Below are 72,089 nucleotides of genomic sequence, written 5' to 3' on the forward strand. Positions count from 1 at the left end.
GTGCTGAACATTAGTCCTATTTACCCCATTTTAACCAAGAGGGTATATTGAGCAGCTAAAACCCTGCTCTTGCACGATTACTACCTTAACTGATTGTACCCAGACTGCTTAAGAAGCTGGATGAAGAAATGCTACTGCAGATAACCAGAGAAGGCCAACTTTTCATAATGTGTATTCACCAAGTTAAGTTACTTCAAGGCTTTGTTTTTGCCATGGTCCAATCCAGGAAAAAACTCTGGTGCCTTTCAGCACTAAGTTATAAGAATGGATCTCCATACAGTTTAACTACCTGGTTGACCTAATTATTAAGCACACCGATAAAAAAAAAAATTCCAAAATGTAAGAAATGCCTTGAAGTATTCTGAAATAACAGTTATTTTCCACCACAATAACCAGTGACACCCATGCTAGGAAATTTAGTCCAGTTAAGGTTACTTATAATGGAAACACTGAAAGGCCTAAACATATAGTAGGCCTGGGAAAGTTTGTGTCTAATGCATTCAGTGTGTCACCCCTACTCAAAAGTCCCACAATGGCATACAATGTTCAGCAGGAGGCTACAGAAATAATGAAAGATAGAAGAATCCCCAGTGGGACAACTGCTTAGAGAAAATGTCACAACTACTAACAAATATGACTGATTAGCAGTGGTTTTGTCTTTTGATAACATGCCAATAACACAGACTTCCCCTGTTGGAGGAAAAGCTCCAGAGGATGACCTCAGCAGTAAAAAACAAGCAATGTTCCACAATCCCAAGGATAATGAAAAATGTCTTCATCCTGCCAAAAAACAATCAAGGAAGGACATCAAGAAAAATGTCTAGTAAAATGAAGGCTGTGGCAACCTAGAGATATTGTGAGATATACATTTGTTTTTATTGGTATTTTTAAACTTTTACTTACAACTGTTCTCACCTTTAGATGTTTCTTAATGAGTGAGTATTTTTTGTGTGTTGATGAAGGTCTCCCAGCTCTATTGACAAACTGGTTTGGCAAGTCTGTTTGGTTGTTTAACAATGCCACCTGGTAAGGCTTTACATTTGTTTTAGTTATCAGGTTGGTTGACATGCAGATTGTGAGTTGTTTTGTCTTAATGTTCAGGGATTGAATTTTCCTTTAGAACGATGTCTTTTATGAAAATGGTTTAAGCCAGTTATTACCAATATTGTAAGTCTACAAGAATGCAAGGAAGCAGGAAGTTTATCTGGGTAATGTGAAAGAGATCCTACCTTGGATCACTGTTGCAGTGTTAATAACAAGTGGAATATCCTGCCAAGGACATCAGTATGTCCAGCCAGCATACAAAGCCTGGGCACCCTTCTCTCATGCCATATGTAATGTATAATATCATCCTGAAGGAGGCAACAGGTACATAAGGAGCATATGGGTGAGAATTATCTCAGAACTTTCTTGTCACTAGCTTGAGTACTGAATTATCTCTATAACTTTGGTATGTCAGCTATACGATTCATGCCTCTTCCTCAGCCATTGGGGAGTTAAGTATCTCCTTTGGGGATCCTTCCTCTTCTCTCCTTTTCTTGCTTACATTTTTTCACATGTCATCAAAGCGAGGAAAAGGTGATTGTGAGAGGCAGATTCCTCACAGAGACCATTATTCAAAGTGCCTTTTTTGTTTATTTGCTGAACACAGCTATAGGAACTGTTCTGCAGAAATTATTATATTTGCCATTCATTCGTACCTAAGACTTTACATAGCTATTTGTCTTCATTAAAATCACCTTTGAGAATAAAAAGCTTAAGGAGCTCACCTAAGGTAAAATGGCCTCTGAGTCCTTGTCTGTCATTATCTTTCCAATGTCAAAGAAGAAGTCTAAAAAGCAATGACCAATAACCACAAAGTAAACACTAAAACACCACCTTGTGTTGATGGAAGCCATACCTGTGCTTCCAGAACACAGTGCATTAAAAAAAAATTGCAGGTACTGCTGTCTTCTGGAAACATGTACAGTAAGCCTCATACATTAGAAGCAAAACTTTAATAAACACAAGTTGAGCGCTTCTGTCATATTCAACAGGGCTTCATCAGAACTGAAGCAAAACTTAATCAGTTGGGCAAGAATCCAAGTATGGCATAGATAGACTATAAAAAAGCATTTGATAGTATTCCACATTAATGGATAAAAGAATGCTTTAAAATATACCCTATACTGGTAGATTGCATTACAGTGAACATGAAACAGTGGCAAACCACTTTGCAGTTAAGCCATGATAAAGGACAAATTATTCAGGGATAAAAATTCAAAGGGGGATATTCCAGGCTGACTCTTTGTCACCACTGCTGTTTTGTCTTGCCCTTAACCCATTAAGCTATCTACTTAACAGATTAGCTCATGGCTACAGTTTGGCTCCCAGAAAACAACAAAGTGTACTAAGACTTCTAATCTCTTTTTGTGGATGACATAAAACTGCATAATTCATCAGATGAGGAACTGAAAGCACACCTGCAAGTGGTCAAAACTTTTTTTCAGATGATATAATTGATAAACGTGCAAAAGCACCATTTAAAGCAGGAAACCTGCAGCACCAAGAAAACATCAGCCTGGGACAGGAATGTGATATAAACGAACTTGAGCAAGACAAAGTGTATACACATTTTTGGGAATTGATGAAGGATCAACAATAAAACACGAACAAATGTGAACAGAACTTAGTAAAGAATATTTTAGAAGACTAAAATATATACTGAAAACAGTGTTGACATCTAGGAACCAATTTGCTATTCCTGTCCTAACTTACAGTTTTGGAGTGGCTGACTGGTCCCAAAATGTGTTGGATCAGTTGGACAGGAAAACAAAAAGGCTGCTTCATACTCATCAAATGATTTAAAAAAATCAATGTATACCGAGACTATATATTCCCTATTCTGAAGGAGGTATGGGCCTCCTCGAAATTGATTACATGTATAAATCTGCAAGATCTTCTGACCTCACAAAACCCAACTGTATTGGAAAGTTTTAAAACATGAGGAGAATAAGTTTAAGATGACTTTCCTGCTTAGTTTAGCAGCATATCGGTGTCAAGCGGTATTGGAAATCAAACCAAAAGTAGATAAAAATTAGGCAGCAACTGAATGTGCCAAAAAAAAAAAAAAGAAAGAATATAAGGTGAAGGATCAGATGAGAAGGCAAGAAATGTGGAAAATGCATAAATACAGTTGCAAATATAGAAAACTATTGGAAAAAACTCATGTTGATCAGGATCAAACACAGCAATGGTTAAGGAGATGTGAATTTAGGCCAAAAGACAAAAGGTTAATATTGGCAGCCCAAGATAGTGGACTGTGTACACATTGGTTTACAAAGTCCATTGAACATGTGGGAGAAACAGACAAATGTAGGTTTTGTAAAACAGAATTGGAAGCAGTCACACATCTTGCTGCTGGGTGTGATACACTAATGGCAGAAGGCCTATATACTGAAAGGCATTATAATGTGGCAAGACTGTTACATTGGGGATTGTGCAAACACTATATAACACTATAATACTGAAGTAATTAAAAGCACTGGAAGCATGAGCCAGAAAACATTATAGAAAATGATAAAGTTTATATCACTTGGAATCACCCATTACCAGCAGTTCAAAAAGAGATGCGAGAAAAACAGATATATTAGTCCATGAAAAGAAGACAAAAGTAGAATCAGTCATTGAAATTGGTACACCTAGTGACTATAGTTTCTTAATAGAGAGAGACACAAACTCATAAAGTCATAAAATACCAGGATTTGCAAGCAGAAATAAGAGCAATGTGGAAGAAGGATACCCAGACCCTTCCAGTCATAGCCGACCTTAGGCATAGGCCAACTAGGTGGCCGCCTAGGGCGCCGCTCTAGCAGGGGCACTTTTCCAATATTTATTTGGTGTAGGTAGACCAGGATAGGGGCACCAGGTGGTGCGGTGGAGGGGCGCTGTGGAGCCCTTTTGCCTAGTGCACCAGTTGACCTAAGGCCGCTCCTGCTTCCAGTAGCAGTAGGAGCAACAGGTCTTTTAAAAAATAACTTAGATATGTTATCTATACATGTAACTCCATATGAACTGCAGAAGGAGTCATTCCTGGGCACATTGCGGATGCTGCAAAGAGCACTTCTGGCTAATATCAAAGGTTGAAACAATACTAGTTTCATGAAATTTAATCATACATTGACTTAGGAATGGGGGTCCATTCCTCTCATGGTATTAGAAACCTGAAATACTTGAAGAAATTAAAAAAGGACAACTATTATGGGTAACTTAGGTGATGTCCTCTCAGATCTAGTGGACTCAGGTACTAAATCTTTTGCATTATCCTTTTCTTAACTCTTGTGTCTCAGGTTACTAGTCATTTTATTAAGTGTGGCTATGAGTAGCTGCTATTGTATCTGTTCTTTGTAGATTTTCATGGCTTAGACTACAGACTACCTGTGGATTTCATAACTAAGCTTCTGGACTCAACCTCTAGATAGACATCTTTTTCGTTCTGTAGCTACAGGCTTTCCAAGATGTTGCAGGAGAAATATAAGTTCATGCAAGATTTAAGCAAATTTTCATTTTCCTTTTACCTCAGTTCCACAGAAACCATCCTATCAGGGCTGGTCCCTTTCTAAGGAACAAATACCTCAAAAGTATAAAAACAGCAATAAAAGGAGATTTCTGGTCATGTCTCAACAACATTTCAAGGGTTCTAACGCCTCCTTTCTTGACAAGCCAAACTCCTTATGACTGTCAACTTTCTCTTCCCACCACCTCAGCCATTCCTAGGTTCTTTTGTCTCAAAATGTACATCTATCTTTCCCAACCTAGCAACACATAAGATTAGACAAATGATTCTGTCCATCTTCCAAAATAATTTAAAAATGCCCTGGATAGATTATCTTTACCTGTTAGGGTTTTCCATGATCCCTCCAAGCCAAATTCACTTTAATCTCCCTTTTCTTTGAGATCTCTTCACTCAGGGAACAATAGAAATTGTCCTCTCTCATTTAGGAAAAAAGAGGATTTTACTCAAGAATGTTTCTGGTTCCCATAATGGAGGGCAAATGAAGACCTGTTTTGGATCATTATTTTCGCAACATGTTTCTCAAAATTCCAAAATTCAAAGTGTTGACCCTGCAGTCCTCACTGCCAATGATTCTTCTGCAAGCCTTTTGGTGACACCGGATTTAAAGTACACTTACCATCATACTCCTATTCATCCAAAATGCAGGAAGTCCTTAAGGTTCTGTGTCGCTTCATATCACTTTTAATTTTCTGGTTTATCCTTTAGCCTTTCAGATGTCTTAAGGGTTTTCAGAAAGTGCCTAGCTCCTGTTGTTACCCTTTGCAGATCAGGGGAATTCAAATCTTTCCTTATCTGCACAAACTCCTCATTCAGTATCCTTCCTAAAAGATTATACTAATAGATTTGGATTTTGTAATGACTCTTCTGAGCAATGTGGTGATCACGCTGAGCCTCAGTAAGTCTTTCTTATCTCCATCCTAGGATCAGATTTTCCTAGAATGCAGACTCAATACCCCATGAATTATAGCTTTCCTTCCTGAAGAAAAGGTTTTCTGTCTCTCAGATTACCCCCTTCCCTTAAATGTGACCTCAGCAAGAAAGAAAGACTGTGGGAGACCTAGAATACATGGCATCACTGATAACCATGATACTGCCACTTGAGGAAGATTCAGTGTTAGCTGAAGTCCATTTAGACTCAAAATTGCCACCCATTAGCCTTCCTAATTCCTCTCTTATCCTTCATCAAGTAAGCATTTATTTGGTGATTCAATCAGACTTCACTTAACCCAGGACTGTCCATTTTGATTCCTTCCCTTTGCCAAGAAATGTTCAATAATGCTTCAATTCTGGTGTGGGGAGCTTGTTCCAAGGGCAACAGCGTCCAGAGGGTTGGTCACCCAAAGACAGAAAGGATCACATAAACATAAAGAAAATTAAGGCACTTATCTTAGTTTTTCAACCCCTACTTTATCTTTGGACTCCAGGTCTTCTTCAGCTTTACAAAAACAACACCACAGTTAGGTGATACATAAACAAATGGGGAGGCATCAAGTCTTGCCTCTGTGCAGACTAGCCTTGATTGCTTGGGGCACAGAAATTCAGCACATTTTCCTTCAAGCTGTGTACATCCCATCAGAAAAGAACAGTATAGCAAATATTCTGTGTAGATCCACAGCAGATCTTCATGACTGGATGCTAAACAGAGAGATCTTTGTGGATTTTGTCCGTCACTGGGGCTGTTCTACTCAAGAGTGCCATACCATCAGGCACCAAGAACAGATGTCATGTCCTTTCCATGAAAAAGGAGGTTACTCTATCCTTTCCCTTCACTTTCCAAATTCCTTCTCTAAATCAAGAAGAACAAGCAAAAAAAATCTTGTTGTTGACTTCCTTCTTGCCATGTTAGCATTGGCTCTCCCTTCTCTTCCACTTTTCCAGGGGCGATCACAACCAATTACCACACAGGATGGACTTGTTTACACAGAACAAAGGCTGTCGAATTCACTCCAACCTACAGATCACAAATATGACTCTGAGTGCTAGAATTTTAACCCCTTTGAGGCATCACTTTTCAGAGGATGTGTATATGGCTCTGCAGGAAGCTGGAAAACTGACTATAAGGAAATCCTATGTTTCTCAATGGAAAAGGTTTTCCATATGGTGCCAAAAAATGCATCAGGACCCTTATCAACTTGGTATTCCTCATATTTTTGCTAACTTGTGCGAGCTGCTCCAAGCTGGACTTCCATTCACTTCTATCTAAGCACATTTGTCAATCATCTCTTGTCTGTCTACCTTTGGATCCACCACTTTCTACTAATTTTGATTGTGGCCAGTTTTTAAAATGTGTCCTACATATCAGACCACCAAGGAGAGCCATACCCCCTTCTTGGGATTTGATCTTTGTCCTAGAAAACATAACTTAAAAACTTACCTTTTCTTCTTCTGCGCCTGCTGCATCTTTGTTCATCCTTGGAAAACTGTGTTGCTGGTAGTTTTGACTTCTGCTAGAAGTGTGTCAGAGCTGGAAGCATTGATCACCATTCCATCCTTTCTCATTTTCCATAAGGATAGGATTACTTTTAGAACTAGCTCTTCCTTTACTAATAGGGTTGTCAATGATATCTTTTTGAAGAAGACCATCTACTTAACTACCTTTTTCCTTCTCCTCAGAATATAGTACTGATCTTGCACTCATTAGATGTACATAGACAGTTCAGATTTTACTTAAATAAAGCAAAATCTATCACAAAATCTGATCTGACTTTTTATTTCTTTACAAGACAAGAGTTTGGGTCCTGTTATTTCAATGCAGACTGCTTGTAACTGGATTTCTAAGGCTATTTCCTTTTGTTATTCTTTCCATGGCACACAACTACAAGATCCAAGTAAAGCACATTCCCCTAAAGCTACTTCTTTTTCACAACTTTTCTTTAAAAGAACAGATAGTAGATCTATCCTTGAAGCACCTATGTGGACTTCTATTCCCATTTTCACTAAGCATTTCAAGACTGATATATATTCTCTAGGACTAAAGCAAGGTTTGCAAGGTCCATCTTTCAGGGTCTTATACACCATAACTCAACTCAGTCTTCCTTTTTCCATTCTTCTTAGGCAGCATTGGAAATCTATCTGTAAACAATAATGCAACAGTGATCCAAGAAGGGACACAGTACAGTTGTGTAAGAACTTAACATAGGCTGTTGATGTCCAACTGATCAATGTTGCTGTATTACATCCCACCCTCCTTTACCCTTTTTTTCTTTTTGGGCCAACATGGATTCTTATCTTTTCCTCATCCCCTTTTGATTGTACATATGTATATAGTTGCCTCTAATTTTGCTTCTGTTCCTTAGATTGAGGCAACGAAGTCCTGAGGTAATTTTCATCTGTATTTCTCTTATATACCTTTTGCCTCATTTGGGATGAGGACATGTGTTAGATGTACAGCACAAGAAGAGGGTGCCAAGCCTTTGGCATGCTGGCTGGCTAGACATACTGCTCTCCTTGGCAGGATATCCCATCTGTTAGTAATCTTGCAACAGTGATCATTCGGTCATCTACTGCAATGTAACTTCTCACACAATTGTACATTCTGAGATGGAATTTGTATTTGTACTCTAAAGTAATGTTCTATGGCTGTACTTGCTATTTTAGAGGGGAATTCATTAGGATGGATACTTAAAGATATGCACAAATATAAGGCATGCATATATATTTATATATTTGTATATATATATATATATATATATATATATATGTGTGTGTGTGTGTATATGTGTGTGTGTGTGTGTGTGTGCGTGTGTGTGTGTAAACAGTGATGCCCCTCAGCTCTTAGCAAAACTCTTTGGGAGTTCAGCAAATCTGTCCCACCCTCTCCCCTTATGTGTGTTGCAGGAGATTTTAAAGCTACCTTAAATTCAATAAGACATAGTCTGAACCTTAGTAGAACATTACATATGCATACAGGGAACAGTACTGCAGGCAATGAATGAATGGAGGCTTAAAAAGTGTGCAGGATATTTCATCCCCTAGCTAAACATGTACTTTTGTCAGTCCTAGGATCTAATTTGCCAGTACTTTCAATTTTTGCTTGGCTTTCAGTGGTTTACTGGAAATGACTACAGAGGATAGCTTTCTTCTAGCACCCATGCTAGATCACATGATGGTGCTCTTTCAGTGTGGTCCTTCACCACAAAAATGTGATTTGCAAACATGGCATGTGGATTCACTAAATTTAAAGAGGACAGAGCCAAGTCAAAATATTAACAAAGGTGTCTGGAAATTTTACTAAAAGAAACCTGGAAGCTTTCTTGTGTAGATAAGGCTGAAATTAGTGCTGCAGGGTTTATGTAAATGGACAAAAGGTAGGCACAGCGATGCTGTCTTCTCCCAGTTTCAGCAGCAACTCTAAAAATCAGTGGTCTTTATAAGAAAACAAAATTCAGGAATAAGACAGCACTGAAAGAATATAAAGAAATGCACTGGCGAGTCAGTCAACTCCGGAGTAAAAGGAGTTTAGGACAGGGCTGCCAGCAGGCCTTGGTCTTCAGGAAACATCTTGAATACATTTTTAGTTCTTAAAGTAAAACAAATGAGGAAGCAAATGATAATACCTGCTATCTAATCTACCCTGCAAAAGAACTTAGTAACTGAGAGGGCTGGGATAAGTTAGGGGCTTGTTAACATCTGCTGAAGTTTATATACTATTACTGACTCAGTAACAGAATATGAGGAGTGAGTGCAGAAGACTAAGCTATTCCTAAGGAATGGTAACCTTCCTAAAATGTCTAGCATGCAAGCTGTGAACTTAACCCACCCGATTACTCACTAACCTATTCCTAAGGAATGGTAACCTTCCTAAACTTTCTAGTATGCAAGCTGTGAACTTAACCCACCCGATTACTCACTAACCTATTCCTAAGGAATGGTAACCTTCCTAAACTTTCTAGTATGCAAGCTGTGAACTTAACCCACCCGATTACTCACTAACCTATTCCTAAGGAATAGTAACCTTCCTAAACTTTCTAGTATGCAAGCTGTGAACTTAACCCACCTAATTCCTCAAAGACAGGTAAAGAAGGCACTCAATAAAACCCTTAAAGGGAAAGCCCCAGAACCAAATTGTCTCAAAGTAGAGCTCTTCTTCAAAGTGAAACAGCATCCCTATCATAATGTTTTTCTGATGCTATCAGTCATAGACGAGACATAAAGCTTTTTCTCTGTTCTCCACCATCACTGTCAAATAAAAAAAAAAAAAAAAAAACAGCTAAAGCTCACACAACATAGATCTTAAATTATGAATAAAACAAAAATGAAGGCAAAAACCTTGGAGCTGAAACTTTATTATTTATTGAGCTCTTTCGTCCTTAATTTTCTGGACTTCTTCAGAATAAAAAAAAAACACATTCTATGTACCCTTATACACACATTTAAACTCATAGGTTCATAGGTTCATAGGTAAGTACTAGGCTATCTACCCAAAGGCATTTATATACCTAGCCAGAATGTGTTGGCTTTCGCCGCCCCCTTAGATTAGTTCCCTGTGCCTCTGTCCAGTGGAGCCACTGAAGTGATCCCTGGGGTAAACTTTCTGTTTCCCATCCACTCCTCAAGGTTTTTCTTGAAGAGTGTTAGCGAGGAGCTCTGCCTAATGTAGATTAGAATCTTGTTGCAAAGCATGGGAAGTCTCTGGGACAGGAATCTATCCCTCCAGCACCTCCTATTTATTGTTGGGGTGAGTTTTAGATCCCTAGAGTGTGTGTCTCAAGGGGATATGGTTTTCTTTAGGTGGAGCATGTCCATCAACTCTGGGTTGGACATGGCCTTGTATGTCAGGCAGAGATCACCTCTGAGTAGGCGGTATGCAACCGAGTACAGCTGGAGTTTCTTCAGTCGAGCTGCATAAGGCATCTGTTTGAGGCCAGTGATCATCTTGGTGAGATACTTCTGTGGTCTTTCCAGCTGTTGCAGATATCTTGTAAGGTACATCCCAAATGGGGTGTTGTACTCTATGATGGGTCTGATGAGTGATGAGTAGAGGGGCACAATGACCTCTTTTGATCTGGATGCGAACCCTTTTGTGATTAGGTGGGCCACATAGAAAGATTTTCTAACCACTTTGGCAATGTGAAATTACTATCTACTTGGGTCCCCAGATCCCTTATTACATCTTCTGTATTTAGGTAACTACCACCTATGCGGTAGTTTGTGGGTACTTTTTTTTTTCCAAAGGGGATGACTATGCACTTTTTGGCATTTAGCTTGAGACCATGATTTTGACACCAGGTATCCGTCTCAGTGAGACCCTTTTGGAGGATGTCTGTTTTAGCCGGAGAGTCAGTTATAGCCCCTAGTTTGCAGTCGTCTGCGAACTTGGTCAGCTATAGTCCTCCTGTGCTTGCCTGTACCCCTGAGAAGTATATGCTGAACATGAGGGGTCCTAGGACTGAGCCCTGGGGAATGCCACTTGTAAGCAGTTTAGAGCTGGACATAGCTCCCACAACTCTCGCCATGTGGGTTCTGTCCATGAGCCAATTGGCAACCCATCTTGTGACGTAGGGGTCTATATTCAGGCTGGTGAGCTTGTCTATAATACCAGAATGGGGAATGGTGTTGAAGGCCTTTGTGAGGTCTAGGTAGGCTGTGTGGATCACCTTTCCCTCATCTATAGCCTTGGTAACTGTCTCAAAGACATCCACCAGGTTTAGGAGGCATGATCTGCCCTTAACAAAGCCGAACTGGGTAGGGTCCAGTGTTTGGAGGTTCCCAATGTCTCTGTTAATGAGTTCCATGATGATGCGCTCCATAGCCTTGCAGACCAAGCTAGTCAGGCTTATAGGGCAATAGTTCACAGGGTCTGTTGTGGCTCCACCTTTGTGGAGCGGAATAACCATTGCTGTGTGCCACGCTATGGGTACGTAGCCTGTGGAAAGGCTGAGTTTGAACAGTGTGTTTAGGTGAGGGGTTAGCTCCTTCTCATAATAAATGAATGAATTAATCAGTTATTTAAAAACATAAAACAAAACTGTTCTCAACACAGGACAACAAATTACAAATAACTTTTTTACACTTAAAATCACCCAGGTTATTTGCAATTATAAATAAATATATTTTTCACTTTAATAATAATTTTCTAAAATATTTGTAGGATTTTATAGTACTAAACAAAACAAGCAGCTTTAGGTTTTAATACACTGGACAGTGAAATGGTCTCATTCAGACCTGGATATTTAACGGCATTGGGTCTCAACTGTCAGTTAAACTCCTGGACAAACTTGGAAGAATTAAATACCAACACAAAACCATGCCAAGAGGGTTGTTTCAACTTGCAAATACAAAACAAAAAATCCAGGTTAAAACTTTTAATTGTGAGCACTTTCATTCACATAAAGTAAATGAACTTTATAAGACAATTAAAAATCTTTCAAACAGGTGTATATATACACAATAATTAATGACATCACAAAAAACACCCCTTTCTTATGCTAAGTGGAAATTAGCATATTTAAAAACACAGTTGGAATTTCCATAAATATTAGTTTATCAACTTATATTGCCCTTAATATATACCATGTATAAAAATCGTAAAGAGTATATTGTGTATATATAATATAATAATACTACCTCCTAGAAGCAAAAAACTTAGTATAAGCTATCTCAGCAATGATTTTAACTTTAAAATACATTTTAAGGAACAATAGTTGTTAAGTCCTGGAAATGAGTGTGCCTTGAGCTTCAATTGCCACAAAAGCTCTCTTTCCTCCAACATTAGAGACCAAGGTCCTCCTCTAATATTAGGTTCTACTTGCTCAATAATTAAATATTGGAAATGATGATTTGGTTCATCGAATACATGCCTGGTCAGGGCATTTGTTGTATTCTGTTTGTCTATACTATACTGATGTTCATATATCCTTTGTTTAAAGTGCCTTTCTGTTTTACCAATGTAAAAACAGGTACATAATTGGCACTGAGCTAGGTAAACTACCCCTCTTGTGTTACAGTCATATTTACCTGTTATTACATATCACTCACCCAAGACAGTAAAAGATGTTATTACTTGGATGAATTTACAATAGGGGACTCTACCACATTTTCTCATCCCTTTATTAGGGATATAAGGTTTAATGTTCCTCTCCAAGATGGATTTGATGTTACACCCCCTTTGATATGTTATTTTTGGCTTAGGCCCTAGTTTGTTCCTGATTATCATATCTTCATTAATAAGGGCCCAATTTTTATTCAAGATTTCCCTCAATGCAGTAGCATCCTTGGAAACTGTTGTTATGAAACTAACACTAACCTCATCTTCCACTACGGAACTTATTGATACTATAGTGGAATTTTGATATTCATTGGGTCAAAAATGTTCCTATTCAAGAGGGGTTTAAAGTGTCTTGTCATCCTTTTTCTTCCCACTTCCAAAATTATGTCCTCCAATAAACTCAGGGGGTACCCTCACCTGATAAAGATGTTCTTCAGGGTTTGACATTCTATGTCAAAATCCTGATTCAATTAATTCATTTTAGCAGCTCTTACAAGTGGCCCTTTTACAACAGCTCTTTTTTGGTGTAAAGGGTGATTGCTATGAAAATGTAGGAAATCGTTAGAATATGTAGGTTTCCTATAAATGCGAGCTGTGTATCTATTATTAATAATATCCTTACTTAATAGTGTGCCACCCAGCAACAGCCCCTAAGGCAACACAGTGGACCTAACACTTTAATTATAGGTGACTCTATAGTCAGGCACACTGATGTCCCACTCACCAGGCTGAACAAGGAGAACATTACAGTGAGCTGCCTGTCGGGTGCCAGAATCCACCACATAACTCATGCACTCAAGTCACTCCATAACAAGTACAAATATGACTCTGTCATTGTCCATGTTGGAGTGAATGACTTGAGACGTACCTCCCTGGACTACATAAAAAGAGACATGTAAGAGCTCTCGGATCATGTGAACCAGGCAGGTATGACCCTAGCCCTGAGTAGCATCCTGCCTTCACCCAGAATGATACTATAATATAAGGACAAATGATTGACTTCAACAATTAGCTAAGCTTCTGGTGTCATTCAAAGGGGATCCAGTATCTGTCTGCCTGGGACGACATGATCGACAGACCAAGATGTTTTGCCAGATATGGTCTGCACCTGTCACCCCTGGGATTCAGGTTACTGGCTAAGGCTCTTGCCACCCCAATAGTGCCTTTTTTAGACAAAGTTCAAAGGACAAAACCATCACCATTAACAGGTACAAGCATGCAAAATCTGAAGGTAATGCTACTCAATGCTTGAAGTCTAAACCTCAAAATGCACTCTCTCGAGGAACTCCTAAAAATGGAGAACATCGATATCTGTGCAGTAACTGAGACCTGGTTCAAGGCTCCAGAGAGCACCCCTGCAATACCAGGCTACAACTCTTACCACACTTTTCGGCCACCAAATCAGGATCAAAACACTAAAGGTGGAGGAGTGTCCATATTCACCAAGGATATTCACACCACCAGGTTAGTTGCCCACAATGCGTCTGAAATTCTCCAGGTGCAACTAACAATAGGTAAGACTGCAATCCAAATTGTAGCTTGCCACAGATCCCCCACCATGCCCCAAGATTCTCACTACACCTTTCTAAACATACTGGAAAATATTAATGTACAACCAAACACCCTAATACTGGGTGATTTCAACTACCCTGACATTAACTGGGAAAACTACTCGTGCACCAACACCTTTGCCCAACGGTTCTTGGAATTCATAAATTCCAATGCCCTGGATCAACTAATCCATAGTCCCACCAGGGGCTCCAATATCCTGTACCTGGTCATTACCAACATGGGAAATCGATGCTCCACACCTATGTTCACCCCCTCGTTGGTCAGGTCAGACCATAAGTTAATCACCCTTAACATCCACATCCCACCCCCACCTCCCAGTAAGGAAACCTCCAAAAAAAAACTTCTCCAAGGCTAACTTCATGCTACTCAAGTCAGAAGTTACAAACTTCATGACACCCATGCAGACAGGAACTGAAAGTTCGACTGCTGAGTCCTACAATAAGGCACTGTACAAGCACATCCACTCATGCATGAATCGTGCCATCCCAAATAGAACCAAGATGCTCTCCTCCAAAAAAGGAAGCCAATCTGGTGGTCCTCTGCTATAAACAAACTTTACAACAAAAGGAAAAAACTGTTGCAGAAAGGAGGAAAATCCCAGGATGCAAAAACTCCCTTACCAGCCTCAGTAAGAAGCTGAGATCCCTCATAAAATCCTCCAAAGCTAGTTACAAAAATAAAATTGCCAAAAATTCCAAAGACAACCACAAGGCATTCTATAACTATGTCAAGAATCTAAATGGCAATGCTCAGATCTGCTCTGAGCTACAACAGAATGGCATTAAATACACTGATCCCAAGGATATTGCCAATATCCTGACAGATCGATTCAGTGCCAACTTCATCCCGCTCTCACCCCCTAAATGGCCCATCTCAATACTGGAAGATTGCCAAATTCCAGTAATAACGGCCACACAGGTAAAAAAATGCACTCTCCAAAGCTAAGAATACAGCATCCATGGGACCAGATGACATCCCGGGCTGTGTACTACATGAACTACAAAATGAACTGGCACCTCACCTAAGTGTCATGCTTAATCAAACCCTAACCTCAGGCTTCGTGCCCACTAAGTGGCACACAGCTACATTTATCCCACTCCACAAGGGGGGATCCACATTGGATCCTGGAAACTACTGCCCCATCAGTCTGACGAGCCTGATCTGCAAGGCCATGGAAAGTATAATCATGGAACTTATAAACAAAGACATTGGCAACCTTAAAACACTGTACCCCGCCCAGTTTGAGTTCTTGAAGGGCCGATCTTGTCTCCTGAACCTTACTGACTTCTTTGAATCAGTCCCCAAAGCCATGGACGAGGGTAAGGCAGTCCACACAGCCTATCTGGACCTCGCCAAGGCCTTTGATGCCATCCCACACTCTGGAATCCTAGATAAATTTACTAAGCTGGGCATTAATCCCTACATCACTTGATGGGTTGCCAACTGGCTTACTAACAGAACCCACACTGTAAAAGTAGCTGACTCCAAATCCAGCTCCAGACAAGTGACAAGTGGAGTACCTCAGGGTTCAGTCCTGGGACCTCTCTTGTTTGGCATCTACTTCTCTGAAGTACAGGCCAACACTAAGGGACTCTGGCTAACAAAGTTTGCAGATGACTGCAAACTGGGAGCCATTATTGAATCCCCAAATGATGTGGATATTCTACAAAAGGGCCTTACAGAAACAGATGCTTGGTGCCAGAGCCATGGGCTCAAGCTCAATGCCAAGAAATGTATAGTTATCCCCTTTGGGAAAAAACATGTACCCGTGAATTATCACATATGTGGCAGTACACTAAACACCGAAAGTGTGATAAGAGACTTAGGGACACCGGTGGACAGTGGTCTCACCTTCAATAACCACATTGCCACAACAGTCAGGAAATCCTTCTATGTGGCACACCTCATCACTAAGGGCTTTTCATCCAGAAAAAAAGGAGGTCATTGTCCCAATGTATTCATCCCTCATTAGACCCATTATAGAATACAACGCCCCATTTGGTATGTACCTCTCAAGACATCTGCAACAACTGGAAAGGCAGCAGAAATACCTCACTAAAAGAATCACAGGCCTAAAGCAGATGCCCTATGCTGACCACCTTAAAAAACTCCAGCTGTACTCTGTCGCATATCGTCTACTCTGAGGCGATCTCTGCTTAACATACAAGGCCATGTCAAACCCAGAGCTGTTGGACATGCTACACTTAAAGAAATCCCAATCCCTCAGAGCCACATGCTCCAAGGATCTAAATCTTGTCATCACAATAAACAAAACATGCTGGAGGGATAGGTTCCTGACCCAGAGACTCCCCAGACTCTGAAATAGACTGCCCATACATGTCAAGCAGAGCGCCTCTTTGGCCCTCTTCAAAAGGAACCTTGATGATTGGATGGAGAAAGGAAATTCACCCCAGGGATCACGTCAGTCGCCCTGCTAGACAGAGGTCCAGGGAAGTAAATAGTGTGGGAAGAAATAGCCAGGGAATTGTTATGGCTAGGCTTGTATAGGCCCTAGGGTCAATAGCCTAGTACCAACCTATGAACCTATGAACCTATAGGACATCCAAGTAGGAAGTTTTTTGTTTGTCAAATTGAAAAGTAAATTGTAAAGAGGATGACATACAGGACATATCCTCCAATAAGCAGTTAACTTCTTCCAAGTCCCCTTTGAATAATAGGAACATATTGTCCAGGTATCGTGTATACCAAATCACATTGTTATGGAATCTTGAATTTGGGAACAAGAATTTCTTCTCCCAGTATGCCATGATGCAGTTAGCAAAGCTGCCTCCAAAAGGACACCCCATGACAACTCCACTTTTCTGTAGGTAATATTTTCTATCAAATAGAAAGAAGTTGTTACCTAAGATCAGCTCTAACAAACTCTCAATTAAATTTATTTCATCCCCTTGGACCCCTTTATCAACCAAGAAGTCAGTGACCCAACTTATACCAATAGCTTGTGGGATAACGGTATATAAATCTTTGACATCAATTGTCAAAAAATTATAGTCAGGGTTAAATTCAAGTTCATTTAATGCCAGCAAAAAACTCCAGGAATCTTTTCATATCTGTGATTCCAATCCTAGATGTTTCTTTAATATATTATCAACTAATTTCGCGCAGGCATAAGTAATGCTATTCCTCCCTTCTACTATGGGTCTAAGGGGGGGGGGTTCTATATCCTTATGGATTTTAGGGATTCCAAAGGTGACTGGTGTTAAAGGAGCTGTTAAATAGTTACATGTATCTAGATTAATTCTGCCTTCCAAAAACATATTATTAATGACAGTCCTAACCAGCTGGTATGTCCTGTTCAATTCATTAATTGTCACCATTTCATAAGCTTCACTATTCAACATTTCACTCATTCTATGGATATACTCCCTATCTTCAATAAAGATCAACCCACCTCCTTTGTCGGGTCGCATTACTCGAATATTCAACAATTTCAGTTTAAGCAAGTCCTGCATTTGAAAATACCCTAATTTACACCTTGTTGTTTATGGGTTTATATCATAACATCGAAGCAGTAAAACTTCGAATGTTATAATATCGAACTCAAAACAGCGAACTTTGAAAATAGCGAAGCTGCAGAACATTGACTTCTTTCCTAGGGAAAGAATTCGATGGGCTGTTTCTGCCACTTCGCTATTTTCTCCACTGTGGTGTGAAGATTACGGACCAGGTTAAGGTAAGTGTGCAAACGGACCAGGTTAAGATGAGTGTGGGAATGGGATAGTTAGGGACCTTAGGGTTAGGGAGCAGGTAAGGTGTGTGTGTGTGATAGCTGGGGGCCTTAGGGTTAGGTAGCGGATAAGGTGAGTCTGTGATAGTTAGGGACCTTAGGGTTAGGGAGCTGGTAAGGTGAGTGTGCGATAGTTAGAGACCTTAGGGTTAGGGAGTGGGTAAGGTGAGTGTGTGATAGTTAGGGACCTTAGGGTTAGGGAGCGGGTAAGGTGAGTGTGCGATAGTTATGGACCTTAGGGTTAGGGTTTGGGTTAAGGTAAGTGGTTAGATAGTAGTGTATGTACGATTTAGTGTAGGGTTAGAATTAGGATTTTAAGTGTATATGTGTGGATTACTTTTTTGGCATGCTTGTGTTGTGTGTGTGTTTCTCGGAACAGCGAATTTTTTCCCTGGGAAAAAAATTCACTGTTCTGAGCTTTCGATTATATCACATTTCGAAATTCCAAGTTCAAGCTTATGGTGTTCGATATTTTGGGATTTTGATTATGTGATATAAACCTGTTGTTTATATACTGATCTAAGTAAGGCATTTCTAATATCCATTTCACAGAGTTTTTCAAATACCCCTAAAGTTGTATGTAAAGGGGGGGGGGGGGTTAAATAAACAAGATATCCTGAAATCATTAGACGTTAAAGCATTACTACTCATTAATAACTGCAGATTTAATTTCCGTGTATACATTTTTAAATCAAGTGTCCTTGATATGTCCACCCTTTAATGGGGACAAATGAAAGGCCACGAGCTAGAACTTCTATGAGTTCAGGTTTAACAAGTTTAGCTGCAAAATTATAAATTTTAACGTCACATTGTTTGTTGGTATGAACGACCACGCCACTGTCTACATTTTCATTAACTAGCATGACATCCGCAGTTGCTACCTCCATCTCTGAGATTGCTTTTTCGGTCGCTGGTTCCGTTGTGTACCTTGGGTTCTTGATTGTTGTTGTGTCTGGCCATTGTGAAAACCCTGGTTTTGATTTGTTTGGTTTGGTTGAGGTTGGCGTTCTCTTAGACGGTTGTTCCAACCAAGAGATGTATTGTTGTCTTTTTGTACTATGTCATCTGGTAAACGAGAGTCATAAGAGTTGTCGGTCATTGAATCATTGCCTACGCCATGATTTAATATTTCTAAATTTCCCCATGTTTGGGAAGTGGGTGGAAGGGGTAGACTGTACCATTCTCACAGTCTTTCCGGTCCCTTTCTAATTTCTTGATTTTTCTCTCTCTTTCAGTTTATTAATGGTACTGTCTATACTGGAGAAAATGCGGCAAAAGTCAAATTTATATCTTGGGAAATTGTTATTCGTTTTAATATCCACTTCCAATTTACTCAACTCCTCTTTTAACATGTCCATCTGAATAGAATAGTGTTTGACAAGGGTTTCAAGAAATTCTAAACCCTGTTTATCAAACAGTTTTAGCAGATCACGATGAAACAAGGAGTCCTTCATTAAGCCTGTCGGATATCACCACTGTCTTAAACCTTTGGGAATGTGCCAACTTTGCAGGCATTCCCTAAAATAGGCAACCTCCAATTGAAGTTTCCTGTACTTTAAAGGCTAGTATCAAAAACTTTTAGCTTACTTACAATATTGTTGTCATCATAAACAACTGATGCTCCACTATTATGACTTCAGCTGCTGTTAAAAAAAATGCTGGAGCATTAAACCATTCATGTAGGGTTGGTATATTCTCTGTTTCACTCCCATTGGGGCTTATAGTACCTCAATAAGGAAAAGAAATGTTTTGAATCAACCGTTTTACCATAAGCCAACATATTCTGACTCTTTTCTCCACTTTGGCGGTATGCCCTGGTTAAAGGACAATGTGCAAGACTGGCCAGGATGATTACTGCTGATGTGGAGTTTATAGTGGAGAGTGACAAGTTACATAATATGTTTAGTGTGAGGGGATATCCTAAAGGTTTTTTGACAAACATTTTTAATGAGGTAAAGTAAAAAAGGAGGTTTGGTCATTTTGTCCCATTATTAGGAAGGGGAACTATAATGTTGTCTTGTCAAGTAATAGAGGCAGCTACTTCTGAAACATTTAAAAAGGCTCTTGCTTTTACTTTTAATTCCAATTTCTATGATCTGAGAGCTACAATACAAACAAATTGGAAGATCTTTGGGGTAGACCAGCAGTATCTGGAAGTTGTAGGAGAGAAACCTGTTATAGTGTATAAAAAGGACTTGTGTTTTAAAACATTATTGGAAAACCCTGTTAAGGATGATCAATCAGGCAGAATGGTTAAGTGCAGCCACTGTGCACAGTGCCTCTACACTGCTGAGGGGTCTACCCCTCTTGGTTGTAGGATATGGGGATATTAAGTTGCACAGTAGGGTACTTACATATTATCACAACCAGATTTGTAAAGTTGTATAATTCATAATGTTTTCAGTGGTTTAAAACATTTGCTGTCATGTACAGTTACTTAGTTTGAAATCAACAGCAGTAGAGTGTGACATAGGTTTAGTTCAGGAAAGGCTCTGCCTGTATTTTTGGGGATGAGTACGCTGACTTACAATGTTTAATCGCAAGCAGGTTGTGAGCAAGTCAGTGTTGCTATATTAGCATTCAATCTTGAGTCCTTCTTTCTGCTTTTGGGAAGTTATCTGAATTGTAGGTCAACCTCATTTTTATAAATACTTTTCCTGTGGAGGAGGATTTCCGTGTTGTGATTGTGCAATGGATCTGAAACTTTGCAGCACGGTCCACCTCTGAGAAATTTAGAAAGCTGATATTTGTTTCAGTGTCCATGATAGCAAGTGTTCAGAAAGTAGGATGAGAGTGTTTGAATAAAAATAGCATAAGCTGTACGTAACAGATGAGCAAAGATGTCATTTAAGCTTCCATAATCAGAAGTGTTTCTCAATTGTTGATTTCGGAAGATCATTTCAAAAGTAGTACAACCAGATGAAACAGTTAGAGGATGGCAGTTCCCAAGCTTTTCTGGTCAGTGTAGTACACAAAATGGTTCTAGGCTGTGTGTTTTAAAAAACGTGCTTGATGAAAAATGTTGCCCGCTTGCAGTTGGTTGACAGACTTCTGCTTGCGTTTTTTGTTCCTGTTCATGTTTCACAAGCACTGTGATACAATAGTAATTCGGAGTTTAAACACTCATTTTTAGTTAAAGCTAAAGTCATTTCGCCAAAACCTTATCAATTACATGAGGTTACAAATCTGGTTGTGATAATACGTAAGTACATGGCTCAGTGTAAATGTTGTACTGCATTCTACATAGGTAAGATGAAGTTAAGTCTTAGGAAAATGATTTAGCAACATAATTATGATATAATAAAGAAGGATGGTAGAAATGCTTTATATAAACACTTGGTACAAAACCTTGACCATAGCTTTAAATTTACTGTTATTGACCAGCTTAACCTAGGTCAAAGGGGTGGACCATGGGAAGATTTTTTTAGAATTCCGGGAGTTTAAGTGATAGTTGAGAACCAATGCCACTAAATATCCAGGTTTGAATGAAACCACTTCACTGTCCAGTAAAGGTAAAAGCTGCTTGCTTTGTTTAGTACTATAAGATTCTACAAATCATCATCATCATCTTCTGTCGGCTGTTCCCATTAGGGGTCGCCACAGCGGATCATCTGTTTCCATTTCTTCCTGTCCTCTGCATCTTGCTCTGTCACACCAACCACCTGCATGTCTTCTCTCACCACATCCATAAACCATATCTTAGGCCTTCCTCTTTTCATGTTACCTGGTAGCTTCATCCTTAGCATTTTTTTCCCAATATACTCAGCACCCCTCCTCAGCACATGTCCAAACCAACATAATGTTGCCTCTCTGGCTTTGTCTCCAAACCTTTCAACCTGGGCTGATCCTCTAATATACTTATTCCTAATCCTGTCCACCCTCATCACACCCAGTGCAAATCTTAACATCTTTAACTCTGCCACATCCAGCTCAAACTCCTGCCTTTTTGTCAATGCCACTATCTCCAACCCATATAACATAGCTGGTCTCACTACCCTCTTGTAGACCTTCCCTTTCACTCTTACTGGTACTCGTCTGTCACAAAGCACTCCTGACACTCTTCTCCACCCACTCCATCCTGCCTGTACTCTCTTCTTCACCTCTCTTCCACACTCACCATTATTCTGAACTATTGGTCCCAAGTATTTAAACTCATCCACCTTCACCACCTCTACTCCTTGCATCCTCACCATTCCTCTATCCTCCCTCTCATTCACACACATATATTCTGTCTTAGTCCTGCTGACCTACATTCCTCTTCTCTCTAGAGCATATCTCCATCTCTCCAGGGTCTCCTCCACCTGTTCCCTACTCTCACTACAGATCACAATGTCATCTGCAAACATCATAGTCCACGGGGACTCCTGTCTGATCTCGTCTGTCAACCTGTCCATCACCATTGCAAATAAGAAAGGGCTCAGAGCTGATCCTTGATGTAATCCCACCTCCACCTTAAACGCATCCATCACTCCCACTGCAGACCTCACCGCTGTCACACTACCCTCGTACATATCCTGTACCACTTTTACATACTTCTCTGACACTCCCAACTTCCTCATACAATACCACAACTCCTGTCTAGGCACCCTGTCATATGCTTTCTCTAAGTCTACAAAAACACAATGCAACTCCTGACCTCCTCTGTACTTCTCCATCAACACTCTCAGAGCAAACATCGCATCTGTAGTGCTCTTTCCTGGCATGAAACCATACTGCTGATCACTAATCATCACGTCCTTTCTTAACCTAGCTTCCACTACTCTTTCACATAACTTCATGCTGTGACTGATCAATTTAATCCCTCTGTAGTTACTACAGCTCTGCACATCAATCTTATTCTTAAAAATTGGTACCAAAACACTTTTTCTATAAGATTCTACAAATATTTTAGAAAATTAATATTAAAGTAAAAAATATATTTATTTATGTTTGCCAATAACAAGGGTGATTTTAATTGTGAAAAAGTTATTTGTAATTTGTTGCCCTATCTTGAGTACAATTTTCTTGTTTTATGTTTTTAAATGATTGATTCATTTATTATGGGGAGAAGTTTAAATGTGTATATAAGGGTAGATAGGATGTGTTTTTTTATTCTGAAGAAGTCCAGAAAATTGAGAAAGAAAGTGCTCAGTAAATAATAAAGTTTCAGCTCCGAGGTCTTCGCCTTCATTTTTGTTTTATCCTTGGTTTGTCTTGTGTGTTTTGGATTTACTGTTTATAGATCTTAAATTATATGCAGAAATCGTAGTTGGCAGAGAGTTAAAGAAATACTGTACTTTGCCACCTTATATGCAGTGACTTAAGGCAATTAGTGAGCCATCTGTGGTCTTGTATGTGAATTTCAAAAAGGATTTGAGCCTATAAAGTAAACCTACCTATAGAAAATGATGACCAAATCTGGATTCCCCAGGTTTAGAACATTGTCCATGTTTTGCATACCTCACCTATAGCAGTGGGGTCTATATTATGATGTTGAATGATAAAAGAGTGAATGTTTTTTATTGAATGCTAAAAGTCAAAAGCACTGAATGCCGAACACACAGAACAGCAATTTTTTTTCCAGGGAAAAAAAATCGCTGGGCCGTTTTTAGCACTTTGCTATTTCCTCCATTGTGGTGCAATCTCGGAGTTGGTATATTTAAGTAGGGGGTGTGGGGGTGAAGCCCCCACTTTATTTTGTGTTTGGATTTTTTTTTTAACTGAGCAGCGATTCTTTTTTCCATTGAAAAAAAATTGCTGTCCCGTGTGTTTAACATTTACTGCTTTCGGTTTTTAGTGTTCGATAAAATTTTATCATTCGATGTTGTGATATAGACCCTGTAGCAGCTGTGTTTATAAATTCCTCCTTGTCTACTCCATTTAAGCCTTTTGCAGGAACAAGACATGGATGCCCCTATTCCTTGCTCTTCCTGAGAACCAGCAGTGCTGCTAATTACGTTCTTTCCAAATGCTCTATGGTAGAATACTAATGGCCAGAAATGAGTTTTGGCAACTGTTGCAATTGTGCTTTTCCTCATTGTTGTGCAGTCTTGGAGTTGGTATATATAAACTGGGGCTATTGGGGTTAAAGGGTCCCTGAGTGTGTGCACCCTGAAAAAAAAGCGTTCTTTTCTTTTCACCAAAAGTGTTTTTTGGCCATTCGTTTTCTACTGAATGGCATTCAGAAAAAAAATGTATGTGGTAGATTGGCATGATAGCCTCTTTTCTTATCAGCCAAGCCCTTAAATTGTTTAATAAATGTAAACTAGTCTGCTATGGGATGGCTCTTCTATGATACAGAGACAAAATCACTCTTCTTTTGTGGATGACTGATCCTGTTACAAAACCCGAGAGTGGATGTTCCAGTAGGAATAAATATACTCACAGAATTTGCAAGGACTCCAAGCATTAAAGTAAATCACAGCAAAGCAGAGCAATTTCCATTCATCCCAACAGCTTCTGCTTTGGTTGATCAAGGTATTACCTTTCTGTTGCATTTGGAACAGTAATACCCCAAGATACTCAATGCCCTTTTGTACTCAGCCATATTAATGATGGTAGGTAGATTTTACTGTGAGGGGGATTTGGAATAAGATATACTTATGAATCTATAGCTGGAGGAATTTACTCCTAGGTTCATAGGTTCATAGGTGTTTACTAAATCAGTGGTATAACAGCCTTTACAAGCCTAGCCAATAATACCTTGGATATGAGAAAATTATATCTTAATTCTCCGGATATAGGTAGTGTGTCTTTGGGTGTTGGAGCCTTGAGTCATTTTACAGACTGCCTCTGTCCATAAGGGACATGGGCAGTACCCCAGGAGTGAATGTACAGTTCCCCATCCATTTTTCCAAATTTGTTTTGAAGAAAGTGAGGGGCTGGCTTTGTTTTATGAAGATGGGAAGTTTATTCCATAAAACAAACTGATGAAAAATAAAACTGACTCTCTGCATTTATTTATTTACTCATTTATTTATTTATTTATTTATATTGTCAGTTTATGAATTAGTATCTAATAAATGGATAGGAAAATGTTATGAATAGTTGTTAATAGTGTTTTAAACATTTTAAAAAATTCTTTACTACATTTAGTACGAAGCTGGGATTTAATCATTTAGTTATTTACTCGCATTTTATTTCCAGTGTTTATTGTACGGTTCAGTGCTTATGTTAGTATTACTTTAAGTTCATGGATCAATTAACTTGTGCATCATGTGCTAAATTAATTAATTATATAAGATACGTGTTGTCACTATGCCCATGTTTGTTCTGAGGAAGTTGGGAGATTATTCCTGACGAAAAGTGGATTTTATTTTTTCGTACACTTCAATAAACTATTTTACTTACTCCGATTTGTGCTACTGGCCGATTTGTTGTGGAACCAGGATCCATGTTTGCTGCAGAGAGTCAAGTTTATTCCATAGACAGGGTAGACTTTTGGATATGAATCTGTCTCTCCAGCAAGTTCTGTTAGAGCCACAAATAAGTTTCAGGTCCATGGAATGTGTAACCCTTGTATAATGTTTCTTGTGAATATGTAACATTTTCATCAGGGCTGGATTAGAGAATGCCTTGTAGGTCACCCAGAAGTCACCTCTCCATAAACGATATGAGACAGAGTAAAGGGATAATGCCTTTAATCACCAGAAGTCATGTCTCCATAAACGATATGAGACAGAGTAAAGGGATAATGCCTTTAATCACCAGAAGTCACGTCTCTGTAAACGATATGAGACAGAGTAAAGGGATAGGGCCTTTAATCACCAGAAGTCACCTCTCCGTAAACGATATGAGACAGAGTAAAGGGATCATTTTTAGGCCTGTTTGTAGGATGTCAACATCATTTAAGGATTCAATAATTGCTCCCAGCTTACAGTTGTCAGTGAATTTTGTGAGCCAGGAGCCCCCAGCATTGGCCTTCACTTCAGAAACATATATACCAAACAGGAGGGGTCCCAACACTGAACCCTGTGGGCAGGTATCTGACATTCATTCATGTTCTTGCACATTGATTTTTACATTACAATTTTAGCACTTACCTTGATAGTCCTGTAATTATAACTGTTGTTATCTGGAACTGACTCTATCTGATGCTAGCAGTACACAGCCAATACATGGGGAAGTAGCAGTTATGAGTGTTGCCTGGCATTCATTTTATTGTATGCATGTGAATAGGATGGAAGGTATACCTCTTAGGTGGTCAACATGTGCTCTGTCTGCTGCCTGTTGGCCAGGGTGAGGGCATATTGTGCATGCCAGCATCTAACTACACCCACAGCAGCTGGGGGTTCCTCCTGTGACTCCTAACCTATGTGTGGATGTGGTGACCTTGCCACTGGTGGTGGAATGTTTGCTCCTAGTCCTTGGTGTTTCTGCTGCAATTGTTTCCCAGGATGGTATTTTGTAGAATAGCTTGTTTGAGTGTGTGCCTCATGATAGCATTCCTCTGTGGGTGTGCATGCATTTCTCATAAGCGTCATCAGTCATGGCTCAAGTGCAAACCCTGCATCTCCCAGTAAATGGCCTTGTGAGATATCACTCCTGGAAAACCTCTGGTAGAACTGTGAGGTGTGCCAGATATGGGAGTCATGGTAACTGCTGGGGGTGCCAGTGCACACATTCAGGATGATTCCCCTAACATTACATAAGACCTGGCAGTTAATGGAGTATAACCCTTTCCTGTTGATGCAAACCTCTCCCTGTTCCCTGGGTAGTGCTTTGATTTCAGTGAACATGCAGTTTGTGGTACCCAGGACTTCCGGAAAGTGTGCTATGGGGATGGGGCAGAACTCCTGCATACTTCTAGCTCTGTCTTAGGGGGTAGGGCAGCAGCATAGACTTGGACTTTTTGCACATACACATGCAGAAGAGCAACAGCAGCTTCTAACATTCTTCACCTCTAGTGTAGTTTCCGTGGCTGTATTCCAGTAGGTTTTGGAATATAAGGCAGAGGGCTACACTAAGTGTACATGATTGTTTTATAGCTTGTAGAATAGGTATATCATCTTGAATTGGCTGATTGGCATACAATTTATCTGCTTATGCAGTAATTAGCATGCCACAATGTTTACCATGTTTGCGCGACTCTACACATCATGTACTGCCGCTTATTGCATGTAAAACTGTTCACTGTCATGTGCGTGTCATGCTGCAATGTGAAAGCAGTTTTAACGAGCCATGTTGGGTCGAATCCTGACCATGGAGTCTGAAAAGCAAATGTCTACCATTATTTAGTGACTGCAGTCCTCAATGATTTACCAGAAAACCACAGACTTTATGCAGAATGGACCAAAATAAGAGGCAAAAATATGGGCATACTGTGAAATTCTGGACAATTGAGAAGTATGAAATCATAGAAAGTGAACAATGACAGAGTCCTGGCATCTTTATGTATGTAAGTATGTATTCATGTTTATTACGTGAGTGAACTGGTAAAAAAACTTTTTTCGCCAGTACCTGAGCCACAAGGCAGATAGTTGCATAAAGTAGAATGTGATACAAATAGTCAGATGGTTAGATATCATAACATAAATGTACACGATAATAATCAAATCATAACAATCAGATATAGGTTACGTAAGAGACATGCATAAAGGTATTGTTAGTAATGCCTGAATCCAGCATTGTTTAGTAAATTGCAGATGCTCAGAAAGAGAGAGGTAGAAAGAGAGAGAGAGAGAGAGAGAGAGAGAGAGAGAGTGGTATTCGGTTCTAACTTCAGACCATCATTAATATCTGATTATAAGATATGCCATGTCAATTCACCCTTTAATCTTAGTGTCAAAGCACCCCACTTCACCCCAGGGGTGTAGTCATGTAGATCTTAAAGACTTCAGATTGGACAGCTATAGGACAGATATAAACCCATGGGTGGAAAATATCAGGGGGCAGTTTTAACAAAGCAATGACTCAGTTTGGTCTATGAACCAATGTCTGACTGACTCCTGCCTGTTTCATACTTTTGTAATAGTCAAGAAAATGACATATATTTATAAAAAATATTATTTGTATATTAAAATGTATTGGTGTGTAGTACAGCGCCTCAACAAGGGATTTGTGAAAGAGTGCATCTGTTCTGGACATGGAGAGCCAGGTGGGTCTTTGTTCCATGTGTTTTAGGAGCATCCATCAGTAAAAGTATTATGGGAGTATATAAGCAAGATTTTAGCAGACTGGTGAGGGTGTGATTTTCCACGTCATTCTGTTTTGTCTTTTATGAAAATGTGCTCCTCCACCATATGTTGGACTCTAGATATTGCAACTTTCTCCTATGGTTTGGACTTGCATTGCTTTAAATGGAAAGGACCAGAAGCCTTACAAATGGCCAATGGATTGGGTATCCTAATATGTGAAGAAGTTATCTAAAATTGAAACTTCCCTGCTCCCCAAATAAAGTCTAGGGAAAATTTAGAGTTCACCTTTTGGACTTGTTGTTTTAATGCCATTTCTAATCAACATCTGCATATAAGGAAGTTTAGGGTATTTAGCTGATATCCCTGTATTTTTTCTTTTCTTTTCTTTTCTAGATATCTTACGTATTACTGAGGATTAATAGTATCACATCTACCAGTACTCATGTCACAGTATATAATGTTTCTTTTAAGCTGTTTTGTGTTTCAGATAATCCTGATTTAGTGTTAGGTATGTTTTTGAGTTTACAAATTATAAATCATACCTCTCTGCTGTCCAGATTTTCACAGATTTTTGCAGAATGTTCTAATTTCTGTCTCATATTTTTGGTCTATTCCTTATAAAAGTTGTGGTTTGCTGGCAAATCACTGGAATGATCTGAGGCCCAAAGTCACTAAATAAAGACATACATTTTAGCTTCAGACTACAAACCCTGTTACTGTAGCAACTCTCAAAGTTAGTAAGAGCAATATTTAAAATCTGTCCCTATTTTTGGGCCTTTGTCCCCCCATTTATCGAGCTTTGTCCAGATTTCTTGCAGTAAGAGGTTGAGAGGTATGTAAGTGTTTGATTTTAATTGATCTGCAATAAAGTTTAATATCTACAAAAATAAATAAATAAATAAATACATGTTGTTTTTAACAGCTTCTCCATTTCTTGAAGATATGTTGCACCCACTATATTTACATGATTAAGTCATAGAGACTCCTCAGTGAAGGATTTATAAAACTAAAGAAACAAGGGTGAGGCATGTCACTTTACAAGGATTTTTCTTAGTGGTTTGGCTTTATAGAAAACAATATTTACCTGACTAGATTTACATTAAGTTACAGTGGCAGGATCAGTGACTATGTCACTACTTACCTGAATCCTATCTGCAGATTAAGTAGGTAGTGTTGATTTTAGATATGCAGAATAAACATATAAGCAGGAAAGAAAATCTGGACAACAGTATAGCCCAGGCATTATCCTTTTCTTCTTAAATTCTAAAGTCATTAACACATCAGAGATTACACGTAGCTTGCACTTAATATAAACCTAATTGAATTACTGTGGCAGAATAAAGCATCTAGTTCTTTGCTATGAAATCCCTCTCCGTTAGTGATTATTAACTGAATTCTTGTTGCATAATTACATTATCTCATTGCATGTTAGTTTTATGAGTTACTTTAGCTGCCATTTTCATTCATTGTTACATCCATTTTCCATTTGCTTGTGACTACAAATGGTAGTCTTGTCTGTTGTATAGATTTGATATTGTACATCTGAGCTGTGGTTATATAAAATCAAAAGTAGATGAATGAAGTCTATAAATACAGTAATAGATATGAGAAGAAGAGACCCATTCTACACAACCACAGGACTACAGCCACCAGCATTAGGGCTGTTCAGCAAGTAGAATTTCCTTGGCTCTAAGCACCCTTCTTAATCCTTTACTGTACCAGTGTGACAAGGTTCTCCAGATCTTCCTTACAGCACTTCAGACTAGGTAAGAGGAAGCAACCCTAGGCTGCAAATTTTACTTATGGGAGAAAAATCTTTTTTGCTTATTAGTAAAATCTGCATGTTTTTTTTCCTTACATTTCATCTGACTCTCCTGTTAGTGGGGTTCATCCCTTTTCCCATATTTTTCCTGTCAGAGTATTTTTTGCTTCACTAGGGTACAGGCCTTGCCTTATCACCAGTGATGGAATGCTTAATCCGCAATTGTGCTACTTTGAGGAAAATCCGTCCTGCAGATGAGTACAGTAAGTGTCTTTATTACTTTAGTCACTGCTACAATACCTGTAAGTGCCAGATAACTGCATTTACATCTGACACTGTTACCAGGTCTTCACCTTCTTTGTTGATAGAATAACAGATCTTGCATTAGCATGAATTTTCTGAAGGGTATGAAGTCTATAATTCAAATGTCTGTCATTATTTTTTAACTTCAGTCTTTAGTGATTTGACACTTATTTGCCAGAAAAACGCAATTTTATGAAAAACAGACCAAAAATATGAGGAAAAATCTAAACATTCTGCGAAAATATGTACAGTTGAGAGGTATGTAGGGAGATGCAGGCTTGATTATATGAATTCTCATGCAATCACCCTGCCAGCGACTGACTTCAGGCTAGAAGTACAGACTGTGGAGAAGTACACCTCATTTTACATTAGTCACCAGATTTGTAAGGAGTATGCTAAGTCAGTGCTGAACATCAAAAATACCAACTGAAACTGCTTTTGCCTGAGCAATCATTATCTACAAAAGGCTTCCCAGCTCCAATGACAGTGAGCAATCAATCCCTGATTATGGTCAGATATGTGTAAATAGCAGCTTTGGCAAATGATACAGCTGTCAAGGAGGGAGGGATATGCCCATCCTCAGTAGACAGTGGGCAGAAGCTAGCTGCTGAATGCACCTGGTGGAGTGGTTAGGATGGAGAAGATGTTGATTTGAGGGAGGTATTAGGCTGACAAATCTACTACTGGGTGGTAGTTTTCATTATGTGCATCCATATGGGGAAGACTGTCAGCCCAGTGGTGACATGGTTCACTCATTCCCTTGGTCAAGTGGTGGGCTTAGCATTAATAATGATTAATAATAGCCCTCAAAGCTAGGATGCCAGCAGGGACACAAGCACTCCTCATGGCTACCTAAATGGGTGCCCCTGAGATGGCTCTGTCATCCATGGTTATAAAGGATTTACCACCATAGAGAAAAAAATGGACTCTAATCTGACTGAAGAGGCCAGATGTTCAACAAACATGGGGGCAAAAAAAACCCAAAAAACCCCATCTAGACGAAATAGCCACACAAGACTCTGGTGAAACTTTCTATTCCCTTTCCTCTGTGTCACCTAAACAGCCCTTAATATCAGGCATTTTGTTCTATTCTTAAAAAGGGTAAGGTTTTTCTGTTTCTTCTGTTAGTCTGGTATCTCCTCCTTTAGTTCAAAAATAGCTGATCCTGTTCAAATATTTTTTGTTAAAGTTTTGGAGGGTATTTTTGTAACTATTGCATATACTTCAGAAGTGATAGTGCCTGTGGACAGGAGTGCTTCCCCTTCATTTTAGAAGGTGATACCAGCTGAGCTCAGTTCTGACTCTGTCTCATACCTTTCTTTAGTATACACGTACAGAACTCTGTGCTCTCACTCATTGGGCAAAGCCTCCCCTTGTCATTCACCCCCTCAGGCTTGTTGTATTGGTTGCCAGTCATAAATCTTTGAATGCCATAATAGTGCATATAATCCTTTCTTCTCAGAAACAAAATGTTCATAAGACCTATAGAAGTAAATAGCCTCATTCCTCCTTATAGGCCATAACTGGAAGACTAGACCCCCTTTGAGTTCCTATTCCATCTGTTTTAAATTATCTATCTGTAATATTTGATTCAGGAGTGAGCTATTCTGTTAAAGTTCATTTTGCAATGCTCTCTAATTTACATAGAGGAGTACACACTCTATTTCTCTCTTTCTCTCCCCCTCTCTCACTCTGACTCTCACTCTCACTGGTGTTACTGAATGTATGCAGAGACTTTCTAAATGGCACATTCTTGCTAAGACCTCTCTGCAAGAACCTATGACCTCTTGGGATTTGTATTTTTTATGGAAAAATTAACTTTTCTCTTATTTCACCTTAAGCTTCAGTTGACTTGAAGTACTTATGGAAAACTTTGTATTTAGTGACAGTCACATTTGCCACATGAATTCCAGAGATGCATGAACTGAACCTTCATACCTGGTCATACCTGGTCATAGCAACAAGCAGCTTTCTCGCTAAATCGCCCTTTTATCTTTTATGCTTAAAGTGGACTCAGAGGCTATATTTAATTAATTGAGTCACTTGCATAGAATGTTCTAATTAGGAAGAGTATCTGTTTCATCGAATGCATGTGCAACAATTGCCATCTGAAGTTTTAAACTGAGGGGACCAAGTCTGTCCAAAAAAGACAGTTTCCATGTGTTTTCAAGATGAATCTTGGATCAAAATATTTAAGCTGCCTGTATACATTTTTGTCATAACAAGGCTCTTACTTCAGTGCCTAAGGTCAGTCCCACAAAAACAATTACTTCATCTGTATGCTTGTCCTACAATGCATATCTGTATGATATTTGTGCAGCAGTCATTTGGTCTCCCCTTAACACCCTGTAAGGCACAATAAGCTAGATGGGATGTCCAGGTTTTTCCTTGGGCCTACTATTATGTGGGTGATGTTCTTACTGGGACCACTATCCAGGAGGATTTGCATGGATGCCTGCCCTGTTATTATGTTGGCTGGCTTTCCTCTTATCAGCTATTAAAGTTATGTACTTGGCACTGGATTTCCTCTTATCAGCTATTAAAGTTATGTACTTGGCATAATGACAAACCCATAACAGTAGGGCCAGCTTTCATAAAATACTCTCACTTCCCTCCCACATCTCTGGTGTGGCTCGTCTAGAGCTTTTCCCTTCTCTCTTTATTCTGAATTTTAGGTGATTTTAGTACATTATGCATACTATCTGGAGTGACTTGGAGCATAGTGTATTATTAGACGAGAGAGAGAGAACAAAATAGGCCTCAAATGTTTTGTCAGTGAAGTAGCCTTAATGTTGTTGTTTAGATGGACTTACTCGTAGCAACTTCTATTCTTTATTAGTATATTGTTTTTTAACATGGCAGCTGACCACAGAGGAATATTTCCTACAAAAATCTAAGGAAAGTGCTGTAAAACACAAGCAAGGGAGCATGTATGATCGTTCTATGGAGAAAGGGTGAAGGGCAGCTTTGTGATTTTGCACAGAAGATAAAATGAAGTCCAGAAAGGTGCCTCCTTCTTCCCCATTGTGTAATGTACTTCATTTCTGCACCCCGTTATTAATATTGAACTGGTTGGGCTAAAGTTGCTGCACCTTGTAAGAAAAAGTAAATTCCCCTGCAGGAACCTCCAACTAAACCTAGTGCATTGCATGCTCAGAGCTGTTTAAACTAGTATCTTTTGTAGAAGGTAGCTACTTCCATGAATGAACTTGCCAAGAATATAAATCCATGACTTGCATGTTTATTGCTATTTAATGAAGATGTACAATATTATGAGTATGTGTAATAGGTGTTAATTTGCATAGAAAATGACATTTACATTAATGGTGAAGATTCTTCACTGAACATTCCTCAAGAATTTTGCAAGTAGAGTATATTTGTAACCTTCCCATATTAATATCTCTTTCCATGCAATCTGGAGTAAGTAAGATTGGCTTTCTGCCATCAAAGATAGACAAAATTCTAGTGGATATTACCATGGATGGGGCAAAATCAATCAGTGTAGGATTTATGCACTGGATGTATGTCCTCACTTCTGCCTTATGCCTAATATCATAGGATGATTTGAATCCCATCTCAATGAGACCTTACTTCCTGGTGACTACTGTCTGCTGGAATAATACTGCCAAGCATGTACTTGTGGGGCCTTTGGGCACTTTAGCTAAATTATCATTTTTTCGTTTAATGATAACTATTTCATTGGCACATCTTATTTTGTAGGCTGGATTTCTCATATGTAAGTACGTGATAGATGTTGATTTTACTTTTAGCATACAGTGCCTCATATTATATGCAAAGGATCTGCTTGGTGACTTTGTCTCCATCTTTTGCTTTGTCCATAAGTACTATAAAATTTTGTCCCAAAGCAGATACTTTTAATCCAACATAATCAAATCCCCAGTTGATGTTCTAGATTATTTTGCTCCAGTTTTGTGGACTGTGGTTACATTATCCATATTTAAAGATTATTTGCAAAGATACAAAATGAAATACACTATTGTCATTCTGTTTCCACCTTTAGCACATTATAATGGAATTTTAAAGGCTGATGTAGTCTTATTTTTGCTTAAAATTGTATAAGCAGAAAATAACGAGTTTCTAGAAAGTGAAACTTTACCCATAACATTTGTGTCCTTGCTATTGTATATCTGGGAAGGGCATGTTCCTGGATAATGACTTAATGTATTGCTAAAGCTAAAAGAGTTCACATTTACAGGTCTACAGTGTCCAGGAGTGAGGTCCCATAATTCTGTGAAAAAAAATCATGCATTTTTAGAAGTAAAAAGTAATGAATAAATATCATTAAAATAAAAAAGGAATTTCCTCTTGCTATGCAGCTGCATGTCATTCAGCATGCGTGGTTTAATAACCGATGCTTGTCTCTCACTATTGGTCTCATGCCTGATCAATCTGAGAGGTCATTGTATAATGTTTACCTTTTTATCTTGTGGGAGGAATAGTCATATACAAGATGAAAAGTAGTGCTTATGGAGTTCACATAGATCAGCACCTATTAGTTTATTTGGTGGGTGAGATGGAGGTATTCTATTCTCAATAAGAGACCATGGGGAGTTTACTGCAAACAGAAAAAAAGCAGATCTGTACATTATATGCTCCTAATAGGATATATTTTGGTCAATTGCCAAAACCATAACCTTGCATTATATACAAACATATTTTAGCAAGAAACACACCTCTACAGGTTCAAAAGTAACTACTAGGCTAGCTGGTCTTGTGGGCCATTTTAAGTCTAGCCAATTTTACTTTTGGTGTTTGAATTAACCTATCCTGTCTGGTGTTAGTTCCATGGTTGATAATTATATATTATAGGTAAATACTGGGTTATCAGCTCTTGTTGGTCATGTTAAGCCTAGCCAATTTTCTCAGTGAGAATCAAACCCTGTACTTCTTGTCTGTGAGGTAAACACCTTAGCCATTATGCCAAACCCCATAGTGACAATAACTAGGATCATACCATTGATAATTTGACAAGACCCATGTATGGGATAAAGCATTTAGAAGCTGCCTTTTTCCATTAGAAGTACTGATTAACACTCCATCACTGATTAACAAATGAAACTCTTCTGTAACCAGCATATCATATTTGGTCAATTCACTTCTGCCTTTATTTTGTCAGCTGCATTTCACAAGTGCTAAAAGCTAAGAATTAATCTTCCAGTTTACAGGCACGTATAATGCATGTCCTGCTCAGAGAAGATACACTGAGGATCAGTACTGGGGTACCTGGGTAGCCCCTGTACAGATTAGTGGAAGCTTGAATCCCTGAAAGGTTCCTACCATAAGAAATGAACTAGACTGGGGGACAGAAGGTCAAAGGCAAAGAAATAAGGAACAGAAATAAAACATATAAAAAAGAAAACAAACACATGCCGAACATACTCCTGTCACTTACTGAACTTCCTGTGTCATAAGCATTCAATACAGTTCTTTTTTTATCTTCTGATGTTCATTATATTCATCACTGCTACAGTAGCCTTGGCCTTAGCTATATGGGTGTCAGCTAGTGCAAGAAATCTGGACAAAGCCCACAAATAGGGACAAATTTTAAATATTGCACTTATAAACTTAGAAAGCTGCTGGAATAACAGGATTGGTGTTAGCATGCATTAAGGTTATAAAGTCTAAAACTTAAATGTATGTCATTATTTAGTGACTTTAATCCTCAGTGATTTGCAAGAATACCACAAATTTCATTATAAACAGACCAAAATTATGAGGCAAAAATCTGGACATTCTCTGGAAATTTGGACAGTTGAGAAGTATGCTGGCACGCGCCCCATTCCTAATAGGATGAACGATGAGATTCCTTGTCTCCCCCAGAGGTCACACAGTCATCATGATCCTGTTAACCCTCAGCCAGTGGAGGAGAGCTGCTGGTCAGCTGCTTCATCCTTTCCCTCCCAGCTAGCCTTACAAGTTTCCAAACGCAGGTCATTGATGGCACAGGCAATCTCTCTGCCTTTGTACTATGAGACTCTGAAGTTTGATATGGATTTTACAATAGAAATAGCTGCTTCTGAATGATTGCTGGTGTCATTTATGATGCAGCAGATGAGAACACAATGTGCAAAAGGAGTAGAGATAAAACCACCAAATGCTATAGTCCGGAAATACACTGGTTTGGTGGTACACTTGGCACATACATTAAAGATGGTTTGAGAACTGTTTTAAACATTGTGCTCTCTGGAGATGTACAGTCTGTCTTTTCTTTTTTATGTGAACTATGCTTTGAATGAACAGAACGCCATCCTCATTATCTCCACAAGTAATGGATTTATGAATAAAAAGATTGTTGGAGGCTGACCTATTACTTACTGTTCTTTACTAGCATCATCTGCTGGGGTGTACTACAATATATCACTTAGAAAGAATTTGGACAACCAGATTAACAAAAAAAAAAGATTAATTATCAAAAGTTCATAGTAAAGACAGAGCAGTAAGTGATATGACTATTTTGGGCATCTATTTCTTTTCTTTTGGTCCTTGGTTCAAAATGGAAGGCGTGTCATAAGTGGTGACCTTATTTTTTTGCAGCTATGTTATGATCACCAGTAAATTATCTAGCCTAGACATTTTAGTCTTTTGCTGGTCTTTTTAGTCTTTTACTACCTGAAAGTTCAAGTGTCTTTATCCATAGTATAAGGTTTAAATTAAAACTTCATTCAGGAGAACTGGTGTATGCTTTTCCATTTCTTGATATCTTCATGCATGTTATTAAATCCTGAATCAAAATGCAGTTCCTCTCTATGGGATGGATTGTACTGACATGAAACCTAATACTCTATCATGCCTGAACTCACTGTGTTTAAAAGTCATTCAGATAATGAGTTTTTAAAAGCTGTTTTTCTCCCCTTTCCCTTAGGACCTTGACTATGTTTTTGTAAGTTGGGCAGGAGGGAGGGCACTCCCCCCAGTACTCTCATATCAGAACTGTATTTTAAAATAGAAATGCAACTTTTAAAAACTCATTATTTTGTTGAATTATAAGCTGATAAGTTCAGTTGTTCTAATTCTTTAGGAAGTAATACTGAACACTTTTATGTAGTCTATTAGTACATTTACAGTACAGTACAATCCACTAGACAAATCTTAAATATCTGACTTCATAAGCTTTCTGCTATTACATCTTTTGAATGTAGCTTGCCAAGGTAGCTTAGATTTTTAGTACAAAATTAAAGTAATAGAAAGCATTTTAATATATAATTTACACATGTTCAACCAGTTACAGTACATAGTAGTTTATTTCCTATAGCTATAATCGTCCCTCCCTACAACTGCTTCATCATGATGATGTAATTCCTTTAGGATCATAGGATCATAGAATCAGAGGAAGTTACTAGGCTAATGGCCCTAGGGCCCTTGCAAGCCTAGTCAAGTTCTAGCCTTATTTCCAAGATCAGCATCTGTTGCCCCTGTCCAAAAGGGACACAGGTGGAATCCATGGGGTGAACTTATGGTTACCCATCCAATCGTCCAGACTGCATTTGAAGTGGGCCAATGAGGTGCTCTTTTTGACATGAGGTGGGAGACTGTTCTAAAATTGTGGTAACCCCTGCGAGATCTGTCCCTCCAGCAGGTTCTATTAATGTTATATACCAGGTTAAGGTCTTTAGAGCGAATAACCCATGTACCATTTGACATGCGGATATGTAGCATTTCCAATAAAACAGGGTCAGAGATTGCCTTATATGCAAGGCAAAGATTGCCAATGAGTAGTCACTTTATTCTGTATGAAACAGAATAAAGTAACAGTGATTTCAGATGATCCACATAGGACAGATGCTGAAGACCTTGAATTTTCCTTGTGTGGAAACTTTGTGGTCTCTCCAATTGCTCCAGGTGTTGAGAAAGGTACATACCAAAAGGGGCTTTGTACTCAATTATTGGCCCAATGAGGGAAGAGTACAGGGAGGTTATAACTTCTTTTTTTCTGGAGGCAATGCCCTTACTTATGAGATGAGCAATATAGAATGCCCTTCTTACCACTGTGGAGACATGGTGATCAAAGGGAAGATTTTGTCAACCTGTGTGGCCAGGTCTTTCACCACTGAGTGCATACTTAGGGTGTTGCCATTGATGTGGCAGTTAGCAAGAACATTGCTCTTACTGAAATGGATGATAATACATTTTTTGCATTGAGTTTATGGCCATGACTTTTGCACCAATCATTTGTTTGTGTAAGACCCTCTTATAGGATGTTGACATCATTTGGAGATTCTATGACCGCTCCCAGTTTGCAGTCATCAGCAAACTTTGTCAGCCACAGACCTTTAGTTTTTGCCTGTACGTCAGAGAAATAGATTCCAAACAGTAGAGGTCCCAGGACTGATCCCTGTGGAACACCACTGGTTACAGGTGTGCTGTTGGAGGTGGATTCCCCTATTTTGACTATATATGTTCTATCAGTGAGCCAGTTAATGACCCATCTAACGACATAAAGGTTGCTACCTAGCTGGGCGAGTTTGTCAATGATGCCTGAGTGGAGGATAATGTCAAAAGCCTTGGCTAAGTCTTTGTAGGTTGTATGCACAGATTTCCCCTCGTCCAGGGCCCTAGTGATTGTCTTGAAGAAGTCCACCAGATTTAACAGGCATGATCTCCCTTTGAGAAATCCAAACTGAGTAGAATCAAGTGTTTGGAGATTACCTATATCTTTTTTGATAAGGTCCATGATGATTCTCTCCATGGCCTTGCAGATAAGACTAGTCAGGTGAATATTCTATAATTCCTGGGGTCAGTGGAAGCACCACCTTTGTGCAAGGGAATAACGGTGGCCATTTTCCATTCCACTGGGATGAAGCTGGTACTTAGACTATGTTTGAAAAGAGTACCCAATGGCGTTGCTAATTCTTGTTGGAGCCCATGTAACATGCAGCCTGGGATGTTATCAGGTCCCATAGATGCTGTGGTTTTGGCCTTAGAGAGGGCATTTATGACCTGCTCTTTAGAGATACAAGGTAGGGACAAGTAGTAGGGATGTCATGGGGTATGTGTGGTCGGGACAGGGGAGTGAAGTTTTCACAGAATCTGTTGGCCAACAGGTTAGCTATGCCCACAGGCTCAGTATATGTGGTATCATTAACTACCAGTTCAGCACAAATCTGGGCCTTTCTTTTTAGGTTATGGATGTAACTAAAGAACACCTTATGGGTGACCTTAGTTGACAAAGCTAATTTGGATTTATAGCTTGCTTTGGAAGACTTCACAAGAAATCTTATTTGCTTGTTTAAGCTGCTGTGAAGTGAATGTTTCCAGTTTAGGGCTCACTCCCCCTTACTCTTAGACAGCAATTTCTTCCTGTTATTGTAAAGCCTGTAAATGGCAGTTGTTTACCTGGCAAGTTTGTTCTTTCTTGAGGAGCATGTTTTGGTTCTATGAGGTATGGCCAGCTCAATGCATTTAAACAGGTGTTTGTATAAAGCACTAGTGTAGAACTCGGCATAGTTGCCAGTTCCATCTGGGAGGGGAGGTGGAGTGATGTTATTTATACCATCCCATAAGAGGTTATAATCTGCTCTGGAGAAGTTTTTTAGTTTAGTTGCTGCTGGGGGTCCAGGTGTGATAGTTACTTTGAATGAGTCTGATTTGTGGTCAGATCTCACCAGGGAAGACCTCACAGTGGGGGTGCTAGAGAGGTCTCCCATATTGGTAAGCACCAGATCCAGGATGTTGGCACTCCTTGTGGGGGTATCAACCAGCTGGTCCAGGGCATTGGAGTTAATGAAGTTGAGGAACCTTTGGGCAAGTGAGTTTGAGCACGAGTAATTTACCAAGTCAATGGGTGGGTAGTTAAAGTTGCCCAAAACCATGGTGTTCGGATGTATCTTGAGAGACTCAAGTAGATCCAAATAGGCAGAATGGGTGTCCTGATTCATGGAGTGGGTCCTGTAGCTGGCAATGACTTGAATAGGTGTCCTACCAACAGTTAATTGCACCTGAAGTATCTCCAGGGAATCATACTGCTTAACCAATCTGGAGGTGTATTTATCTTTAATGAATATTGATACACTGCCTCCTTTAGTTTTCAGACCTTCAGTTTGTGGTCTGAATGTGTGGAAGGAGGTGTAACCCAGTATGGCTGGGGTGCTCAACACAGCTTTGGACCAGGTCTCCATGACTGTACAAATGTCTGCGTCTTCCAAGGTTAGGACTGCTTCCAGTGAGTGCAGTTTCATGTTAAGACTCCTAGTGTTTAGCAACATAACCTTGAGGTTATTTTTAGATGGAGTTTTACATTGAGAATTTTGTCCTTGAGACACTGCCTAAAAAGGCAGTATGGGGGTGGCAAGAGCCTTAGCCAGTAGCCAAAATCCCAGGGGTGACAGATGAAGACCATTTCTGGCAAAGCATCAAGGTCTGTCCATCATGTCATTCCCAGACTAACAGATACTGGATCCCCTTAGAATGACACCAGAAACTACGGCAATTATTGAAGTCAATCATTTTCTGTTTGTATTGAGGCATCATCCTAGGTGAAGGTAAAATGCTGCTTAAGGCTAGGGACATACCTGCCTGAGGCACATAGTCCGAGTGCTCAGTCATGTCTCTCCACCAACATGGACAATGATGGAGTCATAACAATACCTGTTGTTGAGAGACTTGAGTGCATGTGTGATATGGCAGATCCTGGCACCTGACAGACAGCTGACCATGACCTTTTCCTTATCCAGCCTGGTGAGATGGACATCTGTGTGTCTCACAATGGAATCATCTATGACTAATATGTTTGGTTTTGTATTTTGCCTTAAGAGCTTGCCGGGTGAGACACTGGTGCATGAGCTATTATGTGTATTCTGTTCTGCAGAGGAAGTGTTATGTGTAGCATACTTGTGTTAGTGTCTGGGAGGTCTCTAGTGTTTAGGTATGTTTCTGGTGAGGACCTCCACATATGTAGGTATGTGCGGTGTGGGTTTGGGTGGAGTAGGAGGTGAGGTGTGCATGCTGACAAGCCAGTCATTGTCATATGTACTGACTGGTGTGTGAGAGAGCATGGATTTAAGATTCTTAAGATAGCTGCTTCTCTTACATCTTGAGTTTGTGTGAACTAGGAGCAGTTGCTACATTGCCTCGGGATGCCCATGTTGGCCAAGCTGGTGGGAGAAACTGTGGGAAATTGTCCATCCATAGTGTTAGGCAAATTTATATGGTCAGGAAAAGAGATTGCACTTAGGAATGGCTAGTAGATGAGAGGTGTGTTGGTACCTCTAAGGCTAGGCTTAGTGTTCCACCTGACAGTAGAGCAGGTCCATGAAAAACCTCTGGAGGTCCACAAGCAAAGTGCTAAGGGAAAATTTAATAAGCAAAATGTTTGCATCTATAACCACCAATGCTAACCGTCGCTATGTGGCAGTGCACAATGGTGCACTACATGCAAGCATGCACAAATGCAGGGCTTAAATAAAACAAGAAATAACCCTTTTAAACTAGCCAATAAGGATGCTTTCTCTGAGCTCTAGTCCAATCTCCATTGATTAGATGGGACCAGACAAATCTCTCCTCCTACAAGGGTGCAGAAGGGCCTTCACCAACAAAGATGGCTTAAACTCAATGCTCAGAAGTTACAACACAAATCCAGAAACAGCAAATTGGGTACTGGGTATGTTACAGCTGAACTAGTAAAGTATACAGTAAAATATGGCAAAAACAGTTCAGACAATTCAAACAGACAATAGAATGTAAATACAAATTGGAAGTGCAATATAAGAGCAAAAACAGACACTTATAGTTAGTTGGAAGCAATGGATGCCTCAGATCTTTTAGTATCTCAGTGAAGAGCTGGTTTTAGTGCTCAAGTGATACCAAACAGCTTAGATTCAACAAGTCTAAATCTAGCCTATGCTATAAAATGCAGAAGTATTAGAAATTCAAAGTGCATAAAATCTCAGTCACGACAGCAAAAAAACTGTTTAAATAAAGCAGAAATTCACCAGGAATTCCCAGCTTAGAAGGGTGTAGGCCACACTTTTCTGACACAAGAGTCTAGCCCACAAACCTTCCTAATGTAAAACAACTTTAGGAAGGTCATCTTGCAGGCAGCAAGCAGCAAAAAACACAGACTATTTCTGTTAAAATTAAATATAAGAATTCATATATTTTATGAGTGGAAAGCATACACTACAGTTATTACCCATTGTCTGGCAATTTAATTAGCATTCAAAACTCTGCACATAATTCTTAAGACCACCCAAGCTAAAGACAAATCTCGCAGGCGGTTAAATAGCACACTCATAAACAAGATCTACAAATGAGATATGACTTATTGTAACTACAGATAGCTCTTTGCCACTGCTACCATCTGTACAGACAAATGAGGAATCTGCAAATGTGAGATTATTAAGTACAAAAGGGTTTTACTACATTTTCAAGAACCAGAGTTCAAATAGTCAAAATATATGACTAAAGTATACAAACGCCTCATGCCTGAACCTCATATCCTGGAAACATATCTACATAAAACCACTGAAAAAATACAATTTATCAGAAACAATGAAAGTTAAAAACAGTTTAGTACAATGAGTCAAGCATCCTGAACCTTTAATGTGTGAGCTTCATTTTCATGTACCCCTCAGTTATCTAATGCCAAGGTCTACATATTTTGTAATATTGGCCATGTAAGCTCTGAGCAGAGGTATACTTGTTCTAAATTTGAATTATGAGATCACAGAGTTAGGATAAAATATTAAATAAGCAATATGGGTTAGCAAAACCACCTATGATGGGAGTGCAGAAGCTTTGCCACTTGCATTGAACTGATTTTGTAAATAGTATGTGTCATAATTTTGAGTAATTTGTATTTTTAATGATTTCAGTTAAATGAGATCCCGGGAAATGTGTTTCAAGCATTAAATACTTTTGACTGTTTGAATTTCAGAAAAATGTGATTCTGGGTAATAAACTATAATCAGTGAAAGAGTAGGAACATGTTCAGTATTCTTGTGGGCAACGCTTAGCAAGCATTGCTATAGCGTTTTCAATGTGGTCTTGTTATTTATTGTAAGATGTTAAAAGAATGTGTTTTTTGACCTCATGAAGATATAGCATCCTCAAGATCTTGGTTAATTTCTCTTTGGTACTCTAAGTAACATTTATCATTAGAAAAAATGAAATATTTTTGAAAAGTATCAAAACATGTAACACTCCTTCAGCTAGCTGCATGTTGTTACAAGTATTTGATTTCCTAATCTTATTTCAGCAATATTGCTACAATTGTGCCTTATCCACTTCTGAATAACTAAAACTGTATGTTCGCACTAAACAGAACCAAAGCAGACATTCAACTCCTCAGGGTTAGATGTAAAACACCACACTTTTTTAAGATGAAATAAAATAAAATAAACTTTTATGCCACACAATTCACCAGCGTTTTCATTCTACCATTAAGACTTCATCAGAAATTTTCAAACGTGTGTCTCAATCACTTTTTTACACTCCTTTGTCTACGTCATATTCTCCCAATTGTCACCAATGGTGTGTATAAACTAATAATCATTTAAAATCTTACAAACTACTCTTTAAACATAGTATATACAAGTAAAAGTAATTAATTAATTAATTCTTCCTTGATGCAAACGTGCATACAAAAGACAGCTAACAAAAAAAATTAAGAACTAACTATAAATCTAATGCATTAACAATAAAATGTAGTATAATCACAATAAAAATAAAATACATGCAAAGCAAAGGAAGCAGTGTTAACCCTATAGATTCATTAATGGGAGCCTCATAAAAAACATATATCAAAAATATAATTTTTTGTTAAAGCTAATCATATTCATAGTAAGCCCTAAAACATTGTAGAAAATAGAAGGCAGTGTTAATAACATTTAATAATAAAACTAAACTTCCACTTTTATGGTATTAAAAGGAACGATGATACCAAACCCCTTTATAGGCACAAAATACTGTGCAAAAAATAGGGATTTTGTATGTTTTGTTATAGATGATTATTATAGACCGTAGAGGGTGCCCTTGGGAGACCATGATTAAGTACAGGGAATTATACTGGCAGTTAATTTTAGATGCCAGTAAAACTCCAGGATTAAATACCACTATATCTATTGCCCCAGTATTAAAACTTAGTGCAGCTAATAACATTTATAGGACAGGATAGGTGATATTTTATAATAGAGGAGTTTATCATACATATTCACTAGTGATAGTTTTTATTAGTTAGAAAAGGATGGTATATTGAATTTTAAGACATTTTAATGGACAATAGAAGATTCAATTTATTTAATGAAAGATGGACATATATCATATGCTGTTATGGAGGTTTAGTTTTATTAATATTAGCATCAATATTCAAAATAAAAGTTCACTGTTTAAATATATCACATATTGCAAAGTGGAATGAGATACATAAGATATTTGTAAATGTACTATAATGATTTCCACTAAAGCCTTTATTTTTCTAAATAGTTAAATGTTATGGATGATTAATGTTAATAGTATTCCCCCATTGCTAAACCCAATTTGAACTGTACAACTAAAATTCTGAAGTCATTGGAGACATTTTACTTATTGGTATCTAGTATTAAAAAGCAAATATTTTAAGTTTTTTATTTTCCTTTTACTCCAGATTTTATTGAATATGCTAATCTAATTAAAATGTCCAACTTAAAAAAGGAGCAATTTCATTTTAACCAAATTGTTTAAAAGAACTTATTGTTCTTTCTACAGATATAATTCATAAATTTGAAATAAATTTAATGATTGTTTGTGAGTCCGACCATAAGGCAATATGTGTTACTGAAAACATACTTGATGACAACATGAAAAAATAAATCTTTCTTTCTTGGAATAGATGAATTTCATTTTAACAAATAAGATATATTTTAAATCCTGTCAATTCAAATTACATAAAATGTTAATGTCTAATGAAGTCACCATCAAAATCAATCGCCGTTTCACATTTTACATGCAGTTGCAGTATTGCATCAACTGTTGCCACCTTTCTTGATTCAGAGCACCTCGCCTACCCTTTTCACTAGTCAAGCTCAATTGTTGTAGGTCTTCTGTCACACAGTCCATCTCTTGACTGGGAATTCTCAACTCCTCTTGCCTTCTTTGTGTCCCTCCTAAACTTGATTTACCAAATCATCTTCTGCTTTCTTGCTCATGGGACTAAAACACCATAATATTTTTGCCTCGACCGATAGATAGATAAATAGATACATACAGATCTCTTTCTTTTTCTTTCTCTCTCTCTATATATATATAAATATATATATATATATATATATATATATATATATATATTTATATGCATATCTATATCGAGAGAGAAAGGTGTGTGTGTGTGTGTGTGTGTGTGTGTGTGTGTGTGTGTGTGTGTGTGTGTGTGTGTGTGTATGTATATATATATATATATATATATATATATATATATATATATATATATATATGGTTCCCCTTGACTTGATCGACACGCCAAAACACCGACGCTCAGAAGACCGACGAGACAGATGATCAACAAGGTGAAATCCTGACAGCCGAAACACCGACATGGGCAACATGTGAGCGTGACTTGGTAAGTGTGCGATAGTGAGGGATTTAGCGTTAGGGAGCGGACAGGTAAGTGTGAGATAGTGAGGGATTTAGAGTTAGGGTGCGGGAAAGGTGAGTGTGCAATAGTGTCGGACTTAGAGTGTGGGTAAGGTAAGTGTGCGATAGTGACGGAGTTTAGGTTTAAGGGCGGGTTAAGTGAGTTAGGGTTAGGGTGCGGGTAGGGTAAGTGTGCGATAGTGAGAGACTTTAGGTTTAGTAGCGGGTTAAGTGAGTTAGGGTTAGGGTGCGGGTAGGGTAAGTGTGCGATAGTGACGGACTTTAGGTTTAGTGGTGGGTTAAGTAAGTTAGGGTTAGGGTGCTGGTAGGGTAAGTGTGCGGTAGTGTCAGACCTTAGGGTTAGGGTTTGGGTTACGGTTAGTGCATGTATAGTTGTGTGTAATGTGTAGTTTACGTTTTGGGTGTCGGTGTTATGGTGTTCGGTTTTGTGAGTTGTCGGTTTTGTGCGTTTTCGGTCTTTTGGTGTCTGTGTTTTGGGTGTCGGCTTTGTGGCGTGTCGGTGTTGTGATAGGGATCCATAGATATATATATATATATATATATATATATATATATATATATATATATATATACTGCAACATAGTATATTTGGTCACGTGTTCCTCTGGTCAACAAACAGAATTACAGCGTTGTTTGTTCAAACATCTGATTTAGTGAAATTACATTTTATTGGATGTGTGCTTTGTCATAACAGATAAGTGGGTTGTATAGTAGGTGTGTGTGTTTGTGTGTGTGTGTGTGTGTGTTTGTGTGTGTGTGTGTGTGTGTGTATGAATGTGTGTGTGTCAGGATTAGAGTAAGGGTTATGGAAGGAGATAGAGTTAGTGTTTATTTTATTGTGCATGTTTTAAGGTTAGAATAAGGGTTAGGTAAGGGTAAAGTTTTAGTGGTGTGTGTATGTATGTGTTGATGCATCTCTGTGTCTGAGACTGTCTTGTTTTATAGCAGTGTTAGAGATTTTTTTTTAAATTAAGGTGTAGGGTTCAGCTTAGAGGCAGGGATAAGGTTAGGGGGGTTCAGGCGCCTAGGCAGCGAGACATTTCCCTGTGGTACATTTGACTGGGGACACATGGCTGAAGTGACATTCAGCTGCAGAGAAATATGACTGTTTGCAAATTCCCTGTGGGCAAAGAGAAGCATACACTGCCATGCCCACAGCTTTAGTAACCAAATGCATAGGGGGGAAACAATGTCCATGGTCCCCAAGGGAACATAAAACAGCAGACAATATGGCAGGCATCAGCAACAGGCTGGCCAGAGGGCATGTCAGTGGCAGTAAAAATGCAGTGCACAATGGGCAGTGCCTTTATAAATGGAGAGTGTGGACCACTACCGCCTTCACAGTGTCTAGGGAACATTACCTAAAACACATACTGGAGCATAAATGTGGCTACAGTAGCCTGCAGGATTTCCTCCATGCTGTAGTACACTTCTACATGTTGTAGTTATATAAGTATGTACTGTACACGGAGCACAACACTCATTGCGTCTTCTGCCGCCATGCATTTGGTTATTAAAGCTGTGAGCATGGCATTGTGTGCTTCTCTTTGCCCACAGGGAATTTGCAAACAGCCATATTTCTCTGTAGCTGAATGTCACTTCAGCCATGTGTCCCCAGTCTAATGTGCCACAGGGAAATGACTCGCTGCCTAGGCGCCTGAACCCGGTTAGGGTTATCATGCATCACCCCATCACCACTTTAGTAACTCTAACCATGCCTCTCCCCCTAACCATAGCCTTACACCTTAACTTAAAAAACATTCTGCAACAATACTGCTAATCAAACAAATCAGAAGCCAGTGATATTGAAGGATTTTAGTTTAAAGATCACAAAAGGAAAGTGCTTTCATTTTACCATCTTTAGTAGGCCCGATGTTGTGCATTATGTTAGTGTGGTAGTTTGCAACATTGTGGCACCCATTTTTCATTAGATTTAATGATATCATGTTCAACCACAGTATAATCCTTCATATTATTTATTTATTTTATTTTATTTTACATTTGTTTACTGGGAAAGTCTGACTGGACACAGGTCCTTTTTCAGCAGAGGAAAGCACCAGTATTACAAGACAAAAGTTACAGAAACTGACAAATATCAGAGAAAATTATTAAAATCTTCACAAAAAACAGTTACATAATGATAGACAATACAGATCTCCAGATGTAAATATTTACATAATATAGTCACCAAAAACAGTTAACTAATGATTGACCATACGGTTCTGTCGATATAGATATTTACATAATATATACAGTTGAATGAGAGAGGGTCAAGTGTCTTGACAGTCGAGGTCAAATACTGAAGTAAGATCAGTTCAAAAGACCTAACAAGGACAGCTGCAAGAGCACAGGCAGGTGTCTTGTCAAGGGAGATTTTAGAAGGGGTGTGTGTGTGTGTGTGTGTGTGTGTGTGTGTGTGTGTGTGTGTGTGTGTGTGTGTGTGTGTGTGTATATATACACACACACACACACACACACACACACACACATATGTATATATATATATATATATATATATATATATATATATATATATATATATATATACATACACATATATCATCACAAAAGGTTTCTCATCCAGGGAAAAAAGAGGTCATTGTTCCCCTCTACTCGTCACTCATTAGACCCATTATAGAGTACAACGCCCCTTTTGGTATGTACCTCACAAGACATCTACAACAACTGGAAAGGCCGCAGAAATACCTCACAAAAAGGATTACCAGTCTCAAACAGATGCCCTATGCAGAGCTTCTTAAAAAACTCCAGCTTTACTCTGTTGCATATTGCCTACTCAGAGGCGATCTCTTCCTAACATACAAAGCTATGTCAAACCCAGAGCTGTTGGACATGCTCCACTTAAAGAAATCCCAATCCCTCCAACACGCTCTAGGGACCTAAACCTTGTCACCACAATAAACAGAACATGCTGGAGGGATAGATTCCTGTCCCAGAGACTTCCCATACTCTGGAATAAACTACCTATCTATATCAAACAAAGCTCCTCATTAGCATTCTTCAAGAAAAGTCTTGTTGATTGGATGGGAGATAGGAAATTCACCATAGGGATCACTTCTGTGGCTCTGCTCGACATGGGCAAAGGAAAATTATTTTCTTGGGTGGTGAAAGCCAGGGTACCATTTGGCTAGGCTTATATATGCCCTAGGGCCAATAGCCTAGTACCTACCTATGAACCTATATATATATATATATATATATATATATATATATATATATATATATGTGTGTGTGTGTATATATATATATATATATATATATATATATATATATATATATATATATATATAGTTATATGTTTGTATCTATTTACTTGTCTTGCCATTTCACATGACATTTCTCACAGCATCACCATAACTGTCTTCACAATCAAAAATGTAGAGCAGGAAAAGAGATTGTAGTTCTAAAAATTCCTTTATCTTCTCAAACTGCCCAAAATAGCACAGAATGTGACATTGAACTCGGAAGCTGCAACCCCTGTGAGCTTACTACTAGTGATATAAATATCTGTGAAATATCCACACCACCTGTAGATCTATAAGTGGTGGATGAGTATATCCCTTTCCCCCTTAAACTTGCCTTTCTTTAAATAGACTGTCAAAGTATAAAGATAAAGATAAAGACAAAAATCTCCTTTCAACAGGAATAGTATGATTCCCAAATAATACCACAGATTATGGCAAAAATCTTAAATATTAAGAATAATTTTCCAGAGCTCCTTTTGTTTGTTTACTTGCTTGTTTGTTTGTTATCCAGGGTAGAGCACTGGTCCACATGAACTTGCTCAGACTCAGCCTACTTAAAACCATACAGTTGCAAATGCAAGCCGAGGGAAGCAAAGCTTTCAAATCTTGAACAACAGGAAGCCATTACAAAAAGGCATGTAGCATATCTGGAACCACTTCAAGACAAAAGCAGCAAAGTGGATTTGAAATGGAAATACCTCCATCACCTAAGTGGAATGACATTTCTGTACACATGGTCATTGTCAAAGATTATTCTTAAAGTACTGCATATGCCACCATCAACAGAAGGTAGTGTTTTGAGTGAGTTTAGTGGTACAGTGAGATTATTTTTTCACTAGACATTGAAAATCATCTTGAGTCCTATATCAACAAATATCATATAGCATAGCTTGTTATACCCTGATATATAAGTTTGTAGACAAAACTTTGTTAGTTTACCAGATCCAGCAGAGTTGTAAGTCGGGAATCATAATACATATGAGCTCTATCAGAGCATGAGAAATTAGCACTACCTTCTCAGAGTGAAAAATGTTTTGGTGGGTGTTAAACCAGCAAGGAGATTCTTTAGTGATTTATCTTAATAGCAGTAGAATTTCATAAGATAAGTAAACTTCTATATTGTAAAATTCTAATCAAAGTGCTGAACATAAATATTATAAGTTTGGAAGGCTGATTAAAATCTTTTAATAGAAACTGCCTTCAAAAGCTGGTATTTTAATCTGCTTTAATAACTAATCTGCCATGCACACAAATCCATACAGAGCATATGATGTGCAAAATATCAAGAGGAATGCAGACACTGTCTAACATAACCAAAACAGCTTTGAAAGGTAAGCTATAAGTAAAAAAGTTACTCCCTGTTCAATTTAGAAATGATACTACTAAGTGATATGTGCCTGCCTAAATATAGTTTCTGTAAAGCCATATCCAGTTTCTCAAGACAGTCTTTAACTTATCATTCTACCATTTCAGGTTTACTGTAATGTTTATTCTTTTTTCTTCCATACTATTCTACCAAGGGACTCAATAATTCAATAATGGAAGTTTTTTCAGCATACTGAAGTGAATACAAACTAAAATTTTTAACTCAAATATAAATTATGTGAAATAAAGGGCTTACAGCATTTTAAACTTCCTTCCCATTTCTCTTAAGATGCACTGTATCATAAAGTTTAATCTTGGATTAAATAAAAAATAATAAATAAAATACTCAAATTACATAGTTTAACTTCTCATAAGGCTGCACAAATGTATGTTTCCCAGAAGGATAAGCAGTTAAATCAATTTTTAAAGACATACAACTTTTTCAATTTGGATATTCTGTATACTGTTTTATTTAATTACTCTTGCTTGCATTCTTTCTTACTGGTCATCCCAGCCATCTAAAAATGACTTTTACAGAATAAAATTGCACTGCTCAAAACTGAATTCTTCTAAAAGACATCTTTAATTACATGTCTTTTCCCAGGCCCCTTGCACAGCTAATGTTCTATTCTTGTTCAGACTGATACAATTATACCTTTCTGAAAATGATACACTAGTGTTTATGGTTTTCACGCACAGAGTAATAAAATAATATACTCAGCAGATGCTATCATCCTCTTAAACACTTATATCTGTAATCTTAGCTTATTTTGATGTACTTCCTGTATTCTATAGATATCAATAAATGACAGAAATGACATATTATAAAAGTGACTGAGTACTACTAATGCATGCCTGGATTCATTAACTCTTACAGTTTAAGAGAATAATAATGCTTAGAAGATTATTAGTGTATTAAACACCTTCATTAAATATTCTGTCATTCCAAAATTTTGCCTACCCATGAGTATGTTGTTCCTACTTTTTAAAAGTAGCAAGGTTCTTTTGTTGCATACCTTACATACATCTTAATAAAGACATGTATTGTTTTATAGATCGTCCTTTGACAGCACAATTCTGATCATTATCTATTTTAACATTCTAAGAAGAGAAATGGTATAGCAATAAAATAGCTAAAATTTTACACTCATGTTCATAATTCCAAAGGGTCTCTAATTACCAGTTTATAATTTGCCAATGTGTCGTGTGTGTGTGTGTGTGTGTGTGTGTGTGTGTGTGTGTGTGTGTGTGTGTGTGTGTGTGTGTGTGTGTGTGTGTGGGTATGTATGTTTATATGACACTTCATTGAACTGGACAGAAATTGATATAAAATTTATCAATGCTAGCAGTCCAAAAGGAAACTTACTGCAATGGAAAAAAAAGCATGGACAAACAAGTGATGAAGAAAAGAAAACAAATAGTTTGCTTTACTGATCATTAAACCCAAGCCCTAGGAGTACTCTAAGACCAAGTCTGACAGAATAGCTGTACTGTTAGGGAAAGGGTTTTTTGTAAGTTAAAGTGTAGGTTAGAGCTAAGGGTAGGGGCAATGTCACTGTCATGGTTAGCTTGCTTTGTCCCACTGCTTCCCCTTACTGCAGCATATTAACTCTAACCTTGACAATGCCTATAACCAACAGTACCACTAAACAAGACACTCCAACACACAAAACACACTACACGCATGCATGCCAAAACATCCAAAACACTACACACACACACACACACACACACACACACACACACACACACACATACACATCACTAAATATATCTACTTACTTTCCCTTTACTCTGACTGTAACACTCAGACATTAGTACATTCTCCCACCCCACCCCTCTTCATGAAAAGACAAATCTTTGAATTTCCAATGCTTGATGTAAAATATACTCAACAAACAATGAATTCACTCTATTTCCGCATCCTAACACACTTTCAAACATATTGGAGTTTAACAGCATGTCGAACAACCATATCTATCTATCTATCTATCTATCTATCTATCTATCTATCTATCTATCTATCTATCTGTCTATCTATCTATCTATCTATCTGTGTGTGTATAGAGCACCCAGTCAAATGGACACAATGCTGACACCCTGGAGATTGATGTCAAAATGTCAGATGAAAAATATCAACACATTCAGCGCATGCTTCAGGGATTACTCCAGTGCTGACTAAATCAATGACAAAATGTTTTCCTGCTAACTATATATGCTAACCTGATACTGACCAGTCACAGGGAAAAGGAATATTCCACTACCTGGGGACTGTCGATCTCACACACCTGTCAACTATCTGTCCGCATCGACGAAATGGTGTAGAACAGACTGCTGTCAGCATTGTGTCTGTTTGATTGGGTGTAATACACACGCATGCACGCATGCACGCACACACACACATACACACACACACACACACACACACACACACACACACACACACACACACACACACACACAGACACTCACCCACATATATAGATGATAGATAAAAATACATGTCTCGCTCTCTCTCGCTAGATAAGCATACATACATATGTATACATAAATAGACAGATATAGAGATAGATATGAAATTCCTGGGTTCTACTGAATAGCTAGCATACACAGGCCACAACATCATATTTCCTACCATTTGTACCACTGGCCAGCATTACAGCTATTATACAAAGTCTGAATAATGTTTCTTGTATTTTTATTTTCAGCCATAGGAGTGCTAATTGTGCAAATGCTTCCCAAACTTTAATTGCATTTTCAGTGTAAGACCAGGAAACAGATCAGCCTGTGGGACCCTTTTCTCAATAAGAAAACATACAGCTAAAATACCACAACCAGAACTCCTCGTGTTATGACCATGACCCCAACTGGACTGCAATCACTTTCAGTCTTAACAACCACTTCCCACAAACACTAACAGTTGCATACCTTCCCCATCTTGCTACCCCTTCAAAATTTAAAACACTAATCCTCAACATACATGAAATAATAGTCCATATAAAAACCCACTCATCTTGGGTGACTTTAGCATTAACCTCTTTAATCGAATGCTGGAATCATTGAATTTCTTACCATCCTTATCCTGTCTCAACTTATTCAAGACTTCACCAAGACCAAACCTCCACTCTGGAAAGCACACTCTTCTATACCCTATTATCACTAATGAACCCTCTATCATCCACGAAATAAGAATCCTACCAACCTCCATAAGTGGCCACTGCCCTGTCTCCTTTAACATCAGATTCCTATCATAACAACTACTCTGATTTTGTACCTTCTGTCCAAAGACTCAACAGCAGACCCAGAAAGTGAAACAAAACCTTTCTTTAATCCATTGTAAATAATTCTTAAATCCCAATGACCAGAAACATTAGCTACTAGACTGTCCAAACTTCTTGTTTCACTTCAAGACGTGTTTCCCTGTGGTCTCCAGATACATAAAAAGAAACAACAAAATTGTTAACAGAGGGACTCAAATCACTTTATAAATTTAGGGATGCTGCCTGGAAGACTTGGAAAAAAGTCTGGTCAAAGAAAAACAAGACGCCTACACTCTACTGTGCAACTTGGCTAAGAAAGCCACCAGAAGGCACAAAACTAATTCGCTTACAAGCTCCCAGACTGCCATAAATAGCAAGAAAAGGAAATTTTAGAACCTAGTAAACAAGATTGTCTCACGCTACACAAGATTGTCTCATGCCGCACAAGATTGTCTCATGCCACACAAGATTGTCTCATGCCGTACAAGATTGTCTCATGCCACACAAGATTGTCTCATGCTACACAAGGTTGTCTCATGCCACACAAGATTGTCTCATGCCACACAAGTAAAAGGCTGTACATAAATTGAAACAGGTTACTTGACCTGCCTTTGGACATATTACTTCTACTCAAATAACAACTGCTCTATTGTACACTGTTACCATATTTCTGTAGATATTGCTTTCATATTTCTGTGGATTTCTGTTTGTATCTCTTTAGCAAACTTAACTGATGACAGTGGGTTTGTAGAATGCAGTTATTGCATTATTGGGCATTTACCTTACACAGCGACTGCTTTATGGTATGACCTCAATGTCAAATACTTTAGTAGCAGCCTTGTGGATGTGAAGGTTAGCTCATTGTTTTTTTAATTCTAAGTTCAGTCGCTGTGAAAGTGCCAGTTGCTATAACTGCTTTACCTGGCTTGTACAATTCAAGGAATTCAAGAGTTATTCTAGCTGCAGTGAATGTTAAAGTATAGAACTTCTGCTAAGCTATATTCTCATATCTCAGTTTCTTAGATTAGTTCAACTACAAAATGGCACAAGTATACTACAAGAACTACAGCAGACATTTTTGTTGTAATAGTTGTTTTAACACTAAGACATCATGGTTAATAGCTTACTATTTTTATGTGAAAGTGTTATAGTGGAAGTAAGTCATTGAACTTCTGTCTCACATTTTTACTGCTCTAATCTGTAAAGCTAGTAATATATGTACATTTTTATTTATGTTTTTTATATTTTATCTCAACTAACTCCTCTCTAGCTGTTATCAGTAGTTGCTTATTATTATATATTATATATATATTATTATATTATTATATATATTATTTATAGACTTATATATATATATATATATATATATATATATATATATATATATATATGTATATATATATATATATATATATATATATATATATATATTTATATATTTATATATACTTATATATTATTGCTCTATTATTTTTGTTTTTCCCTAGCTTTTACACTCAACACACTTTCTCCTCTCCTCTTTCCCTAGGTTTTAAGGAGTCTATATTACAACTGCGAAAGTCCTAAACAGCGAATATGGAATCATCGACACATATTACCTGAACTGAAAATACACCGAACACCCTAAACCGTGAAATTTAAAATCTCAAACCGTCATAGTTGTCCAACCCCACCGAACGCTACATACTAGCAACCCAAACATAATAAATAAACCACGTACATATTCCAAAACCCTACTTCTAACCCTACATTAAACCTTACATACATTACTGTCTATGCACTTACCTTAACCCGCACCCTAACCCTAAGGTCCGTAACTATTGCACACTTACCTTACGGAGCTATACCCAAACAAAATAAATAACTCACACACATACACTTAACAAAACCCTACTTCTAACCCTACACTAAACCTTACATACATTACTATCTATGCACTTAAGTTAACCCGCACCCTAACCCTAAGGTCTGTAACTATCGCACACTATTACTATCTATACACTTTAATAGGGAACTGGTTTTAAGAGCAAAATGTCTTCCCTTCCAGACTGCTTCTACCTTCTTTACAGATACTGCTCCAACTCTGGAATAACGCCTGTGCTCTACTGCATAGCCAGTTTAAACTAAAGTATGTTCCAAGCTCACACCACAAATTAGTCTTACGCTGTCTACTGTAAAGGCTACCTGCATATCACTGAGCCCCCCCCCAACACTCATCTCTTTGTTAAAAACCTTGCCTCTTTGTCTCTCTCTGCCATCAATAAGTTAGTCACTACCCTAGTGCCAAATCTCTTAGTTAGCTATACTCTTTTGCTTTCTGTTTGTGGTTTCCTTTTGACTGTTTTTATCTTACTGTGAATACCTATGTATACCTTGCTATAACATCTCTTCCCTCTCTGCCTACACCTTCCCACCTCTTCTACTTACCTGCTGACTCTCACTGTGTGCTCCTTACTGTTTCCCTCCTAGCTTGCTGATTGCTTTTAGTGGTGACTGCCATTTCCTGGCCCAACCCGCTCTGTTTGACCTCGCTACACTCAGGCTCACTCTGTTCACCTACCCTACCCCCATTCCCACATACCCCCACCTTCATTTCATTTATACTGGCTACACCTCATTTCAACCCCTCCCACTTTCCCCCACTTATCCAGTCACAGCTGTCCCCTGTAAACTTCCTACCACTCTTCTCCAAATAGCTTCCTATCCCTCCCCTACATCCACTAATATATCAATTACTGTTTATACCTACCCACACCACAACCCCAGGCTCTCATACCCCCCCTCATTATTTCCCCCACACTCACAGCATCTTAGCATATCTCCAAACTTTGACTACCTTGCATTAACCTGCTAATGTTCCCTTCTTGCTCACTCCATTCTACCTTGTAAATTAATCTCTCCTTAACACTCTGTATTCATCATTTTCATCTTGTTTCTCACTCCTCTCCTCCCTAGTAAATAACCTCTTCCCCACACATTTTTACTTTGCTCTCTGTCATCCTTCTACTATCATTATCTCAGTTCAAACCATGCCCCCCCTCTACCTCACATCAGTCCTGCTTATGTAACTCTCTTTATCTACCTCCTATCATACACGCTTTAATTTTTCACATTCATCTCCAACCTACAATTTTCCTATACTCCACAAGGAACTCTTCCTGTCCTTCCTAATTTACCCCTCTCTCTTTAACTCTTCTTCACACATCTCATCAAAATAAACATTTCTCTTTCTCTATCACATCATTCAAATCTAAATACAAACCCACTGGCTTTTACCTTTATGCAAATAAACCTTCCCCTTTTTCTAACAATTTACTCTCATCCGGCAAGATCCACCCTAATCCAGGCCCATCTAGCCCAATCACAACAAACACCTGTCTCACTAAACATCTCTCTATCTTTGCTATTAACATACAAAATCTCCCTAATAAAGTTACAGAGCTACACTCCTAGATAACCCACCAATCACCACACATCCTGGCCCTATCTGAAACTTGTCTAAAACCACATATTTCTAACACTGAAATACTACCTCCCCACTACAACATCTATTGCCAAGATTTTACCACCGAAAAAGGTAGAGGTGTCATAATTATGTATTCTAAACACCTTAACCTATCCCCCTGCCAATATCTTTGCCTAACTTTCAACCAGCTGAATTGCTAATTCTAAACTGTCACCTCAACCCCCATAAGAAATTTGCCATTGCCTCTATTTAAACATTGCCATCCTTGAATCTATACTAGCATGGATTTCTATTAATATCCCTTATGAGACCTTACTACTAGGTGATGCAATTATTGACTGGCAAAAACTATCCTCTTTCTCTCCCCCTCCCTCCCTTCAACTCAACCTACATAGCTTCCATCAACGTATCACAACTCCTACCCATGTCAACAACAACAACAATACCTAAGGTACCACCTTAGACTGGATTCTTACCTCCGACCCACCCTATATCATGACCCCAGAGCCCTGGCCAACTCCCTAAGTGACTACCTCCCTATCCAAGTCCAACGTTACTCTTCCCAAATACCTAAATTCCACCAGTTTAGAGAGTGTCACAGGTTCTCTTCTTTCAATCCTGAAACCTTCAGTAATGGGCTCACTTCCATAAAGTGGGGTTTCCTTAAGTACCTCCCTCTTAATGAAGCCATTCTATACTTTAATATAATTTTTCTTGATATACTTGACTCTTTAGTGCCTCTTAAAAAAGTGAGAATCAAAGCCAACTATTCATCCTTGCTCGCCAGAAACACTCTGTCTCTCATGAAAGAAAGAAACAAAAATTGGAAAAAAATGGCTAAAAAATAAATCGGCAACATTCCTGCAAAAATATAAAGAATTACGAAATCTTACAAAAACAGCAATTAACAAAGATAAGAAAACTTACTTTTATAATCCCCAAGTCACCTAAAAGTCTAAATCAAAAAAATCCTAGCATACCATCAATAAAATCTTAAATCCAGGTCAACCTACCACCCCCAACCACTACCCTAATAATTCCCCCTTAGAAACTGCCACCTTACTTAATACCCACTTTATCAAATCTATTCAAAAACTTACCCAGCCTTCCATAACCACCCTTACACCACTCACTACACATGCAACACAACCCCTTTCTCTCTTAACCCGGTCTCCACAGCCTACATCGTCACTTCTACTAAAACTGAAACCTTGTTCTCCCTCTACTGATAACCTCCCTCCCCTCTTTCTTAAACTCTCTGCTCATTCCATAGCTTATTCTGTCTCTATCCTAATAAATAGATCTATCCAAGAGTCTACTGTCCCTGACATCTGGAAATCTTTCTACACCATTCCACTTCATAAAGGAGGTAACTCCACTGAGCCCTCTAACTACAGATGCATTGCCATCCTATCTCCTCAAGCCAAAATTCACAAAAATGTATTCACAATCAGCTTTTAACTCACCTTATTAATGAAAATCTTCTTACCTCCACTTAACATGGCTTTAGGCCACACCACAGCACCTCCATTGCCCTCCTATCCTTCATTCACACTTACGCTGAAGCCAGGGACAAAAACCTCCTTGTGTCTTGCTTCTTTCATGACCTCTCGAAAACTTTCACTACTGTCTCCCATTCCAAGCTACTTACTAAGCTTACTAACCTTAATCTCTCCCCTCTACTGTTCACTGGTTCTCAAACTATCTATCAAATAGGCTCCAGTCTGTCAGATGGCAATCTGCTTGCTTCCCTTTCCTACCTATCCAAACTGGTGTCCCTCAAGGCTCAATCCTTGGCCCTCTCCTATTCAACATATTCACCAATCATCTTTACTCCTCCTACAACTCCTCCTTCCTCATACAGTACGCCAATGACCCTACTCTTATCTCTTGTGCTGACAACATCTCTAAACTTCTTTCTATCACACAAAACTCCTTCTCATCTGTGGAAAAATGGTTCACAGAGTATAAACTTATACTCACCCCCCCAAAAAAAAAACTAAGCTCCTACTATTTCTCCCCAAAACTCTCCACCACCTTAAATCCACCTTTACTATTTCTTTGCTAGATAACACTCTCATCAAAGTTGAGTCTCACACTAAGTTACTGGGTACAATAATTGATGACCAGCTCAAATTCGACATCTATATCCAACACTGTATCAAAATAAAACTGAAGGCAAGCACTGCTTTCTGAACTCAAAAGCCTATCCTTGCCTAAATCCTCCATAATCTGCATTTTCCTATCTTTTTCCTTTCACTACCTGTCTCCATCTAATAATTCAATATAAAAAAACAGCCACTTCCAAGCCAATAACTAGTCCCCGAAAAACACGAAATACCACCTAACCACACTGAAGTGGAAAGGTAGAAGATAGAATCCACACAAGCCGAATGATTGCCACACTTTATTGTAAAATCCACCTAGATCTTGTTGTAAAATCCACACAGGTCAAGCGCTTTCGTCAGAATGACTTCTTCAGAACAATTTCAAATTAACCAGACATTCCTTATATACCCCAAATTAGTTAATCAATCCAATTAGCACTAAACATTTAAAAAGACAGTAACCCAGTAATGTAAAACAATTAAAACAAACCAGTGTTGTTTATATATAGAAACATATAAAATTGACTTTATTTTGTTAGCTCTAAATCGGAGCTCTGGTTTAATACTGATGGCCTCATTGATGCCAGGAAACTCACAGGCATTAACCTTAAGTTGCCATCTAGTTTCAGCCCTAAGTAACTTGTTGGTTCAATCCCCCCTCTAAAATCTTTATTCACTATTTCTAAAATACCAAATTTAAAACTATGGGTGGGGTTGATTTTGATATGTTTGTATAAAGCATTTTTTCCATCCATTCTAGAAATACTGTAACAGTGTTCGTAAATTCTACGGCTTAATCTTCTCTCTGTTTTTCCAATGTAAAAACATTGGCATACATTACACAGAGCTAACTAGACAATACCTCTTGTATTACATGAACCTGTAACAAAGGTTACCTCAAAACCAAAAGGGCCTAGCTTTACCTTGGGAGTCTCCAAAATATATTTGCAGTATTCACATGCCCCACATCTGTGGGTACCCTCCCTTCTCCTTCTACCTGATGGAATGTGTTCCAAAATATTTTTCAAGTTTTTATGGACTCTGTAGGTAAAAAGAGGTTCTGGACCAATTAGGGCTAAAACATCCTTGTTCCCCTTAAACATAGCCCAATTGTTCTTAATTATCTTTTTAATTTCTTCTGATGTTTCACCGTAGGTTAAAACCATAGCCTGGGTAAAATCTTTTTCAGCATTATAAACTGTGGACTCCACTCTCTCACTAGAACCCAGCAAGGGTTGGTATCTATGGTTCCATTCACCCATAACTTGGTTTGTGATACCTTCCAGAAAAATGAGAGGGTATCTTCTATTGAGAAACATGTCCAACACTAGCTTAGTTTCCTCTTCTACATATTCCCTCTTAGAACACATCCTCACTACTCTTACCATTTGCCCCTTAACAATGTTACGTTTAATATACGGGGGATGGTTACTTGAATATACCAAGTAATCATTGGAAAAAGCATGCTTCCTATAAATCCTGGAGTGGAACATGTTATCTTGAGGCTCCTTAATCCACGGACATCCAAAAAATTTGACATCCAAAAAATTAATTTCACTAGAATTCCCATTACCAGTGAATTTAAAATAATCACATACTTGATTCATTTTTTTGTTTTGTTTTTATTTATTTATTTATTTATTTATATATATATATATATATATATATTTTTTTTATTTTGTTGTGGTTGCTGCTTTCCCACCTTACTTCTTTTTTCATCTAATAATTCAATGACTAATCTGCTCACTAGACAATACTGCATTATGCCACTTAGGGAAAGATATGCCATTAGTGTAAATACTTAAATTTACTAGTTGTATTTACTTACTTTTGTTTTATTTTTATTAAAGTTATTCCAAAGGTGTCCTTCTCGGCTCAATACTTTCTTCTGTTCTCTTCTCTTTTCTTTCTTTTTTTATTAATATCCCTCTTAGGACACCTGCCCTCTCCTTATTCTACTGTTTACAGATGACATTGCCCCACATCTGATGGCATAAAAAAATGCACAAAATTGACTTGACCTCTCTAAACTGGCTAACCAGACAGCCTAATACTTGAAACAATATTGTTTGGAGCAATGCAAAAAAGTACAAATTGTATAACACCTGGTTCATCTCCTAGAGTCAAAACCAGCTGCTGGAAACAGTCCCATACTACAGATACTTTGTAATCTGACTAGACCCAAATAGAAGATCATTAAAGGACTGCATGACACTACAGTTTTCCACAAAGTGACAGCCAGTGACCCACCTGTAAGAAGAATGTTTTTTTTTTTATTAGAAAATGTACAAAAATGAAGTGCTTTTTGTTGGACTGAAAGAGACATAAACCAAATAATAAAAATGATAAAACTTAACACCTAATTAAAAAAAACTACAATTTCAAATAAAATTAAAACTAAATAATTTTCTTAATTTACACGTCATTTAGTACAATAGGCTCTGCATATCTTTGTTCACTAGCTCATGTGATTTTTGAAATGAGATTTTTAATGAGATCTAAAATTGATTGTTTACCTGTAAATTATTAATTTAATTTGAAATAGTATTTTTTTAATTAGATCAGTTGTACAGCTCTGCAAATCACCTGAAACAACATTTGGTTGTTCATTAACCTGTCCTCTAAAGGGAAAATCATTGCCTTACTCATGCAAAAGCCAAGTGGCTGCCCATACCAAAAAGAGCTTCCCTCCTTCTGAGAATATTGTTATACAAAAGGGTGAGGACTACAAGATGTCCCTTCTTTGCTCAGAAAATTCCAGAAAAAGGTCTGCTTCCTTAGAATCTAAGATCCCTTTCTTGAACTACTCCTGATTTGCAAACTGCACTATCCGACCTGGAAAACAAGTATGTTTTTCAATGCTGGCCCTCAAAGTTTTGTAAATAACACCCAAAGATATTAAATCATTACAACCAATCATTAAGTTCTGTAACCAGCTGAAACACTTCCTGCTCAATCAGTACCAACGGAATTGCCTGAGAACCAGTGCCATCACTTAATCTATTCCACAACAAAAGTCAACTCCTTTCTCTCTTACTGTTACCAGTTTTTTAGGATTACTAGTCTTCATTACTCCCCACATTAAGATATTGAACCTACTATACTATATATAACCTACTATATTGAAACTAAGAAATGTAAAATAAAATAAATAAATAAAATAAATAATACTGCAACAACCACACATCACAGCACATTACAGATACAACACAAGTTTTCCTTTCACAACTTCTTACACACACACATGCACACACATGCACACACACACACACACACACACACACACACACACACACACACACACACACACACACACACACACACACACACACCTATACTCCCAGGTCCACCCAAGCTCAAGCTTTCCTCCTATCATACCTGAACTACTACACAAAATGAATTCAACTCTAACAAATCAATTGCGTCTTCATAAATCTATGACTCATATACCTCTCCTTTCTGCCTCTTTTTTCCACTGCTTTGACACAATTCACTTCCATAAAACTTTTCTCACACAACTTTCAAGTTTCTCCCTCTCCCAAACACCACATCTATACTTTCCCCTCTCACCATTACATCCAAAAATCCTTCCCTTATTACCCTCTTGTTCCTGATGTGCATATCTCAGTGTAAAATGGTGTACCTTTACCAGTATTCTAGAAGACTCATTATGTTGTACAAAAATAGTATACATTTTCTGACTGATATTGTAAGAAATGGGAAAGTTCATTTTGTTAGGTTGAAAAAGATGTTGAAAATTTTTGTTTAAACTACATAAATATAAATGCCTTTCCTAGTCTATGTACTCCCACTGTAAGAAGTTTAGCAACCTACTGCCAATGTTGCTCTGAGTAATCTTACAAATGCTTTTGGGTTTTTGATATAATACTCTTTTCTTAATGTAAATTACTGTATAACCAACTTCATATATTACCCTGTATCCTTTCTTTTATCTGGTTGCAAACCCTGGTCTAAGCCTGAAGATAGTCTGCCTAGACCTGTGCTCTATCCTGGTCAACAAATGGATAATAAATACATAAAATAAAACATGTAGAAATGTGTATGTCTTTGTACTGGTAGGACCAGGAAAAGAAAGTTGTTTTGTAGTGTGACTACAGTGTATGCCAAAGGCTGCAGATTTAGCAAAGTTTGATGTTGCTTTCTAGATGTGCTACAATTTAAAAATTTTAGTTAATCACTTTTACTTTCATTATTTTTTTCTTTTTCTAGGTACTATCAGATTCTGTTTATCCCTCCTTTTCAGGGACAGTACAATACACTACTGTACCAGGGAGAGAGAGCTCTGGAGGGAGCATCATGCAGGCATCCATGAGATCTGCTTGTACCTTTTCCAGCATGCCAGCAACAAAGGCATTTGTATGACCTAACTCTAACCCCTGATTGGGCAGAACAAGGTACCTGATCAACAATGCCTTCCCCCTGCAACTCCATGCTCCTGTACACCTGCTAATGAAAGCTACTACCAGTACATGGCTTGGTGGACAAAAAGCCACCCCAAGGATGTGCACCACAACACTACCCATCCTCCAAGGGATTGTGAGTGCAGGTGTCTTGCTGTAACTCCTCCTCTTCCCCGTATGGAATTCCCATCCTCCTTTGCTAGTTCTGTCGAGTGCCTGAGCCACTAATCAAACCCATATCACCTGGTCAGTAGTCATGGATTTTTTGCTCTATACCACTGGAACTAGCTTTTTGTACTTTCAATAATTAGCACTAATACAATTTTGTGACACAGGCTGGGACTTATGTAACTGGAGCACATTATTCCAGTTTTGATTCAGTTTGTATAATTCCCAGCAGGTAGAATATATGATTTAAAAGTTAAGGTCAATATTATAACAAGTAAGTGGTCAGTTCATTAGGTTAGTCCTTTCTTTGTTTTATGTAGTCTTCTTCTTTCATCCATAAATTAATATTAGCGGCTCATGTGATCTGGGTTGACGTTTAGAAAGCTAAGCTGGTGAAGACCAAAACTTCAAAACAGATTCTCTGAAAGGATATATTTGTGAGCTTACAAAGGAAAGAATTTAATATTTTTTTTCTCTTGGGATGTGCCACTGCACTTCCTATGTGAGGGTTGACCTCCTGTACAGCTGTATCAGCACGAAGGTTACTTTAGCTCATGGAATCATGCGGAGAGAGATACAGAAACTTTGTAAAATATTCAGCTGACGCAATCAGCCACAGCAAAGCGGGATTCACTCCACTGTTTTCTGACAACTTTAATGACTCCAACTGAGGTTTGTCCCTTTTTTATTGATATGCGATGTTTACAAATTTGCAGAAAGGTGGGATGAATTTAAAAGTTACATTTTAATAATTTGAGCTAGACATAAACTTCATCAACCATCTAAACATAAAAGCAAGTAAGTCTTAATACCAGCTGAAGACAAATACACGAGATGAAAAGAAAAAGAACAGCAATTAAAAAGGAAATAGGAAACAAATGGCTGTTCACTTAACTAAGTGTTCCTCTAGTATATTTAACATTATTATTCTTATAGGCTTTCAGTTAACATGGCTGGCTGACTGGCACAGAAGGCAAAAGCTCTGAATACAATACAGACAATCTGGGTTAACAACATGGATGGGAGAGAGAAGCTTGCTAGGGAGGGCCATGGTGAATAAATAGCATTAACATTCCTATCACTGGGAGAGGGAGGTAGCCTAGTTTTCAGATTAGTCGGACACTTGGCAGAGAGTAGTCATAGATGAGGAACCATCAAACAACCTACCCACTGTAGCTGGGATGGATACAGACACGGTCACTTGAGTTAAAGGCATAGTACTGTGGAAGTTCTATTAATCCACACTGCCATCAGTGTAATGACATCAGAGGAAGTAAAAAAACCTTGATGCCTGATTAGATAACATCCCTCCACTCATTTTCTGGGTTTTATAGGTGATGTGCACAGTTGGATGGCATGGAGAGATAAAGACCCCTACCAGACATTCAATAAACATAATTTTTTTACCAGTCCTAATTTGGAAATAGTGGAATCATATTTTGTATCAACCTGATTAAAATAATCTGCTTACAGATATTGTAGTGGAACACGTTTTTGTAAGCCATTTTTCCCTAATAGCTTGTATCTCATAATACATTAATTACTATCGCTAGACAAATGTTCCACGGTTTGTTACAAAATGAGTCTTCCATCACTTATTAACTTGTTGACACTGCCTCTAACAATAAGCTGATTCTACTGTTACATGATACAAATGGAACATTTGTTCAATGATAACTGTTATTAGGATATAATACTTGTAGACAAAAGTATATATCATTTATAGATTTGATCACAATTTATTCTGATATAGACAAGTGTAAAGCAAATTCATATGAGGAAATGCAAACTTCCAAAATTCAACTTAGGTTCAAATTCAGTTTTATTTACTTCTGTAAACACAACGTTCACACTTCTTTTTTGAGGTAAGTATTACATTTATGGTTGAGAGGCACATATGGGGTTATCTTTGCCTAGTATGTCATTTATAGAAGTGGAAGACGTAAAGAATGTGTATATTTCTGATTCTTTCCTCAGAATTTAGTAGGTTAAATGATTAAGCTGTTACAGAAGCATTGCTATAAAACATAACTTAATCATGAAATATATTTTTCTTACTGATAGTCTAAGAAATGGAAAAGTTAATTTAAGTTGGCTTCAAAGGATATTGAAACATTTTGCTTAGACTACATGAGTATCACACTCAAGATGGTTTTTGCCAAATTAGGGTAGATCTGCTTAAAAGTTGGAGTTTATGCATCAAAGGATATATATCACCAAGGAATGGTCATGGCAGAATACGTTGTTCTCTTGAATGCTTTATATTGTTTGCATAAATAAAAAGGTGTTCAGTAAGTAATAATAATAAAACATTCTAAGGAAATTCTGTTGGTACAAGACAAGCTAATTTGTGTTGACTTTGATATAAAAAACAAACCTTCATGAATTCTGATTAAATGTAAAACAGGTTTCTCCCTCCAGTTATCATAGTTTATGGAATTTTCCCAGTGGCTGCTATGCCTAACTGCACACTATTGATTAATTTCTTCCTCTTATGAGTGAGAAACAGAAGCCCACTGTCTCATTCATTCCCCATACAGAGAGCCCTATTAGCTTATTCATTCTCAGAGAGATGAGATCCAAGCAGTAGGGAGTGGGCTAGTCTGCTGACACTGCAGACATTGTTAATGTCCATCCCTGCAAGCAGCTTGCAAAAAATATACAGATATTAAATTGTTTACAGTACATATTTACAGTAAGATTTAAGAAGAAAATAGAAGTGTGATGCTCAGGAAGATAGGTCTGTAGAAAGCAATTGGGTTAGTATTAAATTTGATAAGTCCTTTCTTATTTACCCAATACAAAGGAAAGATTCATAGGTTCATAGATGATTACTAGGCTAATGGCACAAGAGCCTTTATAAGCCTAGCCCATAATACCCAGCATATGACAGTATTATATCTTAATTCCCCAGATATGGGATGGGGTAGTATCAGGGTAGTGGGTCTTTGGGTGTTGGAGCCCCGAGCCATTTTTACAGACGGCCTCTGTCCATAATGGACATGAGCAGTACCCTAGGAGTGAATTTATGTTCCCCATCAATTTATCCAAATTCTTTTTGAAGAGACTGAGGGATGCACTTTGTTTTATGAAGATGGGAAGTTTTTTCCATAGATCAGGCAGCCACTGAGATATGAATCTGTCTCTCCTGCAGGTTTTGTTAGAGCCAGAAATAAGGTTCATGTCCATGGAATGCATTACCCTTGTATAATTATTCTTGTGAATATGTAACACTTTCATCAGGGGTTGATCAGAGACTGCCTCGTAGGGCAGGCATAAGTCACCTCTCAGTAAACAATATGAGATGGAGTAAGGGGATAGGGTGTTTAGTCAGTCTGCATAAGACATGTGTCTTATGCTTTGTATTTTTTAGTGTGAAATCTCTGGGGCTGCTCCAACTGGTGTAAGTGTCTGGTTAGGTACATGCAGAAGGTAATGCTACTCAGTGCTAGAAGTCTAAACCTCAAAATGCATTCACTCGAGGCATTCCTTGCTATAGTTTCATGCTTGTTATAAGTGCTGCTATTCATGAGTAACTCAGCACATTACTAAGTGTTTTCCCTGAGGTTATGAACATAATTAAAAAAGTCTTATGGTTATCTTTCACCTGGGAGGCTATCTTTGCCTCATAGTTTGCTTTGGCAGATTTGACCAGCTCTCTGATTTGTTTGTTTAGACTGGTGAGTGTCTTTTTGCACCGATTTGTCTGTTCTTTCTTGGCTTTGGAGACAATTTCTTTCCTTTTTTTGAATAACCTATTTATGCTAGAGGTCCCCCAGGGTGGTTATTTTTGCCAGTAATCATACGTTTGACTTGGGCATGTACTGCCTCCTCTATGAGGCTATGAATGTGGTTGTACAGTGCTTTTGTGTACAGCTCAGAGTAGGCCCCAGTGCTATCAGGTTTGGAGTGGCTTGTAAGTTTAATAAGCTGTCAGTTTGAGGTAATTGGCCTTAGCAAAGTTCTTAACAGGTTTGGAGTTTGATGGGGGCTCTAGGTTAGTTTTAATACTAAAAGAGCTCATTTTGTGGTCAGATCTTACCAGGGAGGAGTTAATGCACAGCAGGGAGCAGTATGTTTGTAATTACTAGGTCTAAGATATTTGTACCTTTAGCTATGGAGCTAACTAGTTGCTCCAGGGTGATTGCATTGATGAAGTTCAAAAACCTCTGAGCAAGTGAATTCTGGGTCATATAAGTCTCCCAGTTTATGGAGGAGTAGTTGAAGTCACCCATAGATATGGTGTTAGGCTGAATGTTAACAGATTCCAGTAGGCTTAGGTAGAAGGTGTGGTTTTCCAGACTCATGTTAGGGTATCTGTCGCTAGGATATGATAGGGGGTCACAATTATGGTTAGTTGGGCATGGAGCAGCTCAAACAAATCATGTTTGTGGACCAATCTAGCAGTGCATGTGTCCTTTATGAACACTGAGACACCTCCTCCCTTTGTCTTTTCCTGAGTTGAGGGGGGCCAAAATGTATGAAAGGCATTGTGGCCTTTGATTACTGAGGTGCTTTCTATGGTTCTGCACTATATTTCTGTGACTGGACATATGTCTGCATTTTCCAGAGTGAAGAGTGCTTCCAGGGAGTGCAGCTTTTTATTTAAACTCCTAGAGTTGAGCAGCAGTAACTTTAGGTAGTCGTGAGTGATTTTTGTTATGTTGGAGAGTTTAACAACTTGGCACAGCCTAAAAAAGGCACTATGGGATAAATAAAGTTTTTGCCAGTATCTGGAAGCCAAGTTGTCACAAGTGCAAACCATCATTGGCAAAGTATCATAGTTTGTGGATCATGTCTCCCCCGGCTGACAGATATTGGATCCCCTTGTTGTGACACCAGAAACTAAGCCAATTGTCAAAGTCAATCATTTTTTGCTGGTACTGTAGAATCATCATAGGTGAAGGTAGGATGCTACTCAAGGTTAGATTCATAACTGCCTGGGACACATATTCAGAGAGCTCCATCATGTTTTTCTTCATATAGTCCAGTGACGTATGTCTTAGGTTGTTTATACCCACATGGACTATGACCATTTCATACTGGTACTTGTGGTTTAAAGACCTAACTGAAAGTGTGATCTGGCAAGCCCTGGCTCCAGACAAACAGCTCACTGTGATCTTCTCCTTGTTAAGGGACATCAGTATGTCTTACAACAGAATCCCCAATAACTAGAATGTTTGGCTGTGTGGTGTGTTGTCTTATGGGCTTGTAAGCAGGACTATTATGCTTTTTAGAGTTATGTGTTTTGTGAGGTGCTGTCTTTTTTGAGTGTGCACAGAGCCACTGAGAGATGCTTTTAGAAGGTCTTGGAGGTTTGGGTAGATTACAAGTGAGTACCCCTACATACATGGGGTCTATGTGTTTTTGTTCCTTGGTGCTGCTAGTGAGTGTTTTGCATGTAACCCTAACAACCTGGGTTGCATTTTTTATGTGCATATGTGAGAACTTTGTCTCCAATGACACTGTGCATCTACATCTCTCACACATTATGCTTGTCTGTTCTAAAATTAAGTGGTTGTCAATGAACATTACATTAGGCACTTACTACACTGCCTCAGGATGGCCATATCCACAGTACTAAAAACAGAGATGACAGGGAAGTGCCTATCCATTATAGTAGATCCTTAGTAGATGGGAAGAAGGAGGGGAGAGCCACTTAGAGGTCAAAGTGAGAGTGTTTAGTAGTATACTTAGTGGCAGCTGGTGACTTCAAATCAAAGGGGGGGCTGCAGGAGACAGCTGAATGGGTGGGGTCAATGGGAAGGGGTGTGGCCAACTAGAAAGGGGAGGGGCTATGCTCAAAACCACAAAAACTAACTAAATACACTGCCCTGGGTGCCAAACCATCATTATGAGAGTCCAATCAAGACAAAATGAAGTGCAGAAGAATAAAAATATTTCAATGCATTGGCTGCATGACAGTTTACTTAATATCTAGATGGAAACAAAAAGGTTGTGAGGCATGAAAAAATAAATTACTTTTTAAATACATTAATGGAATGCCAGTCAAAATCAAGTATAAGAAAAACAAGCAGCACTCAATTCAAACCACTTCTTGCACTGCAGTTCTAATTATAATTTATATTCAGCTTTATTAAAGTACCAAGTAACATGCTGAAAGTAGAAATCTCTGATGCCCCCACTTGTAAAAATGTTTCTTATCCAAAAAAAAGACCTGCTGCCTGACAACTATCTACTTGTTTCATGGGGAAAACATGATCAAAGTAAAAAATGAAAAGCAAACAAGAAATAGGCTCAAGATACATTGCTTAAAAGGATTACTGTACAGGTTATGGACCATATGATTGGCATTCTGTTTAGTTTATGGGTAAAGCCTGCAGAGATGACTGGAAGTCTCCAAGTGTAATGAGCTTCTTAAAATAATGTAATCCTGTCCTTTATTACAAATACTGTCATATGCATTTCAATACCCAAGGCTTATACATTATCTAGTTAAGTATTCTCTACATGGCAACAACAGAAAGGCTTTCAATGTTGGCAATTCTTTAACAGTATGCTTATTTAAGCTTACTTGCATCTTACAATTTCAGCCAAGCTTACCTGATGGTCATTAAAGTATTGCTACTTAAACACAGAGCTATAGGCACTTTGAGTAATAAGCATAAATCAACAGTACAAAAAATTTGACAGAAACCAGACCATTCTGCAAAAATCAAGGACAGACGAAAAGCCACTCTTGTACTTGTGTCTACCTTGGATGAGGGGATACTCTATAAATTTACACTTCATAACTACTCCTTGCCTTGTTTTGACACATCCAGAGTCACTACATGGGGGAGTGGGGTGCAACAAGTATGTCACAATTTGAAATGTCTCTGGCTGACTGTGATGGCCCCTACATATTTGTCATACCACTCAACCTCAGAGCAAGAAATCTGGACAAAGCCATACAAAGAAGTGGACAAAGGCCCAAAAATAAGGACAATTTTTAAATATTGCTCTTATAAACTTAGAAAGATAATAGAATAGGTCTTGCATTAGTATGAATTTTCTGAATGGTATGAAATCTGAAACTCAAATGTCTGTCATTATTTTCTAACTTCAGTCTTTAATGATTTGTCACTAATTTGCCAAAAAAAACCACAATTTTATGAAAAATGGACCAAAAATGTGATGTAAAAATATAAAATAGCCACACAATACAGCTGGGAACCTGTCAAAGAAGGGACACTTTAATATTAGTGCTGCTAACTTGAGCATATGACAAAATACAAGAATCTACATGCATTTCTGAAATAAAAGTAATCTATAACTCTGATTATTACAGTTATTTCTTAATTGTAAACCCTCCATGTTTTCTTCCAAAATTGCTATTTTGCGGAGGGATTATTAGGGGGAAGAGCAACATTTTGAGCCAAAATCAGGGACAGTTGAGAGGTTTGGCTATGCCTAATTTTGTAAAGCAATTTATTTGCATGCACCTCTGAACCTGTTAATGCAATAAATATGGACAAGGCCAAATATATTGGGGGAACATATAAACAGTACTAAAAATTGCTCTTGTATAAACTGAGGCAGTTGATAGAACAGCAGGTCTTACTTTAGCATGCATTTTTCTGAAGGTTATGAAGTCTAAAACTCAGTGTGTCATTATTTAGTGACTTAATTCCTAAATGATTTGCCAGAAAACCACAAATTTTATGAGGAACAAACCAAATATAAGAAGCAACAATCTATTCATTCTTTGAAAATCTGGACAGTTGGGAGGTATAGTTCAGCTGGGGCTATCTTTAAGTTTGCCGCCCTTCCCCCTCACAAAATCATAGTCAAATGGAGCCTCCCCCTGCAGCCATTCCAATGATCCATTACTTGGCTATTTCATTCCATTTACCATAAACACTAATGTGCATACTGATTTACTTCTGTGATGATTTGGACTTCATTTGAAAGTTTTATTTTGCATTTTACAGCACAAACACTAAGACATATGCTAAACAAACTTAGCATTAAAACTTCTCTGCCCTTGAAACTCATATTCATTGAAACAGCATTGAAACCCACATTCAAAGAAAATACATTTTATCAGTGGCAGATAAAGATTAATTCTGGGCTGTTTTCAAATCATAGGTCCCTTGCATATGAAACATACATGTGCTCTTTGATACACCTTCCTATTGTTTTGAACATTTTTCCAGTAAACTATGAAACAAAACGCATGCACCAATAATGACAAAACTGCCCAATTCAGAACATCTTTCCAGTAAACAATGAAACAAAATGCATGCACCCATAATGACAAAACTGCCCAGTTCAGAACATTTCCATCATAAAAGTCTACTCAAACTTCTACAGTCCACCATTATAAGTAAATATGCACAATTCTACAGTCCACCATTATAAGTAAATATGCACAATTCTACAGTCCACCATTATCAGTAAATATGCAC

The sequence above is a fragment of the Protopterus annectens genome, chromosome 2.part1, assembly GCF_019279795.1.
Source record: "Protopterus annectens isolate FY-2018-M chromosome 2.part1, PAN1.0, whole genome shotgun sequence".
Lineage (NCBI taxonomy): Eukaryota > Metazoa > Chordata > Ceratodontiformes > Protopteridae > Protopterus > Protopterus annectens.